At 34.8% G+C, this 72,089-nt stretch overlaps 1 protein-coding gene across 3 annotated transcripts; it reads left to right on the top strand.

The window, feature by feature from the left end:
• The first annotated feature begins 48,422 nt into the window (after positions 1-48,422).
• Positions 48,423-66,785, top strand: LOC103566901 (killer cell lectin-like receptor subfamily I member 1). Of its 3 annotated transcripts, none has more exons than XM_070619086.1 (6): positions 48,423-48,862; positions 51,849-51,948; positions 52,230-52,313; positions 56,567-56,674; positions 57,280-57,431; positions 65,445-66,785. In XM_070619086.1, exons 2-6 carry the CDS (start codon positions 51,858-51,860, stop codon positions 65,466-65,468), a joined length of 459 nt encoding a protein of 152 aa, XP_070475187.1. In that variant the 5' UTR covers positions 48,423-48,862; positions 51,849-51,857; the 3' UTR covers positions 65,469-66,785. The 3 variants fall into 3 exon arrangements, with proteins under 3 accessions (XP_070475187.1, XP_008541668.2, XP_070475188.1); XM_008543446.2 differs by lacking the exon at positions 48,423-48,862 and adding an exon at positions 49,929-50,063; XM_070619087.1 differs by lacking the exons at positions 48,423-48,862; positions 56,567-56,674 and adding an exon at positions 49,929-50,063.
• Positions 66,786-72,089: the final 5,304 nt, after the last annotated feature.

The following is a 72,089-nucleotide window of genomic DNA, read 5'->3' as shown; positions in this document are numbered from 1 at the left end:
CCCAGGGACAGATTAGAAAGGTTTAGACAGCCAATGGTGTGGATGATGTCAAACTCTTGGACCAGCCCTTAGTCTATTGATCTCTGGAGTTTTTTAAATATATGTCTAGATGTATGTCTAGGAACAATTTACCCATGGTTATTCTCAATTTCAATGTGCTCCTCATCACGCAGAAGAGGGAACTCATACTGAATTAAAAATAAAAGCAGGTTATTTGACAAGTGGGAATGAATGGCCTTAGGAAAAATAAGATGGAGAAATCAGAGTATTTCTGGATTTATTACTGTTGTAGCTACAAATGAGGTTCTTATAATCTGGTACTACAATATAAGCAGATGTGCTATGCTACAAAACAAGATGGTTTACGATTAAAAACAAAATAAAACAGGAAACCTTTGTAATTTTTTTTTAAATATAAGAGTCTGATATCTCTCAGGAAGCCAAACCTGCAGCTTCTTAGCCTGCCTTTTTCTTGACAGCTCTGCTTTTGTGTATTCAGACCTGTTATTTCAATTTTTCTCTGATTATAGTGGGAGGAGAACCTCTTTAAAATGATAATCTTTTGTCTTAACACCTTATAGTTTTATCTTCCTCAAATTAAAGTATTTCTCCATCCATCATTGGCACAGCAGCATCCCTCAACCTACAGAAGACCAAAATTGGTGGGAAATTCCAATATAAATTTTGCTTATGAAGCCCTTCCTAAGTAAAGAAATTCCTATAAAAGAGGAACAAAATCTACTCACATGTGATTTTTATTGACCACTAATTCCCATATGTTGTCTGGATGTGTGAATTGTAATGATTTTTTGTTTTTGAACTGTTGTGGAGGAGGTTCTCCTTTCCCCATATCTTATCTCAACATGTTTCTCTCCTCTCCAGAAATGACCGAGAAGGATATTTACTCAGAGATGAAATCACATACCAAAAGGAAGAAAATACAATCCAGAACTTCTGACAGGAAATATGAGTATGATAAGCATCTATTTTCAAAGAGTCATAAAATCACAGGTTTGAACACCAGCTTAAATGTCCAACAACCCAATGAATTTGTAAATTACTCCTTATAACTTCCCTGCCAAGTGGTTACCTCCCATGTTTTATATGAAAATGTAACTCATTCCAGGGAACTGTAACTCATTTTTTCCCAAGGTAGTAAATTATAGACTTTAACTGCTCCTAGAATGTTTTTCTCTATTCTGAATCAAAATATTTCTTTTGCATCTGATATGCACAAACACTACTTATAAGCCTTTTAATAGTGGAGAAGAACTAATTCTCATAAGATGCCTGATGCCTTCTGAGGCTGAGTCCAACAGCTCAGAGCAACAGATCATCATTTCTTCTTGGATCTGTGCATTAATTGTAGTACAGGAAGTATATGAAAGATCATCTCATTTTATTTGACAGAATCAATGTATATTCATTATTTAAGAGTCTCTTGTTATTTAGGGAGATAAATTCTAATGTCAGAGAATTGTCTATATGCATTACAGAGTAATGTTTGGGCCCTTTTCGCCATTCTTTTTTCTTCTAACTATCCACAATAATCCAAGTGAATACCCTGTGCCGGACTGTGTTTCCTCTACTAACAGATGGCTGGAGCAGTGGAAAAATTGAAAGAAAACCTCTTGGTTTTCATGTCTTTGGAGAGCTGGTGGAAAGTCCTTGGATATAAAAAGTCTGGCTTGTAGTTGTTTTTGCTCTTGTAGTTGTAACAGTTGTAAAAAAAATCAAAGAAAATAAAAACATGCTATAATTTGTTGGGTGGTATTAGGAAGGGGGGCTTTGGACAAGCATGAATCACATTGTGGGGACCTGAAATTGGCCACCCCAAGATATGTCTCTTTGGCATCAGGATTATTTGAGGCTGATTGCTTTTGATAAACTGGGACAGGGAAGGAGGCTCTGAGGAATGGAACTTGCCCTTTGTTAGGACACCTTTACATTTGTAAGGTAAATCTCTATCTGTAAAAGGTGGCTCCCTCTCTGTACCAGGAAGAAGAAAGGTGATGACCTTCTCTCTGAAAACTCTTAATCAATACCAAAGGCAAGGACTTAAATCTGCATTTTATTGTGCTAGTCTGGTAACCTCCTGTAACTGACTTCCCTCCCCCTCCCAACTTTGGCATTTCTTTAAAGATTAAGCATCTTTCTTTAGGCTGGGAACCGATTGTGGCGCTCATCTGTGACCACCCCCCCCCCCCCCAGCCCGAGGCAACACACCTGCCACCCCGCGGCATTCACTGGGACAGCAGACCTATCTGTCATTTCCATCGAGTTCTGTGCTGACAGAGCGGCCTCATGACTATTGTAAAAGGGACATTTCCATCACATGTGAAACACCCTGTTTGGGGGTATATAACCACTCTGTGCACCCCACTTCTTTGGTGCCCTTTCTTCCTTCAGGAAGAAAGGCCCCAGGCCATGCTTCCTCATAAAGCTTTGTTTAATTTTCTCTTGCTATTCTGTCTCATGTGAATTTAATTTGTTCTCTGGCCAGACGAACCCACATTTGGATAGAGGAAATGTCTTCCTCCCCTACAACATCATTCCACTTTAATGATTTATTAGATGTTAAAATTCTGCACATTAGCCATTTATTCATGCATACTCTAGGAAGTTATTATTTGTTGATACATATTTATGTATACATATAAAGTAAGGGCAGATGTCCTCTTGAAGCAACCTGAGGCAAAGACTGCAGCACATGCACAGCAGGTTTCCATGAGAAGATTTCCTTAAACTCCTCTTTTTCAGGGTCTTTCATTGGGCAGTGTTTCTCATCACACTGCAGCCATCTTGAACAATTTTACCCTTCTGTAATTTTGTTTTAATCTAGATAATTAATATTTATTTTGTTTGAAACACTGTTGTAATAATACTTTTAATTTATATATTAATTTCTTTCCTCTGGCTTATCAAAGCAAGAGACTCTTACTTTAATTTAATCACAAGTTGTTTACTGCGGGTCAACTATATTCCAGGTGCTGTGCTAGGTGCCAGTATACCAAGAAAATACTACGTTTGTGTTGTTGTTGTTGTTTATTACAATGCTTTCTTCCATTAGACATGAATTATGCCCAAACACCTATCTTGGTGCATCTGAGATCTAAAAGGAGGCCAGCGTGGGGAGGAGATTACCAGGAGTGGGGAGAGTTACAGAAAATGAAAAAATGTAGATGCTCTTCTAATGTTCAAAAGGATGTCATTAAAAGCTTTTAATGCAGGAGAGAAAGAAGCAGCACTGTTTAGAATTTAGCTGATTTCATTCTTAAAGAGGGAAAAATTAAGATTGGACCAAGAATATCTTATTGTTATCAGCAAACAAGGAAACATTTAAGACACAGTAGATAGAAGTCAGCTTGAAGGGGGCTTTTTTGGGGCAACTTGTAATGTTTTGAGCATTAATCATAATAAATTAATTAATTAAAATAAATGAACTTAATTTTATTGTGTTAATATAGCTAAATGAATTTGTTTCCTCTTTTTAAATATATGTCTGTTCATAAAGTATAGAGAGGCATTTGTTTTATCTGTATAAGTAAAGGGAAGAAAATACTGGGAATTGTGAGTCAAATAATCCAGAAAAAGCAAAACCCAAAATAGGACGATCATATACAATAATTAAGCAGAAAGGGGAAAAGAGAATTCAATAGCATGTTTTAAAATGATGCTTTAGGCAAATGTTGTAAAAAGGGAGCTCACTACAAAACATTGATTCCTCTTTTCCTAGGACATAAAATTTCTAAATGGCCCTAAAATTTAAATAATATGATAAAGCATACCTAACTCGTAACAGTGCTAATAAACAATATCAATATATAATAATGATAGGATAATACATAATGAAATGTTGGCTAAGTGACATTTAAAACATATGTAATTCATAATGGGGATTTAAGGTTATAAAAATCCAACCTGTATTAAAGGTCAGAATTTAAAATCTCCTATTTCTTTCCAGTTTTATTAAAAAGTGATTGACACACACCATTGCATAAGTTTAAGGTGTACAGCGTGATGGTTTGATTTTATGTATATTGTGAAATGATTACCATAATACATTCAGCTAGTATCCATCATCTCATATAGATACAATAAGAAGAAAAGCAAAAACAAAAAAAAAATTCTTGTGATGAGAACTCTCAGCATTTACTCTCTTAACAACTTTGCTGTATATCATACAGCAGTATTAACTATAGTCATCATGTTGTACATTACATCCCTAGTATTTATATATCTTAAAACTGGAAGTTTGTACATTTTTACCACTTTCCTCCAATTCTCCCTCTGCCTACCCTCTACCTCTGTTAACCATAAGTCTGATCTCTTTTTCTACGAGCTTGTTTTTTTTTCAGAATCCACATATAAGTGAGATCATTCAGCATCTGTCTTTCTCTGTCTGACTTATTTCACTTAGCATAATGCCTTCAAGATCCATCCATGTTGTCGCAAATGGTAGGATTTCCTCATTTTTTATGGCTGAATAATATTCCATTATTGTATGGAATGGTATACAGTTGCATATGGTAGTATACATTGAACACAGTTGTCCTCCCTTTACCAGGGGAATATGTTCCAAGACTCCCAGCAGATGCCTGAAAATGCAGATAGTACTGAACCCTATATACTATGTTTTTCCTATACATACATATATGTGATAAAGTTTAATTTATAAATTAGTCAGGAAGAGCTTAACAACAATAACTAACAATAAACTAGAACAATTATAACAATAAACGGTAAGAAAAAGTTATCATAGATCTTAGCAACCTCAGCATATGAATGTTTTCCTTATTAAGTTGAGAACTTTCACCTTTTCACTTAAAAGAAGGACTTCACTGATCCTCTTTGGTGCATCAGAATTGCCAGCAGCACTACTCTTGTGCTTTGGGGCCATTAGTAAGTAAAACAAGGGTTATTTGAACATAAGCACTGCAATAGTCATCTGATAACTGGGATGTATGCTAGGTGACTAATGGGTGGGTAGCGTATGCACCATGGATATGCTGGACAAGGGATGATTCATGTCCAAGGTGGGATGGAGCAGGATCGCACAAGATTTTTACCACACTACTCAGAAGGGCACACAATTTAAAACGTAAGAATTTTTTATTTCTGGAATTTGTCATTTAATATTTTTGTATCACGGTTTACTACCAGTAACTGAAACCGTGGAAAGCAAAACCTTGGATACAGAGGGACTACTGTATATACACCACAACTTCTTTATCCATTCGTCTATGATGGCCCTTTAGTTTGTTTTCATATATTCACTGTTGTAAATAATGCTGCTATGAACATGGGGGTGCAGATATCTTTCCGACTTAGTGTTTTCATTTCATTTGGATATATTACTAGAAGTAAAATGGCTGGATCATGTGCTAGCTCTATTTTAAATTTTTTGAGAACCTCCATACTGTTTTCAGTATGGGCTGTCCCAGGTTACAATCCTACTAACAGTGCACAAGTGTTCTCTTTTCTCCACATCCACTCCAGGATTTATCATCTCTTGTCTTTTTGAGGCTAGCCATCCTAACATCCTAAGGAGGTGATATCTCATTGTGGTTTTAAGTTGCATTTCTCCAGTAACTAGTGATATTGAGCATCTTTTCATGTAGCTGTTGGTCTTTTGTATATCTTCTTTGGAAAAATGTCTATTCAGATCCTTTGTCGATCTTTTAATTGGATTATTTGGGTTTTTTGCTATTGAGTTGTATGTGTTCTTTATATATTTTGGACATTAACCACTTACCAGATATATTTGCAAATATTTTGCAAATATTTTTTTTCCCATTCTGTGGGCTGTCTTTTCACTTTGTTGATGATTTCTTTTGTTGGGCAGAAGCATATTGGTTTGATGTAGTCCAACTTGTTTATTTTTTATTTTGTTGCTTGGGTTCTAATTATCATATCCAAAAAATCCTTAACAAGACCCATGTCAGGGAGCTTTATTCCTATAGTTTCTTCTAGGAGTTTCCTGATGTCAGGTCTTACGTGTACATCTTTAATGCATTTCAAGTTAATTTTTGTGAGTGGTGTAAAATAGGGGTCCAGTTTCACTCTATTACTTTGAGTACCCAGTTATCCCAGTGCCATTTATTGATGAGACTGTCTTTTCTCCATTGAATATTCTTGGCTTCTTTGTCAAATATTAGTTGACTGCATATGCTGGGGTTTGTTTTGGGGCTCTTGATCTGTTCCGTTACTCTATTTGTCTGTTTTTAGGCCTGTACCATACTGTTTTGATGACTATAGCTTCACAGTATAGCTTGAAATCAGAAAGTGTGATGCCTCCTGCTTTGTTCTTTCTCAGCATTTCTTTGGCTATTCGGGGTCCTTTGAGGTTCCATCTACATTTTAGGAGTGTTTTTTCTACTTCTGTAAAAAACTACCATTGGTATCTTGGTAAGGATTACATCTATAAATGGCTCTTGGTTGTATTGGTAAAATATCCTATTTTTGTAACAAATAAACAGATTAACTCTAAAACAAGAGCTAATGTAATGACCTGCAGCTTGAGGTAAGTCACTGTGGGCAAAGCAAACATGTCCCAAACTATGACTACATATCAGTAGTTTGGTAAACCATTTCCTGAAATCTCTTGCTTTTTTGTCTAGGTTGATCACTGCGAGCTCAGGAAGGTATAAAAGGACATAGTAAAGCAACTATTGGAAAGCACAATTATAGCCTTAGGGAAGTATAAAGAATTATAGGAATAACAAATGAAATAAAGTTTAAAAACTGTTATATTTTGGGATAAGTTTAAGCATAGCAATAGGTTTTGTAGTAATTTTATTTGTTACTTAAAGTATTGGAGGAGTTTATGAGTTAGCTTGACCAACTCTTTAATTGCAGTTTAACTTTTGTATTGAACTTAATTTCTGTAATTAAGTGAAAATTAATATTCAAATATCAAAATAGGTTTCCAATTCTCTTTATTAGTGAATTAGCTATTTCTGTGCAATAAGTTACCCCACAACTTATTTTACATTTCTCTGGGTCAGTAGCCAGGCGTGGCTTAGCTTGGTGACTGAGGATTTCTCACTGCAGCTGCCTGTAGGGTGTGGCCCAGGGCTGGGGTCTCATCTCAAGGCTTCATTAGGGAGGATGTTCCTCCAAGCTCACTGTTGGCTCGCCTCAGGTCTTCACTGATCGCTGACTAGAGAATTCAATTCCTTGCCCCGTGGGCCTCTCCATATGGTTTGTCATATCGGCAGTTTGTTACCCATTGGGTAGAGAAGAGATGGAGATAGAGAGATGGAAACCAGCTCACACTCCTGGAAAGAGGATTACACAATGGCATGAACAGCAGAAGGTGCGGTTGATTGGGGTCATTTTAGAAGCCCCTCACACATTTAGATAGTATGCATTTTACACAATAAGGATGACTTAAATGACAAATATTTGCAAATGTTATTTTTCCCTTGCCAAAAGCTTTAAATGTTTGTAATGATAAGTTTGCTTTTTTGTATTCCCATTAACTATAAACTCCTTGAGGTCCTACACTGTAACTGTTTTCTGTCTTCAGCGTTTAATAGAATAGCCACCAGGTGGGAGGTGCTCAAGAAATTCAGGTTGAATAGATGAATTAATAAGTATCATTTGAAACCGTTTGTAAGCTTTATTTTATATGGTTAGTGAGAATATTTAGAAATCCAATAGCAAGAGTTGTTTTTGAAAACATAAGCCCTATGATAGTTGCTGCCACTTTATAGATTTAATTTCACTTCATACAGTTTCCAAAGGATCCTTTGCTCTTCTGATGTTGTAATTTTGTTGTATGGCCAGCAGAAGGCATCACTACACAAACCAAGCTCTAAAATCAAGACACAAATTAAAAACTGACTTGCTCTTAAGAATAAAGTAATAAATGTATTCTCATAAACTGCTACTGAGAATGTTAGCAGACATTACTGCAGATAAATTTAGCAAAATATATTTGTAGTCTTAAAAATGGTAGCTCTTTGAGGTAATGATTCTACTTCTAGAGATCTAGCTTCAGAAAATATTATATGTGAACAAATGCTACACACTTAGATTGTTACCTCAGCATTATTGAATTGCCAGCTACTGTGGAAAATTTGTGTCCAAAAATAGTGGAAGTGTTAAATAGATATGATAGAACCATACAACTGAAAAATATGAAAACTTTAAAATTAATGAAATGTCCAGTGATATGAGAAATGCTTCTGACATAATGTTAATTGAAAAAAACTGCATTGAAAAATAATGTATGATTCATCCTATGTACAAAATATACATAGAAAATATGATAAGGAAACTATTGATGTAATTTTATGAGGAGATTATAAGGTGTTTTTCTTGATGTTTGTCCTCGTTACACCAATTTTCAAAAGTGATTAGCTGGATATAAAGTCTTATGTTATCAATAAAAAGAAATAAAGGGGCCAGCCTGGTGGCGTAGAGGTAAAGTTCTCACGCTCTGCTTCGGTGGTCCGGGGTTTGCTGGTTTGCATCCTGGTCACGGACTTATGCACTGCTCATCAAGCCATGCTGTGGCAGGCATCCCACATATAAAGTAGAGGAAGATGGGCATAGATGTTGGCTCGGGGTCCACTATTCCTCAGCAAAAAAGAGGAGGATTGGCAGCAGATGTTAGCTTAGGGCTAATCTTCCTCAAAAAAAGAGGAAAGAAAGAAAAAATGAAAAAAAATCAAATGTGACAACAACACAGCAATATAATAAAAGTTTTTGTGCTTACCATAAGTGAAAATTCTTTGTCTTCTACTATGTTAAGCTATTAAAATATTCTTCTATTGAATAATTATCTAGTGATTTTTATACGCCAGACATTGCATGGTGTGCTGGTGATACAAAAGTGAATAAGACACAATTTCTGCCTTTATTGAACATATGGTCAACTTGGAGAGAGAGATATATAAACAGATATTTTGCAAAATAATATGACAGATGCAATGGTCAAGACTAAGAATACATTTTCTCTATCCCATTTAAGATTCTCACTTCTCCCAATTTGAACTCTTCTAGAATATTTGATTTATGACCATAATATACTGAACTTTGTACATACTTTTAACTGTTTAAGGATTTCCAAGAACAAACAAGATACATGAGTAAATAATATTTGCATTATTTACCCAGAAGCTACAGGTATTTATCTGCTGGAAAAGATAATATCTACCTGTGAGAAAAGGATTAGTGATACTACTATATAGGTAGATTATGGCCTAGAATACTGTTACTAAAACATCTTGGTTGCTCGAGTCTACAAAATTTGATTTGTGAGGCTGAGATGATTTTTATTAGTATGAATTTCCACAGGACTTTCCCTTTTCTCTGAAACTCAGTGTTTTATCAAAATAGAGTGTATATGTGAAGCTGGAGAACATATGTGGACAGCTTTTTTTGGAGAGGAGGAGTTGCCCTTTGAAAAGCTGCCTTTTGAGATGGTTTTCTTCTTTCTAGAAGCAGGTGACTGAATTAGTCTGGACCACACTGAGGCTTGAAGAGTTCTGGGCCCCACAGCCAGAGGAAGTATTGCTAGGACTCCACACCGTGGACCTAAGGGTATATCAGGAAGAGTAGGAGATCTTTCTCCCTAAGAATCACAGAGCCAGGGCCCTTTGCTTGCTAAACGCTTAGGATGCAATCCTGACAAGGGAGAGATATTGAATCATCATTCTGAAAGTTGAAAGGTGAGTGGAAATGCTGTCATCAAGGAAATGAGAGTGAATGCCTCATCTTATTTAGGCTGCAAATTGTGTTGGAGTTCAGTGGCTCTGTTCTCATTCTCCAATTCTCCAGAAAACTCCCACTCTGACCACTTTAACTCTTGAACTAGTCACTTACTCTCTCCTCACTCATTTCCAGGTATCACTGTGAACTCATTCTAGCCACCTGGAGGCAGAAATCTAGCCTGTCCCAGTCTTGTCCCTGTCTCTCATTATTAAATTTTGTGCATGATATCCTTTGAATGTAAAAAACAAACTGATTTTGTGGGAAGGCTATTTTTTTAATTTGATATAAGAGTTTCTGTTATTAATTTCAGAAAAGTGGGATGAGAATGCACACATAATTCACTCTTATCCCTTACCTATAAAAGTATAAACAAGTATGAAAATATACTACATAAAATCATATATGTGCATTTGTCAGTTGAGTGCCCTTTTGTCAGTCACCCAACGTCCCTAAATTTTTAAAATGAGGATGACAATCCTCCTACCCAGTTTTCTGAAGATTAGATGAGGTGATATATTTGGAACAGCAACAATAACAAAAAATCCCCACAAATCTAAAAAGAGCTGTGCTTAGCACTTGAATTCCCTAAATGTCAGTTTTCTTCAGCTGGTAAACAATGAAGTATAGATGACAACACAAAGAATTCACCAATACTTACCCATCTTTGAACAGAGTCAAAAAATACCAAAAAAACAAACAAACGAAAAATAATTTCTGGGGCAGGCCTGGTTGCACAGTGGTTACATTTGCACACTCCTCTTTGGTGGCCCAGGGTTTGTGGGTTTGGATCCTGGGCACGGACCTAGCACTGCTTGTCACACCATGCTGTGGCGGTATCCAACACAAAATAGAGAAAGATTGGCACAGATGTTAGCTCAGCAACAATCTTCCTCCAACAAAAAGAGGAAGACTGACAGCAGATGTTAGCTCAGAGCCAAATCTTCCTCCTCTCCTAAAAGAAAGTTCTGTGTCCAAATGCTACATTTTTCTTCATAGGACACTTTAATACAATATTTGATTTTCACATGAATATTTTCTAGGGGAAGCAGACAATTCCTCTACCATTTAGGTCCTTCTGGCTCTTCTAAGAATTAAAGTGACATGAGACAGAATAACAGGAGAAAATCAAACAAAGCTTTATAATATGTATACATGGAAGAAATCCAGGAAAACAGAGTAACTCAGCCAAAGCTGCCACCTTAAACACCATCTTCAGCTAAAGACAAAGGAGGATTTTGGGGGTAGTGGATTGGGACTTCAAAAGGGAGGAAGGCAATTCACATGGAAATGGAAAGGCAAAAGTTTGGTAAACGCTTTAGTAAGAATGGGTTTAACAAGGACCCTCACAGTCTACCACTACTCAGAGTTATCTATGGTGATGGCCCGTCCTGGGTACAGGCCTTTTGTCTGAAATTCTTTTTAGGCAGTTAGGGGTAAGGTCAAAATTTCTTTCAGAGCCTTTTGTTCTTAAAAATACTCAAGACAAAGAGACACATTTTGGGGTGCCCAATTCTGATCCCCCTTAGTTTGTTATGTTATTTATGTACTGAGAGAATCCATACCCAAGTGGCCAACTTTAAAGTAAGCCAGGAATTTAAAGGTAAATCTTGAATCAATATTATTTTAAAAATTAGCATTTTCCTTGTTCCTAGACCTTGCATGAAAATTAGGTAAGAGAGGAAGCTGTTGTAGGGGTCACTGTGTCTCATAAATTGAAAGGTTCCTCGCTCCAGGCCTTGTGGTCTGTTGTAAGTCAGCTCCTGAGCTTGAGACTTCCTGTGTGGTTTTGGCTCAAATATGTACTGGGACCCACCTCAAAGTTCCTGAGTCAGTGATTCTGGGGTGGGGCCCAAGAATTTGGAGTTTTAATAATTCCCAGGTGATGCTTATGATTCTGGGCTGGGGGCCACATTTGAACAATTTCTGCTCTTGTTTTCAATTATTTCACAATGATGCATTAATTATGCTTACTAATACCCTTTGGTTAATCTGAGAATTCTTTCCTCAGAATTCTTTTCTCTGACAAGAGAAACTGCTGTTTATTTCTTCAAAGTCCCAATTAGCCTTTCCATTTCAGAGCCAGATTTTCCAATTAAATGCTGTTTCCCAAGTACAATCTGCTCTCAGAATGAAGGTTTATATTTTTTTCCCTCATTAATGTTCATTCCTTCCTTCTTTAGCACAGGAGTCCCTGTTTTCACACGGGAATACCACTGTGAACAAGGAATTCAGTTTAGCTCCATCCTGGTGAGGGGTCAGAAGTATCCCTTTGTGGTTTCTAATACCACAGAGTACATGCAAGTTTTCTACCTTCTCTTGAGGAAGCTTAAAAGTGACAAGAACTGTTGAGATAGTACGATGTCCAAAGATGATAGGTGGTAGAAAATGCGTGACCCGGGACAATTGGGTTACTTCCTACTTTCAAATGTTTCTGGTTGGTATCCATTCCCACTCATCTTGTACTCCGCTTTTCTGCCTTTCCCTGCCCTAATCCCTGGAAAAAAATGTTTGGTTCAACAAATGAGCTTCTACTTCAATCTCTTAGAGCACTTACTTTGCAAATTAGTTTCAGCTTTGTCCTAGGCTGGGCAAGAAAGAATGCCTGTCAGGCTATGAGTCTGAGGGAGGGGAAAACCCAAAGAACAAAAAAACAACTGGAGTAATAACCCTATAGCTGTGTCTCTTTATATTTGTATATTCACTCATATCTACATTCATACATTCTTTCATTCAGTGAATATTTATTGAGCCCTGGGTAACTTCAGGTAACATTAACCACTACTTTTTAAAAGAGATTAGTTCTCCTGCCCATGTACTCTTTTCTAATAAAGTTAAAATGGTATACATTTAAATGTATTTGAAATGTGTATATGTAAATTAAACATATTTAAATCTATACTATTTTAATATATATGTGTGTCAAGTGTATTTCACATATATGTGTTTTAGGCTTTATTTTTACCTTTTTTTATTGAAATATAATTAACCTATAACATTAGTTTCAGGTGCACTACATAATGAATCAATATTTGTTCATATTGCAAAATGATCACCACAATAAGTCCAGTTAACCCCCGTTACTATGCATAGTTATAATTTTTTTTCTTATCATGAGAACTTTTAAGTTATACTCTCTCAGTAACTTTCAAATATGCAATATAGTATGATTAACTATAGTCACCATGATGTACGTTACATTCCTAGGACTAATATTATAATGGGAAGTTTGCACCATTTGACCCCCTTCACCCATTTTGCCCACCCCCCCAACCCCTAGCATATGCTCTGATCAAACATGATATAGAATTGATGATCTATCGTACAAATGTACATTTCTCTTTATCTCAGAATCACCAAGAATTAAAACACTATGTTTTTTGCTTTACAGTGCTCTACATTATCGAGTACATTTCTAGAGTTTCTTAATTTTTCCAATTGTTGCATACATGTACTCCTTTACTGCGTCTATTCAATGACAAATATGACATGCGAAACAAAAATGTTTGTTCAACATTCTGGAATGCATGACAACAGATAAAACATCTGTATAACATAATTAAAATTATTAAAAATTGTTATAAAGTGTAAAACTGCAAAGAAGAAAATTTTCACGATCTATAATCACTTAAAAATTTCTTTCAACCTCCCTTTCTATTCATTGTTTATGTTTTTAAAAAGTATATTAGAGATTCTTTACAAAAATTAAAATTGCAGATACATACAAAGAAAAAAGTTTAAAAACGTTCAAAATATTATATACCACTTAGAAATAATCATTTTGAATATACAGTCTATGAACATATAATAGTAGGTGGTGGAAAATGCATGACCCAGGACAACGGGGTTATCTCCTGCTTTTATAGATAGATAGATAAATAAATTCATAAAAGGTAGAAATGTGTTTAGTGAAATAATATACTATACCTGCAATGCTTTAATTTTAAAATAGTATTAAATTTTATTTTATTAATATCTAGTAGAAAACAACAGGTTGGGAATTATACTAAAGGAATTACTACTTCAAATTAATGCTTCTTTAATATAAAACATTTCCTTGATTTTTTCTCTTAAGGTTATGAGAAATTATTATTTAAAAATATGTTGAAATCACTTGCCTTTTTTCTTTTAAATATGTTTTTGTTTTATGTATTTTTAAATTTTATTTAAAGGCATTTCCCTCAGCTTTAGTGAATATAATTGACCAAATTGTATTTATTTGAAGTGTACATTGTGATGGTTTGTTAAACATATACATTGTGAAATAATTTCCACAATCAAGTTAATTAACACATCCATCATCTCACATAGCTACCTGTTTTGTGTGTGTAAGAATGCTTAAGATCAATTCGTTCAGCAAATTTCAAATATACAACACAGTGGTAGTAGTCACTATGCTGCGTATTATTTCCTCGGAACTTATTTATCTTAAAACTGAAACTTTGTATGCTTTGACCAACATATGCTCATTTCCCTCACCTCCCAACCTATGGCGGCCATCATTCTACTCTTTGTTTCTATGAGTTTGACTTTTTATTTTTTTTATTACTTTTTTTCTTAGCAAGATTAGCCCTGAGCTAACTACTGCCAGTCTTCCTCTTTTTGCTGAGGAAGACTGGCCCTGAGCTAACATCCATGCCCATATTCCTCTACTTTATATGTGGGACGCCTGCTACAGCACGGCATACCAAGCTATATGATGTCTGCACCCAGGGATCCGAACCGGCGAACCCCAGGCCACGTAAAAGCGGAACGTAGGCACTTAACCACTGCGCCACTGGGCCAGCCCCTGAGTTTGACTTTTTAAAACTTGGATTCCACATATAAATGATACCAAAAAATATTTGTCTCTCTCTGACTTATTTCTCTTAGCATAATGCCTTCAAGTTTCATCCATGTTGTTGAAAATGGCAGAATTTCCTTCTTTCTTATGACTGAATAATATTCCATTGTGTACACCACATTTTCTTTATCCATTCATCCATCAACAGACACTTAGCTTTTTTCCATAATTTGGTTATTGTGAATAATGCTGTAATGAACATGGAGGTGCTGGTATCTCTTTGAGACACTGATTTCCTTTTCTTCAGCTATATACTTGGGAGTGGGGTTGCTAGCTGACATGGAGTTCTATTTTAAATTTTTTGAGAAACCTCCCAACTGTTTTCCATAGTGGCTATACCACTTTAGATTCCCATCAGTATTATACAGGAGTTCACTGTTCTCCACATTCACCAACACTTATGTCTTGTTTTTTTTTTTTTTTTGAAGATAGCCATTTTAATAGGTGTCAGGGTGATATCTTATGGTTTTGATTTGCATTTCCATGGCTATAAGTGATGTTGAACACCCTTTCATGTACCTGTTGACCATTTGCATATCTTCTTTGGAAAAGTGTCTGTTCAGGTTCTTTGTCCATTTTTAAATTAGATTATTATTTGTTTTTTGCTACTGAGTTGTTTGAATTAATCATATATTTTTGATATTAACTCCTTATTAGATGCATGGTTTTCAATTATTTCCACCCACTTTTTAGGTTCTCTTTTGGTTTTATTGATTGTTTCCATTGTTTTGCCGAAGCTTTTTAGTTTGATGTGGTCAATGTTGTCTATTTTTCTTTTTGTTGCCTACGCTTTTGTTGTCATATCCAAAAAATCATTGCTAAGACAATGTTGATCAAGGAGAGTTTTCCCTATGTTGTTTTTTAGGAATCGTACAGTTTCCAATCTTACATTTAAGTCTTTAATCCATTTCAAGTTCATTTCTGTGAGTGGTGTGAGATAAGGGTCAATTTCATCCCTTTGCATGTGGATGTTTAGTTTTCCCAGCACCATTTATTGAAGAGACTATCATTTACCCCTTGTGCATTCTTGGTGCCCTTTTCAAAGCCTAGTTGACTGTATAAGTTTATTTCTGGGTTCTCTATTGTTTTCCATTGATATATGTGTCTTTTTTTTATGTCAATACTATATTCTTCTGATTATTATAGTTTTGTAATATAGTTTGAAATCAGCAAGCGTGATGCCTCCAACATTGTTCTTTCTCAGAATTGTGTTAGTTATTCAGGGTCTTTTTGGTTCCATACAAATTTTAGAATTGTTTTTCTCTATTTCCATGAAAAAACATTGGAATTTTGATAAGAATTGCATTGAATCCATAGATCACTTTGGGTAGTATGGACATTTTAACACTATTAATTTTTCCAATCCAATAACACAGAATATCCTTCCATTTATTTTTGTCTTCTTCCATTACTTTCATCAGTGTCTTATAGTTTCCAGTGTGGAGATCTTTTACCTCATTGGTTAAATTTGTTCCAAAGTTTTTAAATTCTTTTTGATGCTATTGTAAGAAGGACTATTTTTTAATTTCTCTTTCCAATAGTTTTTTGTTAGTGTATAGAGTGCAACTGATTTTTGTATGTTCACTTTGTATACTGCAATTTTACTGAATTAATTTATTAGTCCTAATAGTTTTTGTGGAGTCTTTAGGAGTTTCTATATATAAAATTATGTCGTCTGTAAACAAACAAAATTTTATTTATTCTTTTCTTGATTGTTGCCTTTATTTCATTTTCTTGCCCAATTGCTCTGGCTAGGCCTCCTAGTATTATTTTTGAATAGAAGTGGTGAGAGTGAATACCATTGTCTACTTTCTGATCTTAGAGAAAAGGCTTTTAGCTTTCCACTGTTGAGTGTGATATCACCTTTGGCATCTCATATGTTTTTTGTTTCAGTGAAGTACATTCCTTTTATACCTAATTTGTTGAGAAATTTATGATGAAATGATATTGAATTTTGTCAGATGCTTTTTCTGCATCTATTGAGACAATCATATGGTTTTATCTTTATGATGTTAATGTGATGTATCACATTTATTGGTTTGTGTTTGTTGAACCATTCTTGCATTCTGGGAATATATCCTACTTGACCCTGGTGTATGGTTCCTTTAATGTATCATGGCATTCAGTTTGCTAGCATTTTGTTGAGGATTTTTGCATCTACATTTATCAGGGATCTAGGCCTGCAACTTCTTTTTGTAGTGTCTTTATCTGGCTTTGGGATTAGGGTAATGCTGGCCTAATAAAATGACTTTGGAAGTGGTCCCTTTCCTTCAATGTTTTGGAAGAGTTTGAGAAGGACTGATATTAATTTTTCTTTAAATGTTTGGTAGAATTCACCAGTAAATCCATCTGCTCCTGGGTTTTTCTTTGTTGGGAGGTTTTTGATTACAGATTCAATCTCCTTACTAGTTATGTTTGTTCATATTTTCTATTTCTTCATGATTCGGTCTTGGTAGGGTGTATGTTTCTAGGAATTTATCTATTTTTCCAGGTAATCCAACTTGGTGCATAGTTGTTCATGGTAGTCTCCTATGATCCTTTGTACTTATGTAGTATCAGTTGTCTCCCCTCTATTTTATAATTTTATTTATTTGGGTCCTTTCTCTTTTTTTCTTAGTTAGTCTAGCTAAACGTTTATCAGTTTTGTTTATCTTTTCTAAAAGTAGCTCTTAGTTTTGTTGATCTTTTCTATGGTCTTTCTCTTGTCTATTTTATTTATTTCTGCACTGATTTTTGTTATTTCCTGTCTTATGATAACTTTGGGCATAATTTGTTCTTCTTTTTATAGCTCCTTGAGGTATAAAGTAAGTTTGCTTGTTTCAGATCTTTCTTTTTTCTTAGTGTAGGCATTTATCACTATAGACTTTACTCTTAGAACAACTTTTGCTCCATTCCATACATATTGCTATGTTGTATTTCCATTTTTGTTTGTCTCAAGATATTGTTTGTGTTCCCTGTTGATTTTTTAAAATCAATTATTCGTGAATGGCTTGTTCAGTTTCCATATACTGGTGAATTTTTCACCTTTCCTTTTGTATGGTATGATTTTTAACTTTCATACCATTGTGGTTAGAAAAGCATACTTGATGCATCAATCTTCTTAAATTTGCTCATACTTGTTTTATGACTTATCGTTTGATCTATGTTGGAGAATGTTCTTTTTGTGCTTGAGAAGAATGTGTATTCCTCTTCCATTAAATGGAATATTTTGTATTTATCTGTTAGGTCTATTTGGTCTAAAGTATAGTTTAAAATGCAATATTTCCTTGTGATTTTCTGTCTGGATGATCTATCCATTGTTGAAATTGGGGTACTGAAATCCCTAATATTACATAGCTATCTATTTCTGCTTTCAGATGTTAATATTTGCTTAATGTATTTAGGTTTTCTGAGGTTGGGCACATATATATTTACACTTGTTATATTCTGTTGATTAATTGATACCTTTATCATTATATGACTTTCTTTGTCCTTTTTTATAGTTTTGACTTAAATTTATTTTGTATGATATGAAAACTGCTGTTCCTGCTTTCTTTTGGCTTCTATTTGCATGAAATATCTTTTCCCACCTCTTAACTTTGGTCTTGTATGTGTCCTTAAAGCTGAAGTGAGTCTCTTGTAGGCAGTAGATAGTTGAGTCTTCTTTTCTTAATCCGTTTATCCCCTTAAGTCTTTTGATTAGAGAATTTAATTCATTTATATTTAGAGTAATTATTTATAGGTAAAGACCTACTATTGCTATTTTGTTGATTGTTGTTTAACTGTTTTGGGATTCCCTTGTACCATTCTTCCTGTCTTTCTTTGTGATTTGACAATTTTCAGTAGTAAAATGCTTTAGTCTCTTTATTGTTATCTTTTGTGTATCTAGTATAGGTTTTTGCTTTGTGATTACCATGAGGTTTACATAAACAATCTTATATTTATATTCATAATTGTCTATCTTAAATTGATAGCAACTTCAGTTCAATTGCATATAAAAACTGTACCTTTTTATTCCCTTCCCTACGTTTTATCTTCTAGATGTCACAATTTACATCTTTTTGTATTGTGTATCTATTAACAATTATTGTAACTATGGTTATTTTTAACTTTTTTCTTTTAGCCTTCATACTTGAGTTAAGTGATTTACACCCCCCCCCCTTACAGTATTAGAATATTATGAATTTGACAGTTCAAAGAACCTGACCAAGACTGAGAATAGACCAAAAGTCTACCACTGGGGAATGGCAAGAATTTTGAGAGAGACCTCCTTCTGAGTGCAAGTGTACATGGCTCACTGAAATCAGAGTGGAGCAAAAACACTCAGAGACATCTTCCAGCTCCTCAGAGCCCATACAAAGTGCTACACAGTAACAGCACATCACTAGAAGAAGTTGAAGTCTGTGGTGTACTGAATAGACCACAGAAACAATGAAACATAAACCAACTCAAGGTCCCACGCTAATGGTCTTACAGAAGAAGAGATGTCTCTATTTCTGTCCATACATACAATGTTTGCCATTCAATAAAAAATTATTATACACAAACATGCAAACAGCAAGAAAATGGCCCATTGTCAAAAGATAAAATAGCTGAAATAAGCTCAGGTATGTTCAAAATGTTGGATTTATCAGTGAGAAACTCTTAAAATAATTTTTTAATATGTCAAAAACTAATGGAAAATTAGTGGGAAGCATGTATAAACATATGGGGAAGTTTTATCAGAAAGTTGGAGACGATTGAAAAAAGGCAAATGGAAATACCAGGGATAAAACTATGATATCAGAAATAAAGAACTTCTTCCTTGGGCGTATTAGAATACTGGACACAAGATAGGGAAAAGAATTCCAGTAAAGTTGAAGATAATTCAACATAAATTATCTCAACTGAACCACAAAGACTAAAACTAGAGTCAAAATTAATATAAGAGATTGTCTAAAATCTTTGGGACAATAGGAATGATAGATTTATCATATGAAAATATGCAAAACAGAAGATGATAAAGTGTTATCTTTGTCATACTGACTGAAAGAAAATTCTGTTAACTACTATGAGATAAAGAAGATTATTACATAATTTTGGAGGAATCAATGAAATAAGATGACATAACAATTGTAATGTGTATACCTATTAATAGAACATGAAAATACATAAAATCAGAACCGATATAATTGAAAGGGGAAATAAGCAAATCCTCAATTATAGTTGGACATTTCAACACACTTTTCTCAGTAATTATCAGACTATTTAGACAAAAATCAGTAAAGATATAGAAAATCTAGAAGAGCACTAGCAACTTAATTGACCTAACTGACATATATAGGTCGCTCCACTCAACAATGGAAGAAAACACTGTTTTCAAGTGCACATAGACAGTATTTTGGATCCCCCAAAGTACACAAATTTAAAATAATTTAAGTCATACAAGGCACATTCTCTGACCATATTTAAGTTAATTTAAAAAGTTAACAACAGAAATATAACTGGAAAATCTCCACATACATAAAAATTAAACAGTGCATTTATGAATAACACACAGGTCAGGGAAGAAATCACAATGGAAATTAGACAATATTTTGAATTGAATGAAAAGGAAAGCACAATATAGCAAAATTTGTGACACTAGTTTGAGCAGTGCTTAGAGGGAAATTATAAGATAAAATGCTTCTCTTAAAAGTAAAAAGATGTCTGAAATCAATTATCCTAGCTTCCACCTTTAGAATTATAAATATAAGGACAAATTAGTCTCAAAGCTAACAGAGGGAAGTAAATAATAAAGATAAGAGCAAAATGCAGAAAATAGAAAACTGAAAAACAATAAATAAAACTAAATTAAACCAAAAACTAATTCATTTTTTTTTCTATTGTGGTATACTTAACATGAAATATGATATTAGTTTCAGGTGTAGAACATGATGACACGATATTTGTATGTATTGCAAAATGATCACCACAATAAGTCTGGCTAACATCTGTTACTATACATAGTTACAATTTTTTTTATGATAAGAATTTTTAGGATCTACTCTCTTCAAATATGCTATATGGCATTATTAATTATAGTCACCATGCTGTACATTACATCCCCATAACTTATTTTATAACTGGACATTTGTAACAAAAGGTAATTTTCTTAACATATCAGGAAAATTGATTGTTATCCCCAAAATTGAAAAGACACAAATTACCAATATCAGGAATGAAGTAGGGAAAGTTATACAGATGCTACAGACACTTAAATCATAATAAGAAAATATTATAAACAACTTTCTGCTAATAAATTTAGCACATATAAACTGTACAAATTTCTTGAAAGACATACTCCCAATTTCCACTTAAGAAGCAATAGTTAATCTAACTTCTATATCTATTAAAGTAATGCAATTTCTAGTTACTAAATCTTCCTATCGAGGAAAACCCCACATGTCACTGATAAATTCTGCCAAACACTTAAGGAAAACATAATACCAATTCTACATAACCCTTCCAGATATTATATGAGGAAGGAATACTTTGCAACTGATTTCATGACACCAGCATTACTTTGATATAAAAACCCGACAAAGACATTTTAAGGAAAAAGATACAGTCCAATATTCCTCCTGAACATTGACAAAAGTTCCTTAGCAAAATATTACCAAACCAAATTCAGCAACATAACAAGTGATTAATACATCACGACCAGGTGGTGTTTATCCTAGGAATTCAAGGTTGTTTCAACTTTTGAAAGCTAATTAATATAATTCACTATTTCAACACAGCAAAAACAGTAACTACATGCAAAAAAGTACATTACAAAATTCAACAGCCATTTTTTGAAGAAGAAGAAGATTAGCCCTGAGCTAACATCTGTGGCCAATCCTGCTCTTTTTTACTGAGGAAGACTAGCCCTGAGCTAACATCGGTACCCATCTTTCTCTACTTTATATGTGGGACGCCTGGCACTGCGTGGCTTGACAAGCAGTGCATAGGTCTGCACCTGGGATTTGAGTCAGTGAACCCTGGGTTGCCAAAGCTGAACATGTGAATTTAACCGCTGTGCCACCGGGCTGGCCCATCAACATCCATTCGAGATAAAACTTCTTAGAAAACCATGACTAAAAGGTAATTTTCCTCAACTTACTAAAGAGCATGTACAAAATACCTATATCCCACTTCATTCTTAAAAGTGTAAGACTGAATGCTTCATCCTTAAGATTGGGAACTAGTAAGGATATCTACTCTCATTACTTTTTTTTTAATGTTGTACTGGAGGCTCTAGCCAGTGTAGTTAATCAAGAATAAGAAATAAAATGCATACAGAAAATAAAATTTTCTTTATTTGCAGATGATCTGATTGTATACAAAGTATTAACTCAATCTACAAAAAGCTATGATTACTAATCAGTAATGTATCAAGTATATAAGATATGTAGTCAAGGTATAATTGTATTTCTATATATGTGTGGTAGGCAGTCTCTAAAATGGCCTCTTGTGATTCCTGCCTTCTCTTATGTTTGTCCTTGTGTAATCTCTTCACCTTGAGTGTAGCTTGGACTTTGTGACTGTTTTCTAATCATAGTGTGTGGTAAAAGTAATCATATGTCTGGGCTTGCCCAGTGGCACAGTGGTTAAATTCACACATTCTGCTTCTCGGTGCCCTGGGGTTCACTGGTTCGGATCCCGGGTGTAGACATGGCACCACTTGGCAAAACCCCTGCTGTGGTAGGTGTCCCACATATAAAATAGAGGAAGATAGGCATGGATGTTACCTCTGGGCCAGTCTTCCTCAGCAAAAAGAGGAGGATTGTCAGTAGTTAGCTCAAGGCTAATCTTCCTCAAAAGAATAAAAAAGTAATCATATATCACTTCTGTGATTCGGTTACAAAAAGACTGTGGCTTCCATCTTGGGTGCTCTCTTGCTCACTCACTTGCTCTGAGGGAAAGCAGCTGCCATATTGTGAGCTACCCTATAGAGAGTCCCACGTGGCAAAAAACTGATGACATGTTTATATAAATCTCAGTTAGAAAATGGTTAAATGATTTAAATAGACACATTACCAAACAAGACATACAGATGGAAAAAAGGTGGTAAAAAATAATTCGTTATTAGTGGAATGCAGATTAAATCCACAATGAGATACTATGCAAAAATTAAAAGGATGGATGACACCAAGTGCTGGTGAAAATGTGCACCATCTGAAAACCCTCATATGAATGTGAAATGGTACAGCCACTTTGGAAAACAATTTACAATTTCTTATGAAGTTAAATATAAACTTAACCATATGACCCAGAGATCACACTAGGCATTTACACAAGAGAAATGAAAATATATATTTACACAAAACCCTATAGCATGAATGGTATACCTTCTTTACTCATAGTGACCAAAAACTGGAAGCAGCCTAAATGTCCACTAACTAGTGAATGGATAAGAATTGAACAGTTGGGGAATGAATAATAATTCATACAATGGAATAACCTCAACTATAAAAAGGAATGAATTACTGATACATACAACAACATGTATAAATCTGAATAGCATTATGACAAGAGAAAAAAGTCATAATCAAAAGCCTTCCTATCATTATGAATCCATTCCTATGGCATTGCAGAAACGGCAACCTTAAAGAGAAAGAAATTAAATTAGTAGCTGTCAGTAGTTGTCAGGGACAAGGTTGGTGTGGGAGGATTGTTTACAAAGGGGCATGAGGTGACTTATTGGGAGATGAAAATGTTCTGTATCTCCATTACGCATGTGGATTCAGACTACATATATTTGTTAAAACTTATCAACTGTACTCTTAAAAATGGTGGAAATTACTGTATGTAAATTATACATCAATAAAATATTTTATTTAGGGTCATGCTTGAACCTTTAAATTAAAAATTTTATAAGCTTTCTAGGTTTAACTCTGATTTCGTATAGGGAAAGATCTAAGTTTGATAAGAGGACCTGTTTCAGTAGAAAGAGATAAATAACTTGACTCCCCATCCACATTTTGCTGTGACATTTCATAAGCTTTTTAATTTCTCTGAGCTCAAATATAAAATTCTCTACCTACTTCACAGAGTATTTATAAAAGTAAATTCATTTATTCATTTATTATTTGTTTATTAGATAATGTAACATTGATGTATTCAGTTTGTATAATGTGCCGGATGCTATGATTGGCAAGGGCAGATTAATGAACATGTCGGATAGGTCTCAAACCTCATGGGTTATGTAATCTAATGGGAACAGTGAGAAATAACACTATGTATATTTTTATGACAGGGACTATTGGGAATAAGAGAACAAATAATAAGATTATAACCTAGTATAAGAATCAGTAAAAGTTCTCCTAAAAAAATGATTTATTTTTTTTTATCTGAGACCTGAAAGACACATGGTATTTAACCAGCTATGGTTTGGGGAGAGAGAAGACAGATGAGTGAGAGGAGTGGAATTGTGCAGACAGGAGAAGGGATCGGCTCAAGTCAAGATAGTGGATCAATGAAATGAACACAGAATATAAAATTAGAGAAAAAGAAAGCATAGAGTAGCTAGAGTTGTAGGAATGGGCCGAAAAAATAACTTATAATATAGAGTCACTATACAACTCATGGATTTTAAATATCTTATTTGTTATTAAACAAGCTATCCATATGTGTTTTGATCTCTTTCTCTGGAATAAATTTTATTTTATTTTATAGAGATCATAATAGTTTATAACATTGTGAAATTTTAGTTGTATGCTATTATTTGTCAGTCACTATATATATGTACCCCTTCGAACCCCCTATGCCCACCCTCCAACCTGCTTTCTTCTGGTAATCACTAAACAGTTCTCTTTGGCCATGTGTTAGTTTATCTTCCACATATGAGTGAAATCATCAGGTCTTTGCCTTTCCCTGTCTGTCTTATTTTGCTTAACATGGTATCCTCAAGGTCCATCCATGTTGTTCTAAATGGGATGATTTTTTCTTTTTTATGACTGAATAGTATTCCATTGTATAAATATACCATGTGTTCTTTATCCTGTCATCAGCCGTTGGCTATTGTGAATAATGTCACTATGAACATAGGAGTGCATAAATCTCTTTGAATTCTTGATTTCAAGTTCTTTGTATAAATACCCAGTAGTAGGATAGCTGGGTCATATGGTATTTCTATTTTCAATTTTCTGAGAAATCTCCATACTGTTTTCCCTAGTGGCTGCACCAGTTTGCATTCCTACCGTCAGTGAGGATTCCATTTTCTCCACATCCTCTCCAATATTTGTTGGTTTTTTGTCTTGGTAATTATAGCCATCCTAACGGCTGTAAGGTGATAACTGAGTGTAGTTTTGATTTTACATTTCCTGATGATTAATGATATTGAACATCTTTTCATGTGCCTATTTGCCGTCTGTTATCTCTTCTTTGGAAAAATGTCTGTTCATATCCTCTGCCCCTTTTTTGATTGGGTTGTTTGTGTTTTTTTCTGTTGTTGAGTTGTGTGAGTTCTTTATGTATTTTGGAGATTAACCCCTTGTCAGATATGTGGTTGAAAATATTTTCTCCCAGTTGGTAGATTGTCGTTTTATTTTGTTCCTGATTTCCTTTGCCTTGCAGAAGCTCTTTAGTCTGATGATGCCCCATTTGTTATTTTTTTCTTTTGTTTCCCTTGCCTGAATATCTTTCTCTGTAATTTTGATTTGTCTTTTCTTGTATGAGTATCAAATAATTTTATTTATTGACAAAATGGTAAGCACACAGAAGTTGCTCTAACTGTATTTATTCAATTATTATTTCTATAGTGAATGAGAAGACGTGGTTTCTGCTCTGATGGAGTTAATCTATATTTAGACTCATAATCTCTTCTCATATATTTTAGGATTTTAATTGAAAAGTTTTCTTCTTAAGTAAAGTCTTCTATTATTATCCTCAAACTCTCTATCACCTCTCCCAATATATTTTTCTCCTTAGACTTAAAATCACAATTTAACATCCACTTAATTGTTTATTGTCTTCCACCTTACTACAATATAAACTTCATGAGCATAGAGATATTTATTTACTTGGTATATTTGTTGACTGCTATATTCCTAGCTTCTAGAAAATAGCCTGGCGTAAAATTATGTGATCAGTAAATATATATTGAATGAATGAATTAATGCCTGTGTTGCATTCGTGAAGAAAGAAGAATAATTTTAGCTCTATCAGCGAGAATTATACTTTTTAAGTTAAAAATCCGTTAAAAATGTGCATCCCAGTTCCTAAAATAAAATTGTTCGGAATTCTGACAAAACGTATAATTTTCTGCCTTTTGGGGTTATGCCCATTGTCATAGCTCAGCAATAGTGGGTCATAGATTCAAATCTACTAGTCAAACACAGGATCATATTATCTGATATTGTGCACACTTTAAATGTCTTCATCACTTTGCTTATATTGTGAAGGGAGAGCTACCTGAATGTGACTCTGAGAGGAGACTTCCTGTGCAGGGGTTACCTGGAACGTCACAGAGCAATTAGATTCTCCTTGCTCTGCTTATATTGTCTCTTTGCTAACTTGTTGGTTAGTGAGACAGACTTCTTTGCCTGGAAGCTGGAGCACCAAACCATGAGGCATAAACCACACAGATGTGAGATGATCTCAGAATAAGTGGCAATAAGTACAATTCAATAATTTATTCCACCCTCTTGGAAATTGAGTTTCATCATATCTAGTTTTTAGTAAGTGCAGTTTTCTATAAAATGTCCATCGTGATCACTGATTAAGTTGATGATAATGGATAGATGTTTGGGATTTTTTTCTTTGCAGTGTAATGGAATTTGGTCTATCAGGTATACACACATATACCCACACATACAAGAAATAAATGGTGCTAAGGAGACTTTTGGAACAAGCCTCCATATTCTTATCTTTAACTAAAGTTTCTACCGGAAACATGAATATAGTCGTATATCTTGTGCACATATTCTTTTTAGATTCTTTTGTAATTCCATTTAATATACATAGCTCGATAGATTTTTCTGTGCTTTATTCTGCCTCAGTTTCCTATTCTGTAAAATGGGAAACCTATCTTTATAGTTTCTGTCATATAAAGTTGTGTGGAGTAAATGAACCAATGCATATTAGTGAGTACTAATTATTATTATTATTTTTACCCAAATGAAAAGAGCGGTACTGACTGTGCCTCAAAATCATGTAGTGAGGGAAACTATGTCAATTACCAGTGTATGGATAAATTCAAAGACCTGAGCATATTCACAGAACCAGATATTGTATTCCTTTACAGAACACATTTTAATAATTATTTACTGAGGGATTATGTTTTTGGTTATTGTTTAGCTCTCAATGTATAGATGTCAGCTTGTTTTGAGCAAAATGCTTTGATCTGATTTTATGAAAATATCAGTTCAATGTGATCAGTTCTTTGAGCATAAACAATGATAGAAACAGTATGAATGTCTAACTTCGAAAATGACAACTCAGAAGACACCATTATTGCCTTAATCTCTTTGTGGTATACCTAGATTCCTTCTTTTAACACTTTATTCAATAGGTAAATTGAAGGTACAGAATATTATATTGACAAAGAAGAATTGAAAAAGTCATTCTCAACACACATATCATGTAACAGCAGGTACTTAATAAAATTTTTGTCCGTGAAACATGACATTGTGTGGTTATTAATTGCTATAGTCTTTTTTTGAGGGCTGTTTTAAATTATTGATATTTATTTAAAATTGACTATTAACCTTTGTTCATATTATGATGCAAATTGTTATTTTATGAAGTTATTATGATGAGAATGAACTTTTGTTCCACTTTATTTCCTAGAAAATAATGATAAGAAGATGGTTCATATGGAGTTTGAACTTACCCCTAATTCACAGACAGATGAGAGACCTGAACTATATAAGGAGAAGGTAATTATTTGCATATATTTCAGATGTTACAAGATCTTACTTTGAAGTTTCTGTTCACATAACTCCTGTCAAAAGAATATATTCCTCGTGTGCTCATCTGAATGAAAAAGTCTTATTATTCTCCAAAATTTAATCTTGGAGGATAATGAGAAGAAGAAAGCAAGCATGAAAGCAATAGTGTTATGTGGATTGATGTTCATTTTGAAGCCTCTCTTCCTCTGACTGGATGTTTTTCATTCAATTTCATAAAAATTCACATGTCCATGAGAAAATAAGCCTCACAAGCCAAATAACGTTTTTCTACTTTGTTCACTAATATATCACCAGCATTTAGATGTATGGCACATAACAGAATCTCAAGAAATATTTTTAAATGAACTGATTATTTATTTATTTATTCATTCATTAAATGAATGCATATCAAATGGAACCAGCTGTTAAGCATTATGATAGCTATTACCTATCATTGCTTATGTTGTGTAGACAAAAGAGAGAAATTCTGCCCTTAAGGATCTTAGAGTCCAGTGAGAGATTGCAAGTATACAGGAGTGGACAAACGCCACGTAGGAGTAAAAATGGGGCAGGGATCAAAGAAAATCACCTTTTTGTGACGTGAGTCAGGAGTAAAAGTGGCTTAAGCAGAATAATCTTAATTGTGATAACTCTGCTGGGGCTGGAGATGGAGGTGTGTTCCAGGTGAGGGGGCAGCATAGACACGGAGGTGTGATGGAGCAGTGGCCAGCAGAGGTGTGGATGGACTAAGGAAACTAAAGGCAGGGAGGTCAGGCTGTTTCAGATAATCCAGGAGAGAAATCAGTGTTCAGAATACAGCTGTGATAACGGGAATGGAAAGGATAGGATTTAGCAGAGAGACATAAGGAGGTAAAATCATCAAGATTTGGTGAATTGTAGAATTGGAGAAGTAAGGAGAGACAAAAATCAGGGATGATTCCTAGGCTTTTGACTCGGGAAACTTGGTAGGTTATGGTGCCACTCAACAGGACAGGAAATGCAGGTAGGGGATTATGATGGCAGATAGGCAGCAAGGCAAGGAGTTTAGATTTGGGCGGTGGGTTTTCAACACCTGTGGAGAATTCTTATAAGATGTCTGGTGAGACATCAGATACATGAGTCAACAGACTAGGAAAGTGACCCTGTGAGATCTATAAACTTGGGAGTCATTAGAACTGAAGGAGCAGATGAAGCCATGGCAGTTGATGAGATCATTCATTGAGATGATGCAGATTAGTAAGAGAGAAAGGGCCAAAGGCAGATACTAGATAAAAATCATTTGAAGATTGCACACACACGCACAAGCAACCAGGAAGTGACATGAAGAAAGCTATGAGTGTTATCATGTAATGTAAGGGAGAAATATACTTCTCTCTCTCCTCTCAGATACAAGATTTCCTGGCTTCATGAAATGAGTTGTGGGCTGTCTCCCACCTTGACTCCATGCTGCTGTTGTATTTTGTTTTTTTTAGAATTTGTGTAATATTAGGATAATCTATCCTTTCAGCTTTTGGTACAACTTGCTTTTCAAACACTACGAAGCTATTGGGTTTTTTTTGTGTGTGAGGATATTTAGAGTCATCTTCATTAATGGTTATAAAGAAGGATGAGATTCAAAATATTAACAACCTATATGGCATAGGCCCAACCATCCTGAAAATACCCAAGCCTGGAAACATCTGTTGTGTCCTGGTATCTATAAAACATTTAAAAACATTTATTCTGGAGTACATCTCGGTAAATTAAATACTTTTTGGTATTTGTTCATTTCATCTAAGATTTCGAAAGAATTATAACCTACTTAAAACTGTAACTCTTGAGGACTCAGTACCCCTCTTTTCTGAGATATTTCTTATATTATTTACCATCTTCTAGCGAACTATGAGCTTTTAACTTATTTATTTAATCATTACCTACCCTTCCCTAATTATTAGATCCATGAGAACATGGATTTTTGCTTTTTGCACTACTTCATACATGATGCTAAGAACAGTCTCTGGGGTACATTGTGTGCTAAGCAAATACTTGCTTAAATGAATAATGTTTAATTACCAGTTCTGACTTTATGGATCTTGTTTTATATTTACCTTCTGTTTAATTTCTCCTCATATCACTTATTTTCTCCCTTTTTCTTTCTTTTTCTCTTCTCCTAACTTCTTAAATTGGGTGCTTAACGTAAAACTTTTATTTTTTAATGTAAATATTTTTATCTTAAAATACTATGTGTTTTTTTCCACTAAAACAAGAATATGCCCATTTTAGAAGAAAATTTCTCTGAATTTCAATATCCAAAATAAAGCATCCTTGTTACTTTGGTATGTTTCACTTTTGCACATGTATTTTTTTCCTTCTCATAATTGAAAATACTCCTGTATGCAATCTGGTGACGGGCTGATATTAACTTCAAATGTAATTGCAATACAAATGTGTGCATTATTGCTTTGGACCATTGTAGAGCCTCTACACTGCACGTGTATAGACTAGAGATCTACATACATGATATAGGCATTTAGAAGTATTCCTAAATGATGTAACTAAATACATAAATATTCAAATTATTTTTTAGGTTACCATGACTTTGGAGCCGTCTTTCACCTACACACATTTGAAGAAATTGACTAACTACAAATTATAATCCTAGAGTATTTTGTATCTTGAAACGGTTCATAGGAGAAATGCTCTGGACTTTGGGAAATAAAGTAAGGGGACAGTAGAAAAAATATATACTTTATTTGAAATTTAGGGTTGAGTACCTACCTAGATCTGGAGCTGCTGATTTTATTGTTTATAGCAGTATGATGGTATCCCTCTCTGCTTAGGTCTCAGAAATTTTCTGGGCAAAGCATGGGTCCAGTCATCTTGGAGTCATCATTATTGTCCTCTGCAGGACATGCGTGACTACACTCCTCTGAACATTCTCTATTTAACAGAAACATAGTGTATAGGCAAGGTCCTACACACCTTGTAAATATTAACTCGTTTACTTCTCATAAGTAATCAAGGAGTTAGGTCCTGTTATTATCTGCATTTTACAAATGAAGAATTGAAGCCACCAAGAGTTTAAGTAACTTTCCTAACCTATGTGACACAACTAGGTTGCAGAGCCAGGGTTCAAACCCAGACATCCTTGTTCTGGAACCCATGCTCTGAAATCCAGGCTGTCTCTCCTTGTAGAATTTACCTGGACCCAAAGTGTCTCCAGATTCTACAGTCTGGGTAAGGAAGCCTGAGGATGGGGCTGTGGGGTGCTACTTGTGCTCTTGATTGTCTGGAGAATGACACATCTCCTTTATGAAACAACAGAGAAGAAGAGGTTGCAAAGGCCTCACAAACATGCAGGCTTCCACTCTCATTCTCAGCCTAAGATCCAGGCAAGCCCACAAACAGAAAGAATTCCCGAACGTGATATGAGTAAAGGTAAGTACGTGTTTCTGAATTTCCATGATGCTCCAAATGTCAGAGTTTTGAGAATTTTACGTCGATCTTTTAAGAAACCTTGTAGAGAATTTCAGAACTATTATTGCAGCTGCATTTTAATATGTCTTATGCAAGAAAAAATACTCTTCAATAATATTTATTCAAATTACCCAGCAAAGAAGTAGTTAGCTGGATCATCTCAATGGAGAATTTGAAGGTAGCATGGAAGAAGGAAAGGCTTATTACTTGCAGAAAGTTCAGGATCTTGCAGAATTCAGTAGATCCAACAGATGAGTATCCTAACCTAAACTTGAGGTAGACTTCTCTTTGAAACACCTGTTTTCCTTTGAAATGGTGACTTTGCTTCAAATTCTCATAACTGGAAGCTGGAGGTAACATAGCACAATGCATTTTGGAGTCAGATGGAACTGGATTTTAACGTTTTCCACGAATAATTAGCCATGCAAGAGTACCAACTACTTAATTACTAATATCTACACCTCAGATTCCTCATCTGTAAAATTAAAATGACAAAAATCTTAGAATTATTGTTGGGACTAGATGAGATTATATAAGTAAAGCCATCACCACGATAGGCATTCAATTTTTGGTAGTTGCCATTCATTGATATATATATGATTTTTATGTATTATATAATTATACATAATTTATATATATAAATTGTGTGTATATAAACTATATATTTGTGTATATAAAATTAGTGTATATGTATGAAGTATGTTCCAAATAATCCTTTTTCCCAATCTATACATTTGTCTTCTTGAGGTTTAGCCCAGAAAAACATTTCACCAGGAGAATTTTCACGCAGTCAGTCTTTCAGTGTGTTCCTGAGTGATTCATTCAACTAGTTAAAAATATTTATCGAGTGTCTTTGAGTCATAGTACCAAAGCAAGACCAGTCATCAGGCTTTTGTGATAGTTTAGACTACATGTGGCTGTGACTTGGACTAGTGTGATGAAAGGAAGGCAGAAGATCAGAGATGCCTTTAAATTTCTACCTGATTGTTGTTTCTTTAGAGGACATTTCTAGGAGTTGCAGTGTGCTTTCCATTTCCTCCATTCTCCATTTCATAAAGATCTCATTTTGCCATAGTCTGAAATTTCTCCCTTAGCATTTGGATTGAACTTTGGCTAGTTCCTAATTGACTATACTATACAGTATTTCCTGGCTGTTTGTTTATTTTCCAGAGACATTCTCTGTTACTACATCCCTGAATAGCAGACTGGGAAGGGATCCTAGTAGTCATCTAAGTTTTAAAATCAATAGGTTTTATTTTTGGTATTTCTCTTTTATACCCTAAAAATAGTAAGATTGGGGAGGAAAATAGTTCCAATAAGGGAATTGCCATACATATTGTAAGCATTTCAAGAAAAGACTAGATATGATTTTAAGAAGTAAATGGTTATTTTAAAAAGCTAAGGGAAAATTGTACCCCTTCCTCTGAGCTCCCTTACACCACTAAATAATCTTTAAGGCAGTAGCACCAACAATTTTAAAATAAGAGGCAAATACTGCTGATAAGTTTTCTATAAATGAAAAATCCATGTGAGCTGAGTGGTTTATAATACCTACTTAATGACAATGCTAATTAATTCTGTGGTTCCATTCTTAACCCAACAATTCTTCTACAATTTACTTGTTTTCTTGGACAGAGTTCCGAGTGGCATCTTCTCGGATGTATCGCTACAGTAATATTAGGAACTATGGGTTTCATTCTTTTGGGAATATCAACATTTTTTACAACTAAGTTTAAGTATTCTACAGAAACATCATTCCTCATGTTGAATTTTATCTAAATATTTTTCCTTCTAAAAGGAGGATGAAGGGTACGTCTAATAAGATAATCACATTCTGACAGTAGAGATATTCTTATTTCTACAGCTTTCCAGACTTGAAAATAAATATTCATGAATTCAAATCAGAAAGTCTTTAACAGTTCTTAACAAGGAGAACTATCTGTTTATTCCATTTCATATCCTTTCCATTTCACTAGGAATCATACAAATTTACTCTTTGAATATAATCACATTAATGTTTCTCTGTTTATTTTATGTATTCCTGATAACATTAGTTTGAAGACAATTCTGAAGGAGTTCTTTATACCATTTTATTTTAATTTTGCACACTTCTCCCCTCCTATAATTTGAATATTTTCCCTTTAATATTTATAAAGAATCTCAGTTTATTATTAATAGCAGATATAATGACTCTGGCAGTTTTTCGGGCTCACTGGATCAATCTTTTATTTTCTCTTTTAAACAACAATCAATAATATCAATTATATTAATTATAACCAATAATATTTGGGTGACTATTTTTATCAATATGTTTGTAACTTCTTTACCTTCACCCTCCTCCCATCCCTGTCACACATGTGCTGCTCTTGGTAACAAATATTTGCAACCTGGATGTGTATTCTTTCCTATCTTTCCCTACATCCACCTGCAGAGGGGGCCAACTAATTCATTGTTTGTATTATAATGAGTGGCTATGTTCTATGCACTCTCTTGCCTCTTGTCTTTCTCATTTGACAATAAGTTTTAGGAGTCAAGCTGTAATTTGTTCTTTTTAATGACAACCTCATAGTCCATGATGAGAATTTACTGTAGTTTATTCAACCACTCCCTCTGAGTGAGCACTCACTTTATTCCAAATTTTTGCTGTTATAAACAATACCACAATACACATTTTTGCAAACTGATGCTTTAATTTTTGTGGGATAGATTCCCAGAGTTAGCATTTGTGGGTTTTAGAGTAGGTATATTTCGAATAAAACATATTTTGTGAGATTATTTTCTAAACATGAGGTATTAATTTGCATATCCACGGTGAATGCATAAGAACCCTTTTCCTCACACCGGGCTAGTAATAAATATTTTTATTCTTCCAATGGTTTGCTAGATTGAACAGCAAGATTCACACACTCATCTCAAACTAATTTAAACAAAACGAATTTATCTATAGGCTCATGTAACTGGCGACTGCAAGGGCAGCTTTCGGTTCTAGTACAGTTGCATTTGTGAACTCAAACAATGTGGTCAGGGCTCTCTCCTCTGAGGGCTCTTAGACTTGCTCAGCTACCTTTGACTTTACTTTCAGACAGGATTTCTCCACTGGCAGCCCTAGGCTCGTATAATGTCAGCTGAACCACCATAATTATAATAGTTTTCCATCATATCAGTCAAAAAGTCCTGTGCATGACTCTTCTGATTAGCTTCTTTTTGGTCATGTGCTCAATCCCTTCCAAAAACCATGAAGATCATTTTCCTCAGGAGAAAGGAATTATATTACCAAAGAGGAGGAAACGGGATGAGCACCTACTCAGAGAACGTTGTTTCAAATATTTGCACATAGCATCTTATACTTGTCTTTAAGGGCCCCTGCTTCTTTCCAGTGACATTGCATGCAAAGAAACACACACACACACACACACACACTCACAAACCTACACAAGAATAATATATTTAATGCGTATCATCTCCTCTCTTTGTCTCCCTATCATTTTCCTGGTTTCAAGGTAATTAAGAGTCACTTCATATAATATTCATTTACAATTCAGATTGTAGCATCAAATATTTGAATTAATCTTTACTTCATACAAGAAAGCTCTGTTCTTCTCCGTTTGAGTTAAAATATCTAAATCCAAGGATTGTTGTTTAGCTAAGGAAATATATCTTAATTATAATGATTTATAAGTATTATTTTCCCAGAATCTCTTAAATTCTTGTCCCATGGAATCATCTGGATCTGAAAAATTAAAGCAATTATCACAGTATGAGAAGATACATAGAGTAGTTTAACCTAAGTTTATGTGTTTAGGAGAACTGAAATAATCAACATATCTAAATTTTATTATAACTTCCCCCAGGATCCCAGGTTCCTCAGAACTCATCTACATATGCAAGTGCATTAATAATAACAGAAAATAGTATTTATGCACACAAAGATTAGTCAGAATCACAAGCATATAATTCATTTTTAAAACTATTTTTATTATTAATAAATATTTAAAAATTCATCACATTATTTAGTCCAGTGCTATAATTGGACACTAGACCATGTATTAGATGATTAATAAGGATATCATACTACATATTTTTTCCAGCATTATTAAAATATAATCGACATATATCATTGTGTAAGTTTAAGGTACACAATATAATAATTTGATATATGTATACATTGCAAAATGATTATCACAATAAAGTTAGTTAATACATCCATCACCTCACATAGTTTGATATGATTTCATCACATGTATGAGATGTGAGGTCATATCTCATTACGGTTTTGATTTGCATTTCCCTAATAATCACTGATGTTGAGCATCTTTTCATGTGCCTGTTGGCCACCTATGTACCTTCCTTGGAAAAATGTCTGTTCATATCCTCTGCCCATTTTTTGTTCGGGTTGTTCATGTTTCTGTTGTTGAGTTGTATGAGTTCTTTATATATTTTGGATATTAACCCCTTATCACATATATGACTTACTAATATCTTCTCTCAGTTGGTGGGTTGTCTTTTCATTTTGTTGATGATTTCCTTTGTTGTGCAGAAGGTTGTTAGTTTGATGTAGTTTCATTTGTTTATTTTTTCTTTTGTTTCCCTTGCCTGAGGAGCAATGATATTCAAAAAGATACTGCTAAGACTGATGTCAAAGAGCATATCGCCTATGTTTCATTGTATGAGTTTTATGGTTTCAGGTGTTAGATTTAAGTCCTTAATCCATTTTGAGTTAATTTTTGTGTATGATATAAGATAATGGTTTACTTTCATTCTTTCGCATGTGGCTGTTCTAATTTCCCAACACCATTTTGAAGAGACTTTCCTTTTAGTTGTATGTTGTTGGCTCCTTTGTTGCAGATTAGCTGTCTATAGACATGTGGTTTTATTTCTGGGCTCTCAATTCTTTTCCATTGATCTGTCTGTCTGTTTCTCTGCCAGTACCATGCTGCTTTGATTACTATAGCTTTGTAGTATATTTTGAATTCAGGGAATGCGATACCTCCAGCTTTGCTCTTTTTTCATAAGATTGCTTGGCTATTTGGAGTCTTCTGTTGTTCCATATAAATTTTAAGATTCTTTGTTCTATTTCTCTGAAAAAATCTCATTGGGATTCTGCTTGGGATTGCATTGAATTTGTAGATAGCTTTAGGTAATATGGGCATTTTAACTATATTAATTCTTCCAATCCATGAGCACAGAAGATCTTTCCATTTCTTTACGTCTTCTTCAATTTCTTTCAATGATATCCTATAGTTTTCAGTGTATAGGTCTTTTACCTCCCTGGTTAAATTTATTCCTAGGTATTTTATTCTTTTCATTGCGGTTGTAAATTAGATTGTATTCTTCATTTCTCTTTCTGCTAGTTTGGTGTTAGTGTATAAAAATGCAACTTATTTTTTATTCAGGAGCTATTAATGATATTCTTTTTCCTCTATTTTAGCTGGATTTCCTTGCAACCTATTGTGTCCCTTATATACTTTGTGAATAAATGGTCAATGCATTTGACTTATTTTTAAATTGATGTTCAGGAAATACACCTTCCGAAATCAGATGGACCATGACATGATTATTTCCATACATTGCCCTTTTTCTGGGAAGAATGTTAGTACATTCACATAGAATGAGTCTCATTTCTATAACTTCCATTATGTCACTTTTAGGTTTCAAAAAGTTTCACTATTGATATAAGAATTAATGGTTGAAAAATAAAAATAAAAGTAATATAGAAACACATTGAACAAAAACTGACTCCACAACCCATTGTAATTTCTTCGCTTCTCCAGTATACACTGTTAATTTGGTTTGTATCTTTACAAAAATATCTGTATTTTTTCTAGCATTTGCTGGGAATAACACATAAACCTTTATTGTGTATATATCTCTGTGAATGTATTTGGCTATTTCTGTAAAGTAGAAATCTAGAAGAGAAACTGCTCTGTCAAATAGTATGCATCTTCCAAATCGTGAAATATAGATAAATATTTACCTTCTACAAATGCTGCCCATTAGCACTCATACCTACAATGAATGAATGCCTGTTTTTTTCAAACTCTTACTAACATTTTATATTATCAATTTTTTAATAGGCATAAATGTTTTTATTGTTCTAACTAATACTTTCAGTATTAGCTGTGGGATAGAGCATCTTTTGTTTGTTAGTCACCCATTCTTTTGTGACTGGTTGTTTTATTTTACTTATTCATTGATTTTTCTCTTTGGTTTCCTCCTTTTTTTTTTTAGTGATTACAGAAAGTGCTTTACATATATTTATATTTTTAATCAGTATGTTTTTATTATTTTTCTGCTTAAGATTTCATATTTTTGTCATATATATGAGACAATATTTTCCTTTATGACTCTTGGACTTTATGCCTTACTTAAGGAGGAATTTTCTCCCTAATATTTAAAATAATCATTTATCTTTTTATTGTTTTAGGGAACTTTTAATTTCTAGAATAGGTGAAGATTTCTATGAACTTAAATAAGTACTCTTGGTTACTTGGATTTTAATTAGTATTAAACTTACTGAAGCACTTGTCTCCTGTAAAGCTAATATATCAAGCAGAAAATGTAGTACATAGAATTCAAATATTTTAAAGCAGAATAAACCTCACAAGGAGACCAGCTAGCAGCTACCTATAGACAAGACAACATTGTGAAAATCCCAGAACATGGAGGAGGCTGAAGCACCACCCTCTGTATCACAGAGACCAAGAAGGACTATATTAGAAGAGTAAGAGGAATAGCTACAGTCTGACCACATTGGCCCTCCCCCAGGACAGCACAGCACCTCATGGATAGGGCACTCCTGGGCCTACATTTTCTCCAGTGGGTGAAAGAAAGCCCAATGTGGATATCCAGCTTCCACAGCATTGGGTCACTTCCCAGGAGGCCCACCCTGGTCTTGCCATATGGGGATTGTGGGAGGAATCTGTGTGGCTTGACCACTGGAAATCAAATAGGGACAGATAAAGGGGACTGGGGCTTAGAGCAACCTGTACTTTGATTTTGGCAGGCTATGTTCATTTTCACAGTGGCATCTGAGTAGAGATCCAGCCATCAGCTTTGCCCAGCTGCAGAACCACGCTGGTGACCTCATATGCCAGAGAACTCAGTGTGCAGTGCTGCTGGATTTGGGCACCCCAAACAATGAGATGTGCAGGCTTGGAGCCTGTTCTGCTGCCTCTCCCAGTCAGGAAAGTTAATTCATAGCCCAACCTCCTATTGAATATAACCACAGCCCCACACAACCAGGAAACCTAACCAGAGCACCTTGGAAGCTATGCAGCCCATCCTACAGTCTGCTTGCAGTGGCATTTGAGCAGAGACCAATGATAGTCAGCAACTATGCCCATCTGCAGAGCTTGGCTGGTGGCCTTCTCTGGCCAGGGCAATCAGTGAAAAGTTCTTCCTCACTTGGGTCTCCAGCCAACCAGATGTGTCTTTCTTGGAGCCTGATCTGCTCCCCTGCCTGGTCAGTGTCGTAGATTCACAGCTTCATCTGCTGCTGAGTACACCCTATAGTCCAAACCAACAAGGAAGCTTAACCAAAGCACCCAGGAGTCTGCATTGTCCACTCTCCAACCCAGTTGCAACAATGCCTGAGCAGAGAGCACAGTCAGTGGCTCTGCTCATCTGAGAACTTAGCTGGTGCCCTCGGCTGGCCAAGGAGCTGGGGAACAGTTCTGCTTGCTTTGGGTTCCCAGAAAACAAGCCATACTGGCATGCAGCCTCTTCTATAGCCAACTTTTGATTTGGAAGCAAATTCAAAGCCCCACCTAGGCCAGAATATAGCCTCCAGCCCTAGCCTACCAGGAAGCCTAATCAGAACATCTGGGAAATTGCATAGCCTATTCTAGAGCTCCACTTACAATGGCATCCAAGAAGAATGTCCACGCAGTGGCTCTGCCCATCTACAAAGCTGAGCTGGTGGTCCTATCTGGCCAAGGAGCTTGGTGGGCAACTCTGCCAGATTTGGGTACCCAGCCATTGAGTTGTAATGGCCATGGAGCTCAATTAGGGCTTCACTTAAGCAGGGAAGCAAATGTGCAGACCCAACCAACCTCTGAATAGAGCACTCAATCCTGCTTGACTAAGAAGTCTGACCAGAGAATCTGAACAACCATAGGGACCATCCTACAGCCAAGAGTGTAAACCAGCAGTCCTATCCAAATGTTCCTAGCCAGTGGCACACAAGTGAGCTCAGAGCTCAGGCAGTGGCCTCAACCAAAAAGAAACCCCAAGCCAAATCCCCACCTGCCCAAGGATGCTACCAGCTGAATTGTCCAGAAGCTCAAGCTGAGCTGACTGATGAAGGACTGTTTCTGCCAAAGTGAACATATAAAGTCTGGAAAAGAAGGTGGCTTACTTAAATGTGCCAAGAATAATGGATCATGAAGAATCAGGTAAACATGACAACACCAAACAAAACTAATAAATCTCTAATAACTGACCCTAAATAAATGGAGACATATCAACTATCCGACTAGAAACTCAGAATAAACCTCTTAAAGAAATTTGGTGATCTACAATAACACATAGACAGACAACTCAATGAAATTAGGAAAACAATGTATGAAAAAAACAAGTTCAACAATAAAAAAAACCCCAAACATAAACCCTAGAGTTAACAAATACAATGACCGACCTGAACAATTCAATAGAAATCATCAACATCACTCAACCAAGCAAAGAAAAAAAAAAATAGAATTAGTGAACTAGAATATAGGACATTTGAAATTATCCAGACATAGGGAAAAAAAGAAAAAAGAATGAAAAGGTGTGAAGAAAGCCTATGGTACTTATGAGACACCATTAAAAGAAATAATATATGCATTATGGGAATCCCAGAAGGTGAGAGAAAGAGAAAGAGACAGAAAGTATATGTAAGGTAATAGTGTCTGAAAACTTATGAAACTTGGTGAGAGCAATGGACATCCATATTCATGAGGCACACAGGACCCCAAATACATTGAACCTGAAAGGGCTACACCTAGAAACTTTATAATTACATTGTTAAAAGACAAAGAGAGAATTTTGAAAGAGGTGAGAAAAAGCAACACATCACATACAAGGAAACCCCCATAAGACTATAGACAGATTTCTGAAAATAAACTTTCAGGCCAGGAGAGAGTGGGATGATATGTTCAAAATAATGGAAGAAAAATAGTGCACCAAGAATACTATGCACAGTTAAGCTGCCATATGGAAGTGAAGGAGAGATAAAGACTTTCCTGAACAAAGAAAAGCTGAGGTACTTCTTCACCACTAGACCGGCCCTACAAGAAATGCTGAAGGCAGTTCTTCAAGAGGAAATAAAGGGATGTTAATTAACCTTACAAAAGCATGTGAATGTATGAGTAAAACTCACTGGTAATGGAAATATGTAGTTAAAGTCAGCTTCTCTAATGGTGGTGCATAATTCACTTAGAACTCCAGTTTAAAAGTTAAAAAACAAACATATTAAAAATAACCATAACTATAATAAATTGATGGATACAAAATGTAAAAAAGATGTAAGAGCTGTAACATCAATAACCTAAAATGTGAGGGGGGACAAGTAAAAGTGTCAAGTTTCTGAATGCTATCAAAATTAAGTTGTTATTAGTTTGAAATAGGATATTGTAAATGCAAGATATTTATGTACGCCTAATGGTAATTACAAAGGCAAACTCTTTAGTGGATGGACAAAAGATTAGGATAAAGAAGTTAAGGAATATCACTATGCAAAGTCAGCACATCACAAAATCTTGTAACAGCAAATAAGAAGCTAGTAACAAAAGATTTACAAAACTATCAGAAAACTGAACAAAATGGCACTGGTAAGTCCTTCCCTATCAGTAATTGCTATTCTTGTAAATGGATCAAATTCTCCAATCAAAAGACATAAAATGGTTGAATGGATAAAAAAACAAGATCCAATGGTATGCTGCCCATAGCACTTACTTTAGCTTTAAGGACATACATATACTGAGAGTGAAGGGATAGAAAAACTTATTTCAAGTAAATGGGAGCAAGAAGAAAGCAGAAGTATGTATATTTTTTATCACAATAAATAGATTTTAAGCTAAAAATGGTCAAAACTGACAAAGAAGTTCATTACATAGAGATAAATGGGTCAGTCTATCAGGAAGATATAACAATTGTATTTATGCATCCAACATTAGAGTACCTAAATATATAAAGCAAATACTAACAGAACTAAAAGTAGAAATAAACAGCAGTACAATAAAAATTGGGTTCTTTATTACCCCACCCTCAACAGTGGATAGATCTTCTCGACAGAGCATCAAGAAGTAAACAGCGGGTTTCACCACACTATCAACTGAATGGACCTAACAGATATATGCAAAACATTCCATCCAACATCAGCATACATATTCCTCTGAAGTGTGCATATGGCATTTTCTTAAATAGATTATGTGATAGGGCACAAGTAAGTCTTAGCAAATTTAGAAAGATTGAAATCATACCAAGTACCTTTTCTGACCACAATGGTAAGAAACTAGAAGTCAATAATGGGAGGAAAATTGGAAAATTCATAAATACTTGGAAATTAAACAACACATTCTTAAACAATCAATGGAACAAAAAAATCAAAAGTGAAATAAAAGGGAAAGAAAAAATTATTTAGAAACAAACAAAAATGAAAACACAACATACCAAAACTCATGACATGCAGCAAAGGCAGTTCTAAGAGGGATGTTTATAGGAATAAATACATACATCAAAAGAAAAAAAGAAAGTTCTTAAATAAATATTCTAACTTTACACTTCAAGGAAGCAGGAAAAGAAGAAAAACTAAGCCCAAGGTTAGCAGAGGGAAGGAAATCATAAAGATTAGAGCAGAAATAAATGAAGTGGAGAACAGGAAAACAATAGAAAAATGACCAAATAAGGATTTGGTTCTTTGAAAAGATAAAACTAGCAAATTTTCTTTTTTTTAAAGATTTTATTTTTTCCTTTTTCTCCCCAAAGCCCCCCAGTACATAGTTGTATATTCTTCGTTGTGGGTCCTTCTAGTTGTGGCATGTGGGACGCTGCCTCAGCGTGGTTTGATGAGCAGTGCCATGTCCGCGCCCAGGATTCGAACCAACGAAACACTGGGCCGCCTGCAGCGGAGTGCGCGAACTTAACCACTCGGCCACAGGGCCAGCCCCTAAAACTAGCAAATTTTAGTTATACTAACCAAGAAAAAAAGAGATAAGACAGAAAAACAAGATTAAAAATGAAAGTGGAGACATTGCAACAGATCCTACAGAAATACAAAGCATGTAAGAGACTACTATGAACAAGTATGTGTTGACAAATTGGATAAAATAGAAAAAATGGATGCACTTTCAGAATTTACACACAACTAGCAAGACTGATTCACGAAGAAATAGAAAATCTGAACAGACAAGTAAGAATAATATTGAATCAAGGTTGATCAAAAACCTCCCAACAAAGAAAAGCCCAGAACCAGAAGATTTCACTCGTGAATTTTACCAAACATTTGAAGAAGAGTTAATGCAAATCTTCCTCAAACTCTTCCAAAAAATTGAAGGGGAAAGAACACTCTGAAATTCATTTTACAAGGCCAGAATTATCCCGTTACCAAAGGTTGATAAGGACACTGCAAGAAAAGAAAACTAGAGGACAATATCCCTGATAAATATAGATAAAGAAATTCTAAACAAAATATCAGCAAATCAAGTTCAACAGCACCCAAAAGAATTATACCCCATGATCAAGTGTGAGTCAGCCTTACGATGCAAGGATGGTTCAACATGCCCAAATCAATAAATATATTCATCACATTAATAGAACGGAAGATAAAAATCACATGGTCATCATAATAGATCCAGAAAAAGAATTTTTCAAAAGCCAACATCCTTTCATGGTAAAAACTCTCAACACACTGGATATAGAATGAACATACCATAATGTAACAAAGGCCATATATGGCAAGCCCCCAGCTAACTTCATATTCAATGGTGAAAGATTGAAAGCTTTTCCCCTAAGATTAGGTGGAAGACAGGCTGCCCACTTTTACCACTCCTATTCCACATAGTACTGGTAGTCCTAGCCAGTTCCATCAGGCAAGAAAAAGAAAGAAAGAGCACCAGTATCATAAAGGAAGAAGTATTATTTTCTTTATATGATGATGGCATGATCTTATCTGTGGAAAATCCTAACAATTGCACCAAAAATCTGTTAGTTGTAATCAACTGTTAGGAGAGGATAGCATTTAGAAAAGTGGATCATTGCTCAAGCAAAGAAATCACACCTGCTACAGTGGCTACAATTGGAGATACTACCTGGCTAACTTTCCAATAATTCTTGTCATTCTCCAAGATTAATCCATCTTCTGCACAATCCAAATAAGCAAATTGAATGAGGATGTGGTAGGAATCACCACCTCCATATCATCCAAGTCCTTAATGGTGGCACTAATCTTTGCAATTCTCTCAGGAATGAAGTACTGCTTTTGTTTTACTATTTCCCATGTAGAGATAGTTTTACCGGCCTTCACTTTGCCTTTTCCACCATAATAGCCCTCACTCCATGGGTCAGGGAACCAACAAGGTGATTCCGCTGATGAGTATATCTCTCTCAATTATGCATTCTGAAGCTGTAGAAATAACCACAGGATGGGTTCAAGGACTCACTGGGCTCACAGTGAGACAGACCTAAGGCTTTATTGATCTCCTGACCTCCATAAGCCCCTTTTATGACTTATGGACTGTGGTGATGTTTTCATTCTCCTAGAATTAGTGTCAGTTCAGAGCCAGTGTCTAATAATCTCCAAAGGTCGGATTATTTTCTTTTCTCCAATGCACAGTTATCCTGGTAAAAGACTGTATGTCTCTTTGGAGAAGGCTGGGAGTAAGATGAACAGTATATGTTTTGGGAGTGTCCCAAAGTCCTTCCTCAAGGGGATATGATCTTACCTTCATTCAGAGAGTATGGGTCTATAAACCGGCTCAAGTCTGGGATTTGATTGATGGGATGACTCTCTGTTTTATTATCCAGGTTACACATTTGTTCACTTGACCTGGAACTTTTCTATGAATACAGATCAAAGTAACAATTTATTAGGTTTCTCATTTATTTCACTTCTAGGAACACCATAATCAAATAACCAATGTATAGGTTTGCACAAGTCAGATTATTCTGAATGCTACTTTGACTCTGCTGCTAATTGTGGGAACTGTACCAACCTTCTTTTGGCAGGTGAGAGTCACCATTTGGCCCCTGTACCCTGGGATCCAATTACTTCCATTGCATTTAGGTTTCCAATTCAGTGATTACAGTTCCCACTGTAAGGTCTGGCCTATATGGAAAAGTTATCACCGAGCTCTTCAAGGATGCTTGGATTCCCTTAACACACTTATTTCTCATAGTCGAAGTGAAAGGTGTGTCTTCTGTACCCTTCCCATGTGCTTGAGTATCTATTAAACGATAAATCTGCTCTGACATTCCAATCTCCCTAAGCCTTTGAATCCCTTCCTCTTCATTAAACCAACGCAGGTGTGACATTTCCAGTTTGCTCACTGTGGGCCACCTTTTGGTTCATGTTTCAGCCAACCAACCAACCAAATTGTTGCACCCTTGCTAACACCCTGAGTTGCAGCATTAAATTCAGAATCTCTGGTCTGTGAGCCCACATTAATATAGTCAGCCTCATCCAACTTTCTGTTCCATCCACCATTATCCCACACCCTTAGTATCCATTCTCACACAAGTTTTCTGGATTTCTGTGTACATAAATTAGAAAACTCAACTATTCTTTTGGAGTGTAGCTCATCTTTTCATAGGTCACACCTTTAGGGGCCTTCTGGGAATCTATTTATAGATGTAGAAGGAAAGAGAGGTATTGAGGGTGTGTCCTGAGGAGAATCAACATTGTCTGGCATGGCTACTGCTTCAGGGGAGGCCATGACAGTTCACTCAGACAGTGCAGGGTTGATCTCCTCATACAGGGATGGAGAAACTGCTATCACTGGGTGTAGGGAAGCTGCTACCACTAGAGTTGGAGAGGCCACTTCTGCTGGGGGTGATGAGGCCTCCTCCCCTGGCAAAGAAGAGTCAGAATTTATGGACTCAATTTTTCCAGCTTCACCAGGGTCTTCCTCTCTGTCCCCATTCCAACTTACAAGATCTCATTCTCTCCCAATCAATGCCCTCACTTTAACAGTAGATACTCTGTGAGGTTGACAGTTCAATTTGTGTTCTGATTCTCCTAGAAGCAGGATGAGATTCTGCATTAGATTTTCAGCACCTTTTGGCTCTAAGGGGTAAGGGTCTCCTTCAGGGAAAACACAGAGGCTTTCAGGTTATTTATGCAGTGCTTGAGTGGCTACACCATTATACATTCCCACAAACAGAGCAAAAGGATTCCACTTTCTCCACAACCTTCTCAACATTTGCTATTTTCTGGTTTTTTTTTTTTTTAATAGTAGCCACTTTAAGGGTTATGAAGAGTGTAGCTGAAGTCATAGAATAAGTTGGGAAGCATTTGTTTGTTTCAAAATTTTCCAGAAGAATTTGCATACAATAGGTAGTACTCCTTCCTTTAATGCTTAGTGAATTCTCCAGTAAAGATATTTGGCCTTGAAGTTTTGTTTTGGTTTTTTTTTTTGTCTGTATGGAGAAATTTTTAACCAAAATATCAATTTCTTTAAGGCACATAGTGCTTATTCAGGTTTTCTATTTTTCTTTCTGTCTTTTTTTTTTTGCTGGTGAAGATTCACCCTGAGCTAATATCCATTGCCAACCCTACTCTTTTTGCTTCAGGAAGATTGCCCCTTAGCTAACACCTGTGCCAATCCTCCTCGATTTTAAATGTGGGCTGCCACCACAGCATAGCTTGATGAGCAGTGTGTAGTTCTGCACCTAGGATCCGCACCTGGGAACCATGAACCCCCACAGCAGAGCACACAAACTTAACCACTAAGCCACTGGGCTGACAACTGTTTACTTCTTGAGTGAGCTTTTGGCATTTATGTCTTTTAAATGTTTTGCCCATTTCAACTGTCAGATTAATTGATATGAAATTGTTCATAATGTTCTCTTATTTTCCTTTTAATATCTGTAGAATATTTAGTGATGCAATGTCATTCTTGATTTTGGTAATTTGTCTTTTCTCTATTTTTCATGATCAGTCTGGTTAGAGGTTTATCAATTTTATCGATCTTTTCAAAGAACCATCTTACCAAGAACTGTTTTAATCTATTTTGATAGCTAGATCCAGTTAATATTAATCCTCACATAATTCTCTAATATACAACCATTTTAATTTAATCTTACAAAATAAGTTGAAGGTTAGCTTTCCACTCCACATAATAAAAATTTGAATATCATGAGTGGAAACTACCATTGATGTAGGTGTTCCCTCTACAAGATTTTAAAATTATGGCCATCTCACGTCTGATTAAACATCTCAAGTGATAATGAACTCAGTATCTTTTACATTTTTGTATATCTCAAAATTTTGGAACGGTCTTTTTTTGCATTGCGGCTTCTATCAAAATGCCACTAAAAACACATTACTAGAAAACAGGAGAGTTTATTTTGGGATTTCCTGTACAAAACATAATTCTACTGAGTATTATTTCCTAACTGTCTGTTTGAAATAGGATACATGATGGGGAAACAGAGTAAAAATAGAAATTAGGAGGAGAAACAACCCTTATTTTTCATTATAGCTCTGTTTCTGGTGATAGTCTTACTCAACTAAAGACTCTTCTTTTGCTTTAGAAGCTAACATAAGAAAAATGCCATTGGAGGCAGTGATTGCAGAAGGCAAATGAAGGCCTAGATCTTTAGTTACTAAAGGCAAAACTATATCAGAAATGCTCTCAAATAATCTTAGATTTAATATACTGATCTGTTAGTTATTGAACAAAAAGGATCAGAAATAAAGTAAACTATCTCCCCTCATCTATTTCATTCCTTGTTTACCCAAATTCCTATTTCCTGATTAAACCATTTGTCCCTATTCCTTCATTCTAATACAAACAAGAATTTTGGATGCATAATTTCTCCACACTTAATTTTTATCATTTTAAAATAAAAAGACAAATAGGTGAAAATAGTGTATAAGAAATACATAATATAGAAAATAAAAATCAAAAACCTATTTTTTCTTGGACTTTGTTTTTGGAAAATTATTTCAAAATTTTATGCACTCTGCCTGCTTTATTATAATGTTCAAGCTAATTTAACCATATTGTGTTATCATTCTACTTTGTTCTCCTTACCTGTGTTATCATAAGCATCTCCCCCTCTCTCTTTCTCTGATTTTATTTACTTATTCATTTATTTCATATTGGGGTTAAATCTCGGATTCTACTGCCTTATCTTATTTACACTCAATGTTGTTTCAGTTTTTTCTTTTCTTTGATCCTGCCTAGGTTTGGCAGACATAAAAATAGTGAAATACTAGTGATATTTTAGTGAGGCCTTAAAGAATAAATAAAAGTTGAAAAAGAAAAGATGTGCAGGAAACGTTACAAGAAGCATTAAAAATACATTGATATTTTGGGTCAAAGATGTGTAGGTGTTTTAAGGACAGGAAAGAGTTTTGGGGAAAATGTCTTTATAATCAACCAATTACTAATAGCCTTATTCTTTACTCAAAATAGCTATAAAACTCGAAGAAAATCCTAAAAAAAATACGTGGTATACTCATACTCTGACAATAATTCTTTATATTTTCACTTGCTGTAGATACTGTTGATAAAATATTCAAAGCTATATAGTTTGCTAGATTTTTGAGATTTCATTATATGTGTTTAATTATGATAAACCTAGAAGCTTATTTAAAAAGTCCTAAGAACTAAAATTGCTAATAATTGTCTTTCATTGATGATTTGCTCCAAATTCATAGGGATGTATACGTATTATATATTAAACAATGATAAACATAAGCCTGTACAACTTTTAAAAAGAGCAGAGGTTACACACTACTGTAAATATATACTAATTTTAGAGTCAGTTTCCTCACATATAAAAATGTTATTAAATACCACAGAATAGATTCTGATCCTAAAGACCAGTCTCCCCAACAGACTCTACTTGCATGAAAGGTATTCTTGATGCTGCTGAAGAGGATGGGACTTCCAAAGTCAGTCACTTCACCCACTGCTGCTTCAGACGAAGACAGAGTGTAAGTTGCAGCCAGCTCTTAACTCTCTGCACCCCTGGATGGCATCACTGCACTGAGAGTTTAGAAATCACACCTATTCATCCTCTACAATGCACACTCAAAGTCAATTTACCGTGTTAACTGTACTTTACCAGTAGAGTATATATTAATTTGTAGAAAAAAATAATTATCACATTTGTACATTTCTGTTAAATAACACATTTTGGAATTGGGTAATTTGACACAGAAGCCATAGATTAATGTGTACAGCAGCCATGCAAAGTAATTATTGCTGGAAGATCATAGTTCATGGGCATGCCTAAAAGTGAATGTTTGACTTTAAGAGAAAGGCCTATTGCATGGAGAATTCCTAGAATGTTTTCCTCATTATCTTTGTTTATGTCAGAAACCTATCCTCTGACAGCAATCAGTTAGATCCTAGCAAAGAAACAGAATAAGCAGAAGGCAAAAAACCGCTACGACAAAAAGCTAGAAAGTCTCAAATGTGCTACCCTTAGTTAGAAGGGAATAAGACAGGTTTCTTCGGGAATAGTGAGGGAGAGGAAGCTCAAAACATGGAAAAGTGCATTTGAAAAGACTTCAAACAGTGTAGCTGACATAGAAGTGGATTTCAATAGTTATTACTGATATTGACCCTGATATCAGTTTCCCCACATTAAACCCAGCATATATAGGGTTAAAACCAAAACACTCATTCTCTGCTTACTCTCTGGCTTCCTGGCTCCAGAATCCACTGTCCTCCATGGAGACGGACACCCTCAAGGAGAAGCACCTGGACTATCTCCTCCGGCAAAGAGATACCGGCTGGCGGGAAAGCAGCTGACCAGCAAGGTCATGAGCTCCCCTCCCCCCCACCTAAAACCCCAAATAAAAACCCTTCCTTTTAGCTTTTCGGGGAGATTTGGATTTCAGCGTTAGCTGCCCTCTCTCTTTGCTCAGCGCTGTGGGAAGATAAAATTCCTACTTTCTTCCACCACACCCGGTGTCAGAGATTGGCTTGCTGCACAGTGGGTGAGCGAACTCACTTCAGGTTCAGTAACATTACTAAACATTTCTAAGAAGAATTTAAAGCAGCAGAGCACTGGGGGCCCTTTAGGTGCACAGGTCAATGTGGTCGATATGAAAAAAACCAACCCATTTTTGTTCCTAACACCTACTTCTAGGGTTAAATAAGGCATCAGCTGATCCTTGAATTAAACATAATAATTTTGAAAGAATGCTCTGACGGTTTTAGCTGCAACTAAATGATTTTAACTTTAATGCTTTAAAAGGACTACATTCAAATCCATTCAATATTTTAAGCCTATCTCTTTGTTTTTGTCAGGATTTGTATTATTTAAAGAGAAAGTCTGATTCTTCAGACAATTTAAAGAGAACATTGGAAATAGTAGAAATCTGCCATTATTCGAATTGGTCAACCCGGTAGTGTATGTATTTATATTTACTGTAATCTATCAAGCAATCTGGATATCCTGAGTATATTTGTTAAAAATGCAGGCCAATGTTTATGCACCTTTTGTCATTTATCTATTTTTATCATATATATAACAATTGAGGATTTACCTTCATTCTATAAAAGGAAAAAATGTATGGATCATTCCAGGTAGAGTATGAATATTTCCTGTTTTATTTTTGTAACATTTTGAATTTTGTTCTTAAGTTAAGTTCATGAGATTCCGGGATGGCAACTTTTTCAAGCTTTATGGTAACTGCTAAAGTGCAGGTTTGAACTGATCCACAAAATGACCATAAAATTTGGGGTTTTAGTTCTCTGTGACTCTTGTGTGACACAGAGTGTGGGAGTAAATGAGATACTGAGACCAGCGGAAACCTTCTGTGTGGAGCTATCTAATGTCATGCGATCATTGGTTATCTTTCTTCTGACATGATCTCTCTGAGAATCGATCCTTCATATCAACAAGTGCCTCCTAGTCTCAAAGCAGAGGTGAAAGGCCCGCAGAACCAGCACATCTAGCCGTGTTTCTGACCAAGCTTTTCCTCCAGCTGGTGAAATCCCAGGGCATAGATGCAGGTATCATCGGCCAGTGTGGGTGTGTGGCCTAAGTCTCTGCTGTGACACTGCTGAGCTCAGAGGGATAAAGTAGGATTTGCTGTGGGGAAGTTACGGAGAAAGCTGGGAGGGCTTTGGACCGTTGCAGAAAATAACTGATCTTGGGATCATGTTAGTTAATATCTAACGTTAACTTTATTTTACAGATGAAGAGAGGAATGGATCAGAATGAGAGTGGGTCAAAATATTTGCTATGCAGAATATGATATTTTAAAAATCCTCAGACATTTTGGGGAATATTTAATTCTTTTTTAGGTGATATAAATCTTTGTTTTTTTCTCTCTCTTCTATGGGTGCTACGTAACTGGTTAGCAATGAGTAATCCAAAGTTTACATTCCCTCATCCTGAATTAAATGTAATAGGAAAAGTTTCAATGTTTTGATAATAGGATTATTTTTCTATCAAAATAAATCCAGTTTCATTTTACAAATGTGTTTTCTTGTTTCCGTATACAGACATTCAATTAAAAAATAATTAAGCAAAATCTAATTAGGAAAACATGACCTTAAAACAAGATTTATCTTGTAATCTGGCATTGTGGTAGAGAGGGTACTTATTGAAAAACAAATGATAGTATATACATTTTATCATCATTTATGATTATTCAAGTTTTCTCAAATTATGAAGTAATTAAGTGGTGAAATATTTAGCTATTTTAATAACCCAAGAATCAAATATACTTAGGAAGAAGAGTCATTTGGTTCTTTCTACAGAGATACCAAAAATATTATTTTGGGAAAAATGTTTCTCCTTTTTAATCACTATTTATTTATATTTCTAGGAGAAAGGTTATTACGTATTTTTTGTAAAAATGTTGTTTATATAAGCTAAGTATAAGTGAAGGATAATATTTTTGGATAAAAAGAAATAAACTATAATAAATATCTCATCTAAATGTATATTTCTGTACACTATATATTTGTATATAAAATATATTTCAATAAATATTTTATGTGTATTTATTTGAACCGAAGACTATCATTTACTAGTTGTCTGATATTGGGGATATTATTTATATGCTTTGAGACTTAGTTTTCCTAATGTATTAATTGAAAAATAATCATCACTGTGCAGCGTTGTCATTAGAATTACAAGTTATGCTTTGCTCACTTAATGTCATTTTCTAAACCCCCTTTCCTTGAATCTCATGATACCTGAATTCTTCTCACACTCTTAGAGAGAAGTCATGACTCCAGTGACTGTAAGTTTCAAGGGGTAGTATAAACAACTGAATGGGGTCTGGCATAAGGCAATATGGCTGGTTGGCAGGTTTGTCAAATTGGAATCTGTTTGTCCTTCCTAAAGGGGGCTTACTCTATTTATTTAGTGTTAGAATATAGTTGCCGTTTGGGCATAATACAGGCACTAAGTGACCAAATATAATTTTTCAAGAGGAGATGTATATCTAGATTTTTCATGAGTATGAAATATATCAATTTTTAAATTGTGGCAATGAATTCATTTTAAAAACAGTGAAAGCTTAACATGACATGCCTATAAACTGTAATGGACCATTATTTAATTGTGTAAGACCTCTGTTGTAAGGTATCGCCAAGCGAAATTTAAATCATTTTTTCTGATATTCCTGGACAAATGGTTACTTTAAATCACTTATTTCAGACTCTCCTACTTATCGTTCATTTAGCTCTCCCTATTCCTTCATGATGAAAGTTGCCATTTTCAATGTTATTATTTATGCCTTATTAAGCATTGCAAAAGACTCTTGCTGTATTCTTTGCCTGCAGCCCTCAGAAATGAGCAAGGAGAGAGTGACATACACGGAACTGAAACTCCCATATTCAAAGAAACAGAAGAACAAAAGACATCCAACACCCAAAAAAAGAGGTAAAGTTCTTTGCTGTTTGTTTTCCTGTTTTCTGAAAACATTATAATGTCAAGTAAGAAAAAAATGAAATCATGATAATTGTGTCCATATATATTTATATTATATGCCTGGTTCTTTCTATACTTAGGGGTATATTTATAAGTAATATTCAATGAGATATGTGATCACAATAAATACTGATACTAATTTTAACCCCAGAATAAATTTCCATTTTGGTCTAATTCAGAGTTTTGCTATGCTCAATGCTTTCTATATATTTTGGTTTTTTGATCTTGTACAGAATTTCCATGGCGTGGTGTTGCAATAATCCTGGGAATCATATGTTTTTTTCTCCTGCTGGCCATCACAGGCTTAGGATATATGTGTGAGTATCAGGTACATACTTTCTTATGAGAACAGTGAGCCAAGATTAAAAAAAAATAAGGTACTATAAATATGGAACTTCTGCTGAACCTTTGTAAACTGTAAATTCTATAAAAATATTAGTAGTCATTATGGTGTTGATGAAGATTTTATTATTTTGTTATCACTTAGTTTTTATGCCACACAAAATAATGTGACAACAATAACATCACAAAAATTTTGCTGATATGTACAATAAGGTTTACATATATATATATTCTAACTTATTTTTCATATGGGATGAGGTTTTCCATATGACCAGAGAATTGGAGGAATCTTTATTTGAATATTACATTCCTTATCATACTGAGATACTGCTGAAATCACAAAGGAAAATAAACTCAATCTATTTTCTATATCATTAAATGTTATCCATCGGTTTTGATATATTTCATGTCAATTTTTAAAAAATTTGCACACAACACTGGCTTTCAATATCTTTTTCCTGATGATTATTAATTCTTTGGTTCACTCATTCTGCAAACAATTTTGAGTATCTTCTATGGATTGGGAACTATGTATGGCAGCAATGATACCAGAAATTTAAAAAGTGTCAGCTCTCAATGAATTCAGTTTAAGGGGGAAAGTTTCTTTTTAAATGAACCAGTTTTTAAAAGAAACATTATTAGTGCTAGCACAATGGCATGAAGCTACCAGATGAATGCATATAACATGCTGAGGTCAAGAAAGCAATCCTGTAGGAGATAATAATTGATATGATACAAAGGACAGGTAGGAATGAGTCAGGAGGTTCAGGGTAGAGAAGACTCATGCAGGTGGAGAGCAACATGAAAAAAGAACAGATTTATATTTTAGAAGAATTTCATTTTCTAGGCAAATTAAAAAAGTGGCTAGAAATAGGTTTGGCTAAATATGCAACTTCATGAATCTTTTGTACCATATTAAAAGATTTTAGATTTGCCCTAAAAACAAAGGAAACTGTTAGAAAATTTTATGTGAGGGGAAAACATGACTCATGTCACATGAGCAGATATGGATTTTGGAAAGATCAGTCTGAGTAGATGATAAAGTGAGTGAGGAGGATATAAGAGATTGTTTCAGGAATCAGGGTTCCTGACAATGGCTGTCTGATTTCGCGTCATGAAAGAAGTAATGAAGGGTAGGGAACATATTTGTGAAATTGCTAGAATGTGCATTTAATTGAATGGGTAAGGGAGAGAACGGAATCAGTGATACCATTTGGTATCAGGCTTACTCCCCTTGGTGAATATATTTCATTAAATGTTATAGAAAGTGTGAGAAGAACATTAGGCTATGACTGTGTGTGTGTGTGTGTGTGTGTGTTTGTTAATAATGGTGAAGACTGAGGTGTTTGTGGCACATCAGTGTTGATGACAAGAGATTGGTCTGTGTATCCAGAGTGAACTTTTTGGAAGTAGATATAGACCATCAGCATGTATATGGTAGGAGTAGGTGTCTGGGGATCAAGAGCCATGCCTAGATTAGAGACGGGAATTGTTGATTTATTGATTAATATAACAAGTATTTGAAGACAGGGTAGAGGAATGTAGAAGCCAGACCATGTAAAGCCTTGTTAAGCCAGGGTGAGTAGATTATGATTGTTAGGATAAATCAACATTTAGAAGTAGGTGAAAAATGAGTAAATGGTGAAAATAAAATGATGCTTTGGTTAGATAAGGATGTGGGAATCCAAAACAGTATGGCATCATGGAGAGCAGGCTAAAGATAGTCAATGATTCCAAATGGTACAGGAAGATCGAGTAATACAATTGCCAAAAATATAATGGCTTGTTAAATTTGGCAAGGGAAAGGCCACTAATTATATTTGTTAGAATAGATTCAGTGGAATGGTGGCTATGATCGAAGATTGCAAAGGCTAAAATTTATTTGAAGATTAGGAAGCAGAGACGGTAACCAGTGCAAATTATTTTTAAAATTAAGGCTAAGCAAAAAATTTACCAAGTTTTGAAAGTATGTGGAACCACATGATCTCATATATTGTTAAAGGGAGTATAAATTGATAAACTACTTTCTAAAACATTTTAGTATTATCTTCTAAAGCTGAACATGATTCAGCAATTCTAATGCCAGGTACATATCCAAACAAAATCCTTGCACACGTACAGCTACACACATCTACAGGGATGTTCATAGCAGTGATTTTCACAGTATCAAACATCTCTGAACTGCCCAAAAGACCATTAATGGGAGAGTAAATAAAATCTCTGTAATTTACTCACAAAATGGAATTTATGTAGCAATCAAAACAAATGAACTACAGTGATACGTAACACTGTGGATGAATCTTAGCAAGATAATATGAAATGAAAAAGAGTAAATTTCAAAAATGATTCTATACCAGAATATCTTTGTATCAGGTTAACAAGTTAAAAGCAAATAAAATAGTACAATTTCAGGAAATACATAAAGAGACACTAAAACTATATACAAAATGTATCAAGGGAGAAATTTCAATGGGTTTCAGTTACACAGTTTGAGAGAGGCAGGAGGACGGAATGGAATGAAATATAAAAACAGATAAATGTAATGGTTAAGGTTCTGGCTACAGGTTTGGGTGAGTAATTAAAAAACTATCTAATTAAATAAATGAGAAAGGTTCTTTGAGCAATGTTGAGAGTGTCTCATAAAGGAAAGATTATGAATAATCTTATCCTGGCACACAAGATCTAAAAGCTAAAAAGAAACAACTCTGTTATAAAGGATACGGAAAAGAAAGGACAGGAAGTTTTGTGGAAAAGTTGACTTGAGATGATCATATGCAAGAGAAGAGAATCATTAGAGGGAAATTATTGAAGATTCAGGAGAGAAATAGAATAATAGGAGATCACGATTACTAAAGATGCAATAGTGGACACAATCCAGACTAGGAGTGAGGGTTTCAGTCTTGTTCAATGGGATGCAATATTTTTCCTGAGATGGATGGATGGATCTGTGCTTTTATAGGAGGAGAAGCAAGAAGGAGAGGGGAACTTATGCTTGATGATGAATGTTCCTATGTGAAGGAGTAGATGAGGCCATCATCTGAGAGGGACAATCAAAGAGGTACACTAGATAATTTAGGGAAAGATTAAATACTTGAAATAGTTGTTGAACTGAGAGAAGGATGTGTCTCAAGTATACGTGTAGTACTGAGGGGCGAAATTGTGATGAAAACTTTAAATGTTGATGAGCATTAATCTGTATCTGTGCAGTTTTGTGACTTTTTGTCATCTGACTTCCAGAAGCTTGTGTGGAGATAAGATGGCCAGTGATAGGGTGTTTCAGAGTTGGCTATTTTTAGATGTGCAAAAAGACTGTATTGCACGATTGTTGGATGTATTGCCAAAATTACTTGTCTATTAAATGACGTTGGATAGACAAAAAGAAAAGGAGAAGGGAATTGCTTAATCACAAGTAATGCTAGTATTTAGGAACAAGACGTCTGAATGCGTCTTTTTAAATCAGGTCTAGAAGATGACCTTTGGAAAGAATTGCTGAATTGCAGCAATAATTATATACACTATAATTGAGAACATTAGGAGACTGTTCAATCAATGCTACTTGACTTTTACAAGTAGACGTTGAATTTGGGTAAATGATGGTGGGTGGTAGCAGAATTTGAAAAGAAGATTCTCAGTTGTGTTAGAAATCCTCGATGGATATTTTTAAAATGTTCATACATTTAAAGAGCCATACATTTCATGTTTTTACATTTTTTATTCAAGAGTTTTTGGAAGAGATTTCTATATCTCTCAGAGGTTTTTGACTTTCTGTTTGCACTTTAGAAGTAGCCCTCTGAGATCTTACCCCTATATATTCATTGAACCCACTATAAACTTGTACTAAACAGAGCAGATACCTTTGTTTAGCTCTAAATGCAAATACCAAATACTAAGTAAAATGCTGAATACTAAATTTCACAAACATTGAAATCTTTATTTGAAGAGTAGATAGCATAACAACTAGTTAGTATTTTTCTTATTTTCAGTTTATATTTTCTCCTTTGTAAATGTGTATTACTGTTTTACATGCTTTAAAACATAATATATAGTTATATATAAAAATCCATTTTAAGTTCTTCCACTTGAAAATATTTTAACCTTGCATTTTCTCTGACTGTACTTCCGTTTAGTCAACATCATTTACTTTGTAATTTAGAATTAGACAAAATGATCATAATAAAGTGATCTATTAAAGCCATTCATGATCTTAATTTTTTAATATGGATTGAAGATTTTTGGAACTCTTCTGAGGGCAAAGGACAAGATATAAAAGACACAAAGGAAAAAAATACTTCCTCACCAGACGTTGAAGATCACTCAGTTTTGCCGAGTTGTACCGGTATGTACAAAACACTTAAGCTGACAGTTTACAGATATTTTTCATGGAATTATCCCCTTCTGTCCTATTTCAATATGTAATTTTAAAACCTTTCATTGAACTTTGTCAGGGCCTTTAATTTTTCTCACCTTTTCTCACCAAATTCATTTTATTTGTTATAGCTAATTGAACACTTGACATTCACAAAGTAACAAGCCCCTGTTATATTGTCATATTGATTTGATCATTTGGCTATTTTATGCTTGTGGATGATTTTTCCCCAGTGTAGATCTCTCGAAATTAATACCATTCCCAATATTCACTTTGACGGGCTTCTTCCTGCGGAGAACTGCTCCATATTGCTGCAGTTTGTTTGTACTCGAGAAGTCAAGATTTCTCAGGGCCATCTTCACAGTGGCCTTGGGTCTGTCAGAGGCAGCAACTAGCTCAACAGTATTCTTACCTGCAGAATTTGGCAGAAGAGCTATTCCTAACGTAGACTTTTGGGATACAGGGACATCACCTACTCTCTGGTATTCAGTCTGAAGTAAGCAATGAAATACAGAGAAATTACAGGTCTCTAAATGGTCTTGGGGTTGCAGATGATGGTGGTTTTTGTTTTCAAGGTAAAGGCTATGACCCATGTCAAGAAAAATGGTTCTGCTGTGGAAACAACTGTTACTATTTTTCAAAAGAAGAGAAAACTTGGGCTGAGAGTAAGATGTCATACCAAGACCTATGTTCTAGTCGTACTAAGGTTTATGACAAACAGGATCAGGTATGTTCACTTTATTAAACCTGAGCAGGTGCTTTATAAGAGATTCATGTGTCTTGAGTTAGGATAATCGGTTAGACCTCGCTGCAATATTATTTACCTGATTTTTTTTCAAGCACTTGTACATTCTGGAGCTGATTTACCTGCAGAGGAGGGGACACAGATGTAACAAGTACTTGGAAGAATCGTTGTTTTAAAACAAGAGAAATAGCTTTACTGAGGACTCCGTGGAATAATTTTCAGTCTTTTTATGATATGTGCTGCATCTTTACATTTTGGTATACATCAGACTGTTGAGATTTTAGCCTCTTGGTGCTACTACAGGGCAAAAGAAAATCTTCCTTCAATGATATGAGCAGTCTAAAAGAGACAGCGTCTCATTGTACTGAGTTCTAGTCTTCTCCCATCAATATTTGGGAGGCATCACAGTTCTAAGGGAGGATGAATCTCTCACTTTCCTGCCGTGGGAATATAGAATGAAAAATAGAGAGAATAAATATAGCTGGAATGATTCTTCCAAGACGAATTTTTGTTTCAGTCACAATTCAGAACGAGAGAGGGTCTCTATCTTCTAGGAGAGGAAATCTAGACCAAATTTGCCAGTACTTATAAAATTGGGGAATAGAAAGCCAATCTAACAGATTCTGTATTTTTCCTTCTGGTGATTCAATGTAGGCACTGAATTGCATTTATAATATTTAGTCTCAGCAATGACATTTCTATTAGTGTCTTATGAAGGATGAGTTAAAAACCCTATGTTTTCTTATGTATAGAATTCTTATGTTATTAAAATAATAGTATGAATAAATCACTCTTCATTATAAAAAATGAATGAATAGTAGAATATGAAGTCAAAGAAATACAAAAATCCAGTTGTAGCTTATAAGTACCTTGATCAATTTAAACCTCAGTTGTTATCAATCAATTCCTAAATGATACGAGTTTTGTCTACTCTCAGGAAATTAACGTTATTTATAATCCATATTTTCTTTGTAATTTCCAATTCTGTTCACTTCAGTTTTACTCCTGCCACTGAAGTTTGTGAAGATCAGAGTTTCAGTGGAAGTGCTTATATCTGTCATCCCTGTGTTTCTATGAACTATTCTATCTCCTTTGAAATTTCTGGTAAATTTTGCTATTGATTAGAGCAATAGATAGGCCTCATGCTGTCTTATCTGATTTCATGATAACTTTGCTATCAGTATGTAAATCTGGAATACTGACACACTCCACAACACCTGCAACAGACTTTGTTGAGCAGCATAACTCTCACACCACTGCTTTAGGGTTTTCAGTCTTTTGCTGCTTTACAAAGCCGAAGAATGTAATTAAAGCAGTGACTTAAATACACTATTTGAAAACAGGTTTTGACTTTTATACATTTATGTATACCTCTGACATCTAGCAAAAAATGTGAATCAAAGAATTAATGGACATTTAATTTTAGTACTTCTTCAGAGACCTAGAAAAGTTGAAGTTTTTTTAATTTTTTTATTGAGGTGCCATTGGTTTATAACATTATATAAGGTTCAGGTATACTCCGTGATATTTCACTTCTCTATAGAATACATCGTGTTCATCTGTTCACCACCAAAAGTTTAATTGCCCTCCGTCATGGTACAAATGTTCCCTTTTACCCCTGTCACCCTCTACCGTCACCCCTTCCCCTCTGGTAACCTCCAATCTGTCCTCTGTATCTACATGTTTGCTGGTTTGTTTATCTTCCATGTATGAGTGAAATCATATAGTATTTGCCTTTCTCTGTATGACTTATTCTGCTTAGCATAATACCCTCAAGTTCCATTCATGTTGTTGCAAAAGGCAAGATTTCATCTTTTTTATGATTGAGTAGTATTCCATTGTATATACACCACATCTTCTTTAGTCATTCAGCTGTTGATTGTGACTTAGGTTGTTTCCAAGTCTTAGCTATTGCAATGAACACAAGGGTGCTTATGTCTTTTTGAATTAATGTTTTTGTGTTCTTTGGATAAATACTTAGAAGTAGCATAGCTGGATCATATGGTAGTTCTATTTTTAATATTTTGAGAAATCTCCATACTGTTTTCCATAGTAGCTGCACCAGTTTGCATTCCCACCAGCAGTATATGAGAGTTCCCTTTTCTCCACATCCTCTCCGACACTTGTTATTTCTTGTTTTTTTAATAATAGCCATTCTGATGCATGAGGTGATATTTCATTGGGTTTTTGACTTGCATTTTCCTAATAATTAATGATGGTAAACATCATTTCATATGCTTGCTGGCCATCTGTATATCTTCTTTGGAAAAATATAAGTTCACATCCTCTGCCCATTTTGTAATCAAATTTCTTGCTTTTTAGTTGTTGAGTTGTATGAGTTCTTTATGAATTTTGGATATTGACTCATTGCATATATGCATACAAATGTCTTCTCCCACTTGTAGGTTGTCTTTTTGTTTTGTTGATGGTTTCCTTTGCTATGAAAAAGCTTTTTACTTTGGTGTAGCCCCATTTGTTTATTTTTTCTTTTGTTTCTCTTATCTGAGGAGACAAGATATTCGAGAAGATACTGCTAAGACCAGTGTCAAAGAGTGTTTTCTTCTAGGAGTTTTATGGTTTCAGGTCTTATATTCAAGTCTAATCCATTTGTGTTAATTTTGTATATGGTGTAATATAATGGGCTACTTTCATTCTTTTGCATATGGCTGTCCAGTTTTCCCAAAAGCTTTTATTCAAGAGAATTTTCTTTCTCCATTGTACGTTCTTGGCTCCTTTGTTGAAAATTATCTGTGCATGGATGTGTGGGTTTATTTCTGGGCTCTCAGTTCTGTTCCAATTATCTCTGTGTCTTTTTTCTTCCAGTTCTGTGCTGTTTTGATTACCATAGCTTTGTAGTATGTTTTGAAATCAGAGGGTGTGACACCTCAAACTTTGTTTTTATTCTAGGGATTGCTTTGGCTATTCAAGATCTTTTGTTGTTCTACATAAATGTTAGGCATCTTTGTTCTATTTCCATGAAAAATGTTGTCAAGATTTGATAGGATTGCATCAAATCTGTAGATTGCTTTAGAAAGTATGGAATTTTTAACTATGTGAACTCTTCCAATCCATGAGCATGGAATATCTTTCCATTACTTTGTGTCTTTTTCTATTTCTATCAACAATGTTTTATAGTTTTTAGTGTACAGGTCTTTCACTTCCTTGGTTAAATTTCTTCCAAAGTATTTTATTGTTTTTGTTGTGATTCTAAATGAGACTGTACTCTTGATTTCTCTTTCTGCTATTTCATTATTAGTGTGTAGAAACATGATTGATTTTTGTATGTTGATTTTGTACCCTGCAACTTTACTGTATCATTTGACATGCTTCTATAATACCTTTATATTTTTCCTAGGCAATAAAAGATAAACTATGATGATTTTCCTCTTATGTATTGTAATTATACTGATAAATAGTGGAATGTGTGTGAGAGAAAGAGAAAATAAATACATTGATTTTAGGAAATAAAATTAGTTTATTGCTTCATATTTGCATTCATAAGAATATTTGATGTAAATAAAATATACCAGTTGGAATATTAACTAAGAATAATTAACAATATTTTTATGTTAAAGGTGTTTCAGATACTTTGAATGCATTTTTGCAGTTCAGAAAAACTTGGAAACAGATATTTGGTTCCTGTTTCATAGATAAGGACAATGGTCAAGGAAGTTTATTTGCTTCAGTTTACATGGCAAATAAACGACACAGTGCATTTTAAAACTTGTAGCTTTCATTTCTTCATTTTCAATGCTGTATAATATTCCACCAAGCAGATAAACTTTACTCGTTCTCTACAGGAATGTGGATTGTTTCCAGTTTTTGTTGTTATGAATAATGCTTCATTAAACATTGTTAGATAAATTGCTGTCCCACATTTTTCCGTGTGTCCTCTCTTCTGTTTATCACAAATCATGTCAGGAGTAGAAGGATTGGGTTGTAGGGTATATAAAAGTTCAATTTTCTATGATAATTCCAAATTATTATTTTTATTAATATTTTGTGGAGTAAGTTTCACCCTGAGCTAACATCTGTTGTTAGTCTTTCTCTTTTTGCTTGAAGAAGATTTCCCTGAGCTAAAATCTTTGCCAGTGTTCCTCTATTTTGTATGTGGGTCACTCCCACAGCCTTCCCACCAACGAGCAGTGTAGATCCATGCCAGGAAACCAAACCTGGGCTGCTGAATTGGAATGCACCTAACTTAACCACTAGGCCACAGGGCTGGCTTGCCAAATTATTTTTTAATCTAATTCTTGGAACAATTTTAAAGATATTTCTTTGACCTCTACCATCCGTCCAATTTGGTGTTGTCATTTTTAATTTATGCCAATTGAATAGTTGTAAAATGTCTTTGTAGCCTTTATTTGCATTTCTCTGATCTCTAGTCAGCTTGGTACCCTTCCAAATTTATTGCCTATATATTTTATTTCATGTGAAATTTCTGTTTTTGATTTTTGCCCATTTTTTCCAATTGGATAACTTTGTTTTCTTATTGATTTTAAAAAATATTTTGTTCTTTAAAGTACTTCAAATATTTCCATATTTGAAATTTGTTTTTTTGTGTTCTTTAAGATGTTTTCTGATAAAGAGAAATTCTAAGTTTAGTGCAGTCACATTTACCTATCTATTCTATTATAGGGTGAGATCTTCTTCTTCTTCTTCTTTCTTTTTGGTGTGGAAGATTGGTCCTGAGCTAACATCTATGTCAATCTTCTGCTTTTTTGTATGTATGATATTGCCACAGCATAGCTTGATGAGTGGTGTGTAGGTCTGTGCCCAGGATCTGAACTCATGAACCCTGGGCTGCCAAAATGGAGTACAGAAACTTAAGCACTATGCCACCAGGCTGGGCCCCAGGTGGAGATATTTTTAAAAGTCTGTTACATCCCTTTCTTAATACCTTTCATTCAGTCACAAAGCAAAGTCTTGGGTGATTTATTATGGAGGCCTTGCCACTTCCCTTTCTTCTCTGCACAATAGAGAAATTAGTGCCTGCTCCATTTATCATAAAGGAGTTTGAATAATACTAGTTCTAATTTTCCCATAGATCTTCATTCAATCAAAGATAAAATACAAATATTGGATTAGATTACATTAAAAATGAGGTAATCATCCCTGGATGTGGCAGGATGGTTCCATCTCGGAACCTGTAAGTTTTCATTTCATAGACCTCCCCTCTGTTTTTGTTTTTCTCAGTAACTGATTCATAGAGTATAGATCAAGAACAGGAAAAGATGCTTTGGGATTAGGGCCCATCATTAATTCCATTTGATCTCACTTCTCAGATAGGTGGCTGCAAATCTCAGACCCCAAATAATCAGAACCAAAGACCATTATTTCTTTCCATTTTCTTTAATGGAGAGTCCTTCCAAACACAGTAAAATATCATTTTGCTTTTGTATCTTTCTCTTGTATATTCCATGATAGTAGTTCTTTTGACAGATATAGTTGGACGAAAGGATAAAACTATAATGATGAAATAAAAGTGTTATCTAAACCCGGCCCTCCATCTAAGTGAAATTTGTAGCTGTTTACTGGGTGTCATTTAAGAACTAAAGAAAGATCCATTTCCAAATCAATCATTTAGTAATCTTGAATATCTAATTTGGTAATCAATACCATTCTTGCCATTGTTTTTCACAAGTCTACATATTCCTGGTAGTTCTCTCTCATTAGCAAGTTAGCATAGATTTGTCGATTAATGTCAGGAAACTAGTTTAGAAAATGAAGAAAAAATCCCTGTTATAATTAAACTTCAGTACCACAGGGGAAAATATGAGCAATTAGCAATGGGCTGATTAACATGCTGTTGATTGAGTGCCCATAACCTGCCACGTACTATTTTGGGAAATGAAGCCATAGCATTGAAGAAACATGCAAAAATATTCTGCTCTTATGGGTGTTAAATCTAGTAAAGGACTGAGAATGGTGGTTTTGGAACCAATGATGAAGAACCAAATATTCCAAGTTAATTATATAGCATATCAGAAGATGAGAAATGCCGTGGAGTGATATGCACTCCCTTACTTGTTATATCACAAAGTACTTTGTGTGTGTAGGTAAGAGGAAGAGATTTCACTGTCTTAAATAACTTGTCAGAGACAGCCTCCTTGAGACAGTGATGTTTGTACAAGAACTTGAATGAGCAATCTTTGTGGGTTACCTGATGGGATAGCATCCTAGCAGGAAAAATAGCTGGTGTAAAGAGCATGAGGTGGGAGTGTATTTAGCATGCTTGAGGAAAAAGCAAGAGGGCCTGTGATGCTGGAGCAAAATGAACAAGGGGGAGAGAAGTAGGTCAGAAAGGTAACCAGAGTGAAAGCATGTGGGATGTCAGAGGTCATTGTAAGACGTTTGATTTTTTTTTGCCAGCGTAATGAGAAGCTATTGGAGAGTTTTGAGAGGAGTGACGTGCAGTCTTCCTGTTCTGAACATTCACTCTGGGTACTCTGATGAGATTAGATTGTGTGTGTATGGAGGGAACAATATAAATTAGTATGCAGGGAGCCTAGCTGAAGTCATCCAAGTGAGACATGGTGGGGGCTCGATGAAGATTTGCAGGATTGTTGTTGGTGAAAAATGGCCGATTCTAAACATATTTCAAAGATGTATGAGAGACAGAGGAGTCAAGGATGGTTCCAAGGTTTTTGGTCCAGAAATTGTAAAAATGATGTTGTCACTAACTCTAATGGGGAATTTCTAAAGTTCAGTTTAGATATATTTCATAAATCTCTTAAACATTTAGCTCTCTAGTGGGATATCACATGAGAATTTTGCTATGTGAGTATGAAGTTTAGATGAGAGGTCTGTGCTAGGGATGCAAATTTAGCCCATATCAGTGTATAGACAGTATCAATACCATGAGGCTGGAGGTGATCATCAAGAAATCTAAGGCCTGAGCCCTTGGACACTCAAATGTTTAAGATAATGGGGAATGAGGATAACCAGAAAACATTACTGAGAAAAGTCATTAGAGAGATAAGAAGAAAACCATGAATTAGCGTGTAGGATTATGGGATACCTTAAAAAAGAGTGCTACTGAAATAATAAGCAGAATTTTAAAAATTGGTCCCTACTTACTGATAATTTTGTTGCTCGAAATTATAACTATCAGTTAGATTCATGACATTTGGAGGAAAATTTAAATTAAATAACATTTTCTTTTGTATGTTGCATCCTAACCCTATGATTCAAAACCCATGTTTCCCATTCTCACTGCTCGATTTCACAAAACTTTATTGCTTTGTTTATGTGGAAGACATTAAGCTCAGTGGAAAAAAGGTACACTCTTGTTTTAAATGCAAATAAGCGCTTTCTATACGTAAAGTCAGTCTAACATGGGAGACACATGTTCTATGCCCATTAATCCAAGTCATAGGAAACTGGAAATATTTTTATATCGAGTTACAATGTGTCACATAATAAATTTATTATATTTAGTCAATTCCCAGAAGTTTCAGAAGTCTCAAAGGAATCTTTCAAATATATGTATCTAATTTATGTATACATCCTATTTGATACTAACCTGCCTACTCCTTCCCTAGCTCCATTGTCCATTGGCAATATTTCCATTTCTTTTAGAAACAATTACACTTTATATATAGATTTTTTTTTTTTTTTGAGGAAGATTAGCCCTGAGCTAACTACTACCAGTCCTCCTCTTTTTGCTGAGGAGGCCTGGCCATGAGCTAACATCCATGCCCATCTTCCTCTACTTTATATGTGGGACACCTACCACAGCATGGCGTGCCAAGTGGTGCCATGTCCGCACCTGGGATCCTAACCGGCTAACCCCGGGCCGCCGTCAAGCAGAACATGCGAACTTAACCCCTGCGCCACCGGGCCGGCCCCTACACTTTATCATTTTATAGCTATATATCTGTCACAAGATTTTTGTGTTCATTGAAATAATTACACACATATTTTTTAAATTTGTGATAATCAAATTTTACCTTAAGGAATGTCTTTCTAAAATAAATATATTCTCTGATGCAGGAATTTTCAGCAGACTACACCTAATGCAAAATGTGGACACGTCGTCAGCAAGTATTACTACCACTGATTGTACTCGAGAGTTTCATTTCATTTGTGAAAAGAAGTTTACCTGTCTTGATAATTAAAAAATGACTATAATCAATGTCTTAATATTTTCATTCTTTTATAACTGTTAGGGAAAAAACTTAGGATATTCACTCAAATTAGTCAAGTATGTGTGATTTAGGAAGAATTACGATCTCTCAAAACATACCTGAGCAAGGATAAAACAAGAAGCTTTATACGTAGTAAATTTTTTAAAATTTATTTTAGTTTTCATAAGGAAGATTGAGCTAACTTCTGTTGCCAATCTTCCTCTTTTCCTTTTCTTGAGGAAGATTGTCCCTGGGCTAACATTTGTGCCAATCTTCCTCTATTTTGGATGTGGGATCCTGCCACAGCATGGCTTGACAAGCGGTGTGTAGTTCCATGCCTAGAATCCCAACCCGTAAACTCCAGGCTGCCAAAGTGGAGCACGTGAACTTAACCGCTATGCCACCGGACTAGACCCTATATAATAAAATTAAATAAATCCAAAAAATAAGTTTATTTTTTTGAAATTTCAAGAACAAATAAATCACAGAACATAAAAAAATCATTTTGATTGCGTGAAAGATAGTACTTTTCTTCTTAATCATTTAATTTATTTATTTGACTAGGTAATGAATACATTCACCCTGTTCAAAATATGAGGCACAAAATGATGAACAAATTCTCTTTTCCCATCTTGTTCCCTAGTCACCTAGTTCCTTTCTCAGAGGCAAAATTTAACTAGTTTCTTAGATATTATTCTAGAGGTGTTCTAGGAAAGTACAACCATATGCATACTACCTGCTAAACCAAATGTTACATAAGTATAAACAATGGTCTTGCTTCTTTATTATTTTAAATATATTTTGCAGACTGTTCCATATCAGTAAATAAAGATCTTCCTCATTTTCTGTAAATAACAGCAAGTATTACACTAAATGAATGTACCAACATTTATTTAGAGTTTTATTTCAATGGACATTTAGATTTGTCTTAGACTTTTGCAATTATAGAAAAATGTTGCAATGAATAGCACTTAATTCAGTATCATTTACCATCTTGTGTATCAATACATTAAATCTTTAGCAATGTAATTTCTGGGTCAAAAGACATGTGCCTTAAATTTTAATAGATATTTAATATATAAATAGAGGTTGTACACACATTATCTCCACACAGCAATGTTCCAGAGTGCCTGCTTCCTCATATCTTTATCACCACAGTGTGTTACAATCTGTTTGACTTTGACAATAAAATCTTTAACAATGAAAAGGGTTGTCTTGTATCATTTAATTTAAATTCTTTATTTGTGAGGCTGAGCATCTCTTTATGGTATTTCTTTTATTTAAACTATCCGTTCATGTCATTATGGTTTAATATCACAAATAATTTTGAGCAAAAGAAACCACACACAAAATAGTTCATCCTATAAAATTCCATTTATTTATATAGCTCAAAGTCAGGTAAATCTAATCTCTACTGTTAGAGATTAGGACAAAAGTTACTGCAGTGTGTATTTATTCCTAGAAGGAATAATAATGGGGAATGAATAGTAGTTACCATGGTGCAGGTTATTTCTGGAAAGAAACAATGTTCAAGGAGTATTTCTCAGGTGCTGGTAATGTGTGTTTACCAGTCTGGGTTCTGGTTATGTGGGTGTTGTGTTTCTTTCCTAGGGCTGCCATAGCAAAGTACCACAAGTTGGATATCTTAAAACAACAGAAATTAATTTTTTCACAGTTCTGAAATCTAGAAGTTCAAAATCAAGGGTCGACAGGGGAAAGCTCCATCTGAGACTCAGGGTAAATCCTCCTTGGCTCTTCCGAGCTTCTGATGGTTGTTGGCAATTCTTGGCATTTCTTGATTTGTTTCTAAATCACTCTAATCTTTGCCTCTGTCATCACGTGGCATTTTTCCTCTTTGTCACTGTCCACATGTCCCTCTTTTTATAAAGAAACCCATCATATTTGATTAGGCTTCTCCCTAATGACCTCGTTTTAACTTGATCACATCTTCTAGACCCTATTTCCAAATAAGATCATATTCACAGGTACTGGGAGTTGGAATTTCAACATATATTTTTGGGAGACACAATTTAACCCATAACAGGTGTTAAAATTAAATGAGCTCTACATTAATGGTCTGTGCAGTTTTCTTTATGAGTGGGATACTTACATAAAGAGTTTGCTTAAAAAAAGATGTCATTTACATTAGGAAAAAGTAAAATACATAGAAGTAAATATAACAAAAGATGAACACAATTACCATGTAGAAAATTATAAAACTTTCCTGAAAGATATTAAAGACCTAAATTACTGAAGAGATATCTCTTACCAATGGATAGAAAAGTTTAATAATATTATAAATATATTGACTCTCCCAAATGTGTTGTAAAAACTTAGTGAAACTAAATCAAATCCTAACACTTTTTTTCTGGAAAATAGAGTTAATTCTAATATTTCTATGGTAAGGCAGAGAGCCAAGAACAGCCACTATACTTCTAAAGATGAAGAATGATAAGAGAAAATTTGGCATGATAAATACAAAGCTACATATTATAAGAGAAATAATAATTTAGACAATTTGTTATTGGATCATGGACAGACAAATTGACCCCTAGAACAAAAGCAAAACAAGGCAATGCACAAGGAGATTTACCAAATGTTTCAAAGTAGAGGAGCACTGCCATCAATCAAGAAACGATGAAACTAGAAATCGCTGGGGCTAGGTCTTTGGGTCCCTTCTGGGCAGGCATACAAAAAAAATTTACTGTGGAATTCTTGACATACAGTAAAGGTAGATATTTAAAGTGTATGATATGACAACTTTTGACATGCCTATGAACGCACTGACACAGGTATAGTGAGCACATATATCACTCTGAGAAATTTGCTTGTGCCTCTTTATAATCTCTTACTTCCACACCGTATGCCCACCTCCATCCCCATGACACCACTGATCTGCTTTCTGTCACTTTGGTTTGCATTTTATGGAAATTTATATAAATAGAATTATATATCTATGTACTCTTTCTTTCTTTCTGAATTCTTTCACTCAGCATCATTATTTTGATAGTCATCCATGTTGTTGTATACCAGTAGTTCATTCATTTTTATTGTTAAGTAACGTTCCATTGTTTATATATACTACCATTTATTCTTCCATATATCTGCTGATGGGCTATTGGAAGAGGTCATCAAGAGAACGTGATTTCCAGTTGACTTGTGAGCTGAACTGGGCAATCAGAGGCTCCTCATCCCCTTCCCTGTCCTTGCAATGTACGTTCTGCCCTGAGTTCCTACAGTGGGAGCCATTTTCAGGTATGCAGCATGGAGAGAGCAATGTGTTTCTGAGACCATCTGGACAGTATATGTGGCTGAACCCAGCTAGTGTCTCTATATAAACTTTTAAGATTTCTGGTGGGAAGATGCAAAGATATACTTGTCTTGCAGCTGCCCAAGATAATCCTTGCCTGTAAGTTCCAACAATTATTAAAACTGCTACCTACCAATCTGAAGTAGTCTGCCTCTTTCTTTGGTCTCTCCTTGCCCTCCATGTATAAGGGGGCACTTTGCAAACCACCATGGACATTTGAGTTATTTTCAGTTTGGGCTATTGTGAATAAAGCTCTCGTGATGTTAGTGTACAATTCTTTGTATGGACACATATTTCCTTTTCTCTGGGTTAAATGCTAAGAGTGGAATAGTTGAATCATCTAGTAGTGGTATGTTTGACTTTTTATAAACTACCAAACTTTTATAAAGTAGTTGTGCCATCTTACATCCTCACTAGTAGTGTATGAGAGTTCAGTTCCAATACATGCTTGCCAACAGTTGCTATGATCAGATTTTCAATTTTAGCTATTCTTCTGTGTATTGTATGGCATTGTGATTTCAACTTGCCGTTCTCTAATGGCTAATAAGATTGAGCACTTTCTCATGTCCTACGTTGTCATTCATATATATATTTTTGGTCAAGTGTCTATCCAAATCTTTCGTGATTATTTTTTAGTGGGTAGTTTGCTTTCTTATTGTTGAGTTTGCAAGTTATTCTTCTGGATACAACTCTTTTTATTAGATACATATTTTGAGAATATTTTTTCCCCTGTCTTTGGCTTGTCTTTTCATTCTCTTAACAGTGTTTTGAAGAATTGTTTTAAATTTTGATGAAATCCAATTTTTCCATTTGCTACTTTATGAATTGTGCTTTTGTTGTCATAGCTAAGAAATCGTTGCCAATTCCAATGTCACAAAGACATTCCCATATGTTTTATTCAAGAAGTTTTGTAGTTTTACATTCTACAATTAGGTGTATGTTCAATATTGAGTTAACTTTTGCATGTGATGCAAAGTATAGATCAAGTCGTCTTTCTGTTTTTCGTTTTTTATTTGCGTTAACTATACAATTATTCCAGCACCATTGTTGAAAGTCTATCTTCTTTCCACTGCAGTATTTTTGTCAACAGTTTTCTATAAATTTTCTAGAGTATATATCATGGGGTGTTCTTGTTGAGTGTGGTCCTGGCAGTTTAAAATTGTCAATACCCATGTATTTATGGAACTTTGAAGTAAGACACATGAGACAGAGTTGTCATGTTCTATTCAGTAAACTGATCTGCAATAATTGTTATCCATATGGAAAAACTTGTTGTTAAATATGTGCCTCATACCATACAAGAAAAATATAATCTACGTCAACTGAATTAAAAAGTTAAATGTCAAAATCAAAACGTGAAAACACTTAGAACAAAAAAATTACCGAAATAACCCTATCCTTATGATAGGTAAAAATTTATTAAACAAGATGAAAAAGCATTAATCATAAATCAAAAAAAAACTACTTTAAAGTTAACTCTGTATGTTTACCAAAAAATGTCACTAAAATTGAGAAAACAGGTGACAAAGTGGACAAAATGTAGATTCAAATGTAACTAACAAAATATTAATCAAGAACTTGTACGGAATTCCCTCAAACTTGTTGAGAAAACCTAAGAGACACCTAATAGGAAAATGAATAAAAGACACAAATAGACAAGCATAGAAGAAACACTCATGACCTTATAAACAGGTGTGTGCACGCCAGTTTGATCAAGGAAAGGAAAATTAGTATCATAGTAAGGTATATTTAATCCTTCAATTGGCAAAATATGGAGTGTGATATTAGGAAATTTCAGAGAGGCTGAATAGCAGTAGGATTGCTTATGCATTGCTGGTAGGATGAAAGTTATTATTATGACTTTAAAATTTTTTATCTTATTTTTCAAACTTGAATATTATATAATACTGCCCAATAGAAATTCCTAGTGATGAGGGAAATATTTTCATCTGTGCTGTACCGTATGATAATCAATAGCCACTTCTGGATATTGAGCACCTGAAATGTGCCTAGTATTACAGTATAACTGAATTTTAAAGTATATTTGATTTTAATTACAGTAAATTTAAATTTCATGTATACTGCTAAGTCACTTTCACTATGTTGTTTTTTGTTAATTTTTGGAGAGGTGATATAACCTTATGCTTGTATACCAGTTTAAAATTGGAAGATCTGATAATATTTTTAAAACTATTATTCACCATTAAAGCATGGAAATATCCTTCAAACTAAATAATTATTGTTCGTAATTTTATCTTCAGTAGAAATTCTCTTCTGTGAGATCTCTTCTTTTTGTGTAAGTTGATTTTCAAGGGGAATTCTTTTTTAGAGGCCCACCACCTAGGTGAGGGAGGGAGGGAAACCATACTTGATGGTTTCATGGTTGTCTCTTTAGGATCCCTAGGATGCTCACCTACTGGAATCAGTTTTTTACATAAGTTTCTAGGCTAAGGATTTTTGCTCTTACTGGGCCCATATCAAGTTCTTGATGAAGAATAAAACTTCAGAGCTCTAAAGATTGATTGAGTTTTCACCAGTGCCCAGACTGAGCAACACATTTGTATACTACATGCTCCAGCTTCTACAAGAACCGCCATAGATATAAGGATGAGTTTGTCAGTCTGATCCAAAGAAGAGAGGAAGGAATACTGATAAATTTCCACCTCCAAGACTAGGCAAATAGAAGATACATAGGACGGTGTCTGGACAGTGGTATAAGGAACTATGCTGCCCCCTACCTTAGCTTAGCAAGCACCAAATAACAAGCAACAACATTCTGCTGCTGGACTAGGGTGGAGAAATTAGAGAAAGATTGTCTCTGTGATGCCGCCATACAGGGATCAGGAAACTAAGGGTGGAGCACAAATATGCTATACCCCCAGCAGGCCAGCCCCAAGATAAACTGAGACAATATTTAGAGGAATTTGAATTCTGTTGTGAACTGAAGTGTAGCAAATCAAAGCTCCAAACCAAGTCATCTTCTGACTAGAGTGACTTCATCATCCACACTAACTGCCTGAGAAGACATGTACCCATTACCCGGTATAAATACTATTTATCTCTCTCTCTCTGCTTAAAAAGATATCCAGGATTTATTTTAAAAAATGAGATATCCAAACAAGCAAGAAAAACACCCATTGTGAAGAAAAAATGTGTCCACAGAATAGACTCAGAGATGAAGCAGATGTTGGAACCGTTAGA

Source organism: Equus przewalskii, chromosome 5 (genome assembly GCF_037783145.1).
Source record: "Equus przewalskii isolate Varuska chromosome 5, EquPr2, whole genome shotgun sequence".
NCBI classification, from domain to species: Eukaryota; Metazoa; Chordata; class Mammalia; order Perissodactyla; family Equidae; genus Equus; species Equus przewalskii.
The sequence above is the reverse complement of the archived record's forward strand: the minus strand, read 5'-3'. Positions and strand labels throughout refer to the sequence as shown.

Coding starts and splice junctions, on each gene's coding strand:
- LOC103566901 (XM_008543446.2), top strand. Junction 51,949..52,229: donor TCCAACACCCAAAAAAAGAG/GTAAAGTTCTTT, acceptor GATCTTGTACAG/AATTTCCATGGCGTGGTGTT. Junction 52,314..56,566: donor CACAGGCTTAGGATATATGT/GTGAGTATCAGG, acceptor TATGGATTGAAG/ATTTTTGGAACTCTTCTGAG.